Genomic DNA, 72,089 nt, shown 5'->3' with positions numbered 1-72,089 from the left:
TTTAAATGAAGAAGTGTATATGCAATTACCCCCAGGTATGGACACTAGTAAAGAAGGTTTAGTCTGTAAGCTAAATAAGTCTTTATATGGTTTAAAGCAAGCCAGTAGGCAGTGGTTTGAGAAGTTATCTGCCTTTCTTATATCTGTGAATTACAATCAATCCAAATCTGATCACTCATTGTTTACCAAAAGAACTGCTACTGGTTTTACTGCTCTACTTGTATATGTGGATGATATTGTGCTAGCAGGAAATTCTATGGAAGAAATAAACTATATGAAAGAGCTTTTGCACAAAAGGTTTCGTATTAAAAATCTTGGAGAACTTAAATATTTCCTTGGACTTGAAGTGGCAAGATCCAAGAAGGGAATTCATCTATGTCAGAGAAAGTATGCCCTGGACATACTTGAGGAAACAGGGATGGAAGGTTGCAAACCCTTTTCTACTCCCTTTCTAAAGGACACCAGCACTCTATACAAAGAGGACAACTATCTGAATGATCCTGAATCTTATAGAAGACTGATAGGGAAGTTACTCTACCTTACTAATACTAGGCCAGATTTATGTTTTACTGTCAATCTTCTCAGTCAATTCATGCAAAAACCCACTCATTATCACTATCAAGCTGTTCAACATATATTAAGATATATAAAGTCCTCACCCTCTGAAGGTTTATTTTTTGCAGCTGAGTCTCCAAAGCAACTAAAGGCTTTTAGTGACTCCGACTGGGCCACTTGTCCTAACACAAGGAGATCCACCACGGGCTTTTGTGTCTTTCTTGGATCATCACTCATTTCCTGGAAATCTAAGAAGCAGAAGACTGTTTCCAGATCTTCTACTGAAGCAGAATACAGGGCCCTTGCTGCCACTGTATGCGAAATACAGTGGCTTCATTATCTTATGCAAGACCTTCAAATTGAAGAATCTGGGGTTCCTGTTTTATATTGTGACAACAAATCGGCACGTCACATTGCCCACAATCAAAGTTTCCACGAACGAACCAAGCACATAGAGCTTGATTGTCACGTGGTTCGTGAAAAACTCCAAGAGCGTCTTTTACATCTTCTACCCGTCCGGTCCGAAGAGCAGCTTGCTGATATCTTCACGAAATTTCCGCATCGCGTCAAGTTTGGAACCATTATTCCCAAGCTTGGACTGGTAAATATACATTGTCCAGCTTGAGGGGAGGCTATTGAGAATCACTGTTGATTCTCTTAACTGTCTTGCAACAGTTAATTTATTTCGGGTGTATTTTTCTGTTTTTCCCCCCTTCATGGAACCCTATATATATAGGGTTCCTTTCCCCTTTTTCCCTTAATGTCAAAATACTCAGATTTTATCACTTTTAACAGAATAAAGAAAGTTTTAGTTTACGTTACTTACCGTTTTCCGATCTACGTTTTCTCCTTCTTGAGCTCCGGCCACCACCGTCTCAGATTGCCGTTCAGGGAGCCGCCACTCCCTTCTTCCTCCATCGCCTCTTGCTCTGTCTCGCTTTTCTCTCTCTTTCTCGATCTTTCTCCTCTGCATTATGCCACGCACGCAGTCCACTTTCAGAATAATAAGCCACATGGGCCAGGAAGTGAATTGGGCCATCAACGTTGTAAGTGCACAGTGCTGGGCCTGTTCCAATAAATCTTATTATTTACTGAGGCTCATCATAAGACACATGAAAGACATATGAAACATGAAACATTTTGTTTCCAACTTAGCGGAAGAAGATAAGAAACTGAAAGACATGTTATTTAATTGAAAGACTATTGAATTGGACACATAATGTGGGCTAAGTCGTCTCTAGATTTGAAATTTATAATTTGTAGAAACCGCTGACAGTGAAACTTGATATTTCTATTTTGAATGGAACAAATTTGGATTAGTTGCCCAATAAAGGACTTGGTGCAGCAAGTGAGAGCTTTTGCTTGTGATGCTCAAACTAAAATCATAAAACTGCTTTTGATGAAATGTGATTTAAATTTTTATTAGTCATTATGCAGAAGTTGCTGGATGTGGCTCCAGCCATAGTTAAACTACTATTAAATGGTTGACTAATTTGATTTCTTATAGCATTTAGTAATCACAGCTCTTATTCTTATTCCATGAATACATGCTTTAGATGATTGGTTTTGGACAAATAGTGGTCTGCTATAATTCTGTGTACCGAAAATATGCTCTTTATAAAACATATTTTCCTTCTTACAACCTTGCTGGTGTCATATAATTCTCTTTATAAATCATAATTGATTGTTATTGTAATGTACTTTTTTTTTAATTTATTCTGGAATATAATAAGTTCTTAACCCACTTTAAAAAAAAAATTAAAAAGTTATTAGATTTTTAAAAATACTTCTGACGAAACATGCAGATAAAGAGTCACCACTTACTTACAGGATTTTACTCACATTTATGCACATTGTGGTTTAAGTACGGCTATTTTCAATGCTTAGACTTGGTTGACTGCGCATTTACATAGTTAACATTGAATCTGGTTCTTCCGGTAGCATTAAGTTTCTATTTTACCTCTTATGTAATTCTGTGACATTAAACATTATCTTTAAAACCTTTCACATTGTACCTTTCATATTATTATTATTATTATTATTATTATTTTATTTTTATTTTTATTAGTATTAGTATTATTTTTATTTTTATTAGTATTATTTTTATTTTTATTAATATTAGTATTCTTTTTATTATTAGTAGTAGTAATATTATTGTTATTATTATTAGTGTTATTGTTCATATAATTGTATTATTATTATTAGTAATAGTAGTATATAAGTATTATTATTATTGTTTTTATTTTATTATTAATATTATTATTATTATTCTTAGTGGTAAAATTATTATTATTATTATTAGTGTTAGCATTATTAGTATTAATATTATAATTATTATTAGTATTATTAATAATATTATTTTTGAATTAATATTAGTTTGGGTATATCAAAATCATTATGGCGATTTCAGAATCCTGTTCCTGAGTTGTTTCGTCTTTTTTTTCCTTTCCCATCTCTTTGGAGATTTGTTTCATCATTCTTTATCTCTGAGGAAAAAAATCAAGAGAAATAATCACACACCAATGAGCGGTTCACCTCCGACTCTCCATCATTACCACGACAGCGAAGAAGAATTTTGAGTTTTTTCACTAGACAATTTTGAAAAATATTTTATGGATATAGGAATTTTTTTTTAAAATTACACATTTAGACAAGTCATGAAAGGTCCAAACAACTTCAATTGAAGAAGTTGTGTCTTCTTCATGACTTCACCCTGATACATGAACCATAGGTGAAGTCGTACATTCCTAGAACAATTTCAAGCCTTAATAATCGATTAATAGACCTTCTAATTGATTACAGGAGGTTGAACTCATGTAAAGAAAGCACAACTTCACTTTAAGGTAAAAACACTCTGATAATCAATTACAAACCTCAACATTACTTTAAGGCAAAAACACTCTGATAATCAATTACAAGCCTCAATATCATTGTAAGGCAAAAACACTCTAATAATCAATTACAAGCCTATAATAATCGATTACCAGAAGATTTTAGTATTAAAACAAAGAGTATTTTTTGTTTTTAAGGCCATGTTTGTTAATTATTAGTAATTATTAGATTTTTCATTTAAATTGTTATCAATTAAATTAGCATTTCAATTATTACACTGTTACCGTTTAAACTAACATTATTAGAATTTTCATATAAATGGTTACCATTTAAATTATTAATTATATACAAATTAACATTTTTATTATACATTTAAATGGAAACTGTCATAATTACTATTATATATAAATTAACATTTCTATTTCTATTATTACATTTTGGAAATTGTAATAATTATTAATTTTATACAAATTAACATTTTTATTATTACATTTAAACGAAAATTATAGTAATTACTAATTATATATACCTTAAGATTTCTATTATTACATTTAAATAAAAATTATAATAATTACTAATTAAAACGGTAACAATTTAAATTGAAACTCTAATAATTATTAATAATTAACAAACATATCCCACACAACAAAAAAAACTCTTTGTTATAAAAAATATATAAATAATTTTATAATTCTTTTAAGATAATTTTTATTTATTTTATAAGTAATAATTTTATTATAAATAATTATTTTACTTTAAAAAAATATTAAAAAGGTTAAATTTAAAAAGTTGTACTTAAAAAATAAAACTCGTAAGATAATTATTTTAGTTTTAAAATATAATTGTTTTAGTAAAATTAAAAAATAACGTATAATATATATTGTTAATTATTAGTAATTATTAAAATTTCTATTTAAATTAGTAATTATTATAATTTTTATTTAAATTTAATAATTGAAATGCTAATTAAATATATATATGTACATACATACTTGTGTAATCTAAATAAACCCTTAAAACATGTGAAGTATATATTATTCATTTATAAATTATTTAAAAAACAACATCCCACGCATTATATATCAATTTTTATTTATTTATTTAAAAGGTCATACTTTCACATACATAAATATTGTATATCATTTGACACTATCATTTATTATTTTTCTACTCTTTTTTTAAAATAAATTACAAAAAATTGTTTTGTTATCATTTTATTCTTTGTTATTTGTTATGTTTGTCAAATTAATGTTAACATGTGTTATTTGATCGGTTACACAATAATTACTAATTGATAAACTCTTTTGTTTTCATTAAAGTGATTTGAAGTTGATTTAATTAATTTATCTAGTAACTTGCAGCAATTAATTAAGAGCTTTGAAAGTTTATATATTAAAAATATTTCTGGAGATAGAAAGCTTGTAAGAGAATATTTCTCAAGTGGACTTTTTTTAAGTTGGAAAGATTTTTGTCTGATAACTTTTATTACTCGTGAATGAAATAAACACTGCTATCTCGACTTTTAAAATGATATCTCCCTTCTCATTATATATATATGCAAAGGGAATTTGCATTGCATCACTGTATTCCTTTGACATCTAAGTTTGGTTTTTCATAGATTTCAATTTCAATTTGTCACAAACAGAAACCAAAAGAATGAAACTCTCGGCCTACCTTATAATAATTTTCTCTATCTTTTTCTCTCAATGCTCAAGTGTCTCGAATCTTGTCTCTGAAGCTTGCATGGAGGCGTCGAAATTTGACCAAGGTTTGAGCTATGATTTCTGTGTTGCACACCTCTTTAATTGGCAGCCACCAAGCAGCAACGTCGAAGATTACTGGGTGAAGTCAATTCAGTTACTCAAATCCAACGGAACCAACGTGCTTTCCTTCATTTCGAAGCTCTTGAACGACAAGAGATTTGATGAACGCACGAAGGATAGCCTAAAAGGTTGCTTTGATTCTTACAAGGATACGATGTCGGAATTAGATGCTGCTGTGGTTGCTTTCAAGGCCAAGGATTTGGACACTGCTGGCATCAAAGTGAGTGAATCCTTAGATACCCCACTTATCTGTCAACGCTCATTCAACGATCCCAAAGGTAGAAACCTGTCTCCTTTAACAAGCCAGAATAACGCCTACTTCAAACTCAATGTAATACCTCTCGTGCTCATCCAAATCTTGTCCAAACATTCCTAGTCAAAACTCTTATATTCAACACATGTACCTCATACTTCAATAAACAAACTAATCTAGTTCCATCATTTATTATTTCGCTCTTTTACTTCCTGTCTTGATTTTTTCCTTTTACGTTTTTATCTCTCTTTTTATATATATGCGATTTTTTTTTCTCTTTTATTTTATTAACTGTAGTGGATCAGTAATAAAATCTCACAAAATCATGCATGCATTACGTGACAACAAATTCCAGTGGTTTCTTCATAGTATATTAATATTTGACAATAACAGAAAGATTACCAAGAAAGAATTAAAACTGTGTAAACACTAAACATAACAATGTTTTAGCTCTGCTTTTGACAAACTATATATATATATATATATATATATATATATATATATTTATAATGTATTGGTTTATTATTGGAATGTTTAAAAAAAAGTTAAAGGAAGTTAAGAATAGAAGTGGGCAAGCATTCATGGATTCGATCTGGTCATGATGCAATACTAATGATGATTCCTCTCTCTCTCTCTATATATATGATATAATTATAATGTATTGATTTATTATATATTGGAATGTTAAAGGAAGTTAAGAATAGAAGTGGACAAGCATTCATGGATTCGATCTGATCATGGGTTGATGCAATACTAATGATCACTAGTGTAATTTAGATTTACTAACAAATTCATTGTCAACGCTAATTAAATAAATTATTGTACTGTTATAACTTAAGTATGTTTTTTTTCAAAAAAAAAGGTAAATTTTGACTTCGTTCTTTAAAAACTTTCTTTGTTTTTATTTTTTAAAATTGAAAACTAGTTCATATATATTTTTTCATTTATATAACAATAATTAACATTCGTACTTTAAATAAAATGTTAAATGACTACTACTGAAGTAATATAAAATGTTAATATTCTAATTAACACATATTAAATTGCTTCACATATTTAAAGACCTGTCTTACTTTAACTACGTATTGCAACTTTGTCATGATCCTACAATGATTTCCATTTCGGTCCCATAAGATGTATAGCACCATACTAAATAATGTGTTTATTGTGATTTAGCATCGAAAAGTAGAGTGAAACAGGCTCGATGAAAACTCTCTCATTGGCTAAAACTACGATTATGTTGATTTATATAATACATTTCAAGAACTGCTTGATGAATATGAAAAACTAGATGGTACTTGTAAAAAAATGAAAAATTGGAAAAGGATTTTAAAAAACATAAATTTGATCAAGCTCTAGAAGAAGTTTTGAAAAGGTAGAATTTCAAATTTAGAAAAGAAAAATACTTTGAATGTTGAATGTAACATCCCAATATCTCACACTGGATAATTCATAATTTATATATTGTAACATTACATTTACGGTAACATTCCGTAATCTCACACTTAAAGATTTACAGCTGATATATATCTATACATATTTTAAACTCAGATTTCAACTATAAACTTCTAAATATAACTCAAATTCTTCTAACTTATTCTTCAATCTCTTTCTTCATTGGTACTGGATCATACGACATTCCTTCATCTACTCCCGTATAACGAATTATACGATCATCGTACATACCCAAACACAAACAACACAAACAAGTAGGGTGAGCTAACATGCAACACTCATTTATAAAACATGCATAATTGCTTTGATATTAACATCATATAATAATTATGTCATACACCCTCAAACCATCATACCATAATTCATATCAGACACTCGTTCCACAATACCCAAAAGACACTCATCCCACAATACCCAAAAAGACACTCATCCCACAATACCCAAAAAGACACTCATCCGGATGATACGTTGATGAGCGGTCACGGGAGGTTATGCACTTGTGATGACTTCTACTTCTTTTTACAAATACACTTCCAAAATACTCCATACCATTCACAAGGTTAGTCCCCTCACTATGTCCAAAACCGGCACATAGACCAGGACCTCCTGCTCCTCTCACCACATAATTCATCCTTCTCTACTTGAGACTGGATGATTATTAGAGTATCAGGATAACCTCCAACTACAGGACCCTCAACATCAACATATACACAATTACCACATCAATACAGAATCTCTCCACGAGACTCATACAATGCTCACATTCCTCAACTCACATTATACTATTACGAAATCTCCCCATAATACTCATATCATGTTCGGATGCATAAATTCAAATCCAATATAATAAATTACAATCATCACAATTAAAATTCACAATTTCGTATCTACCACAATAACATAAATTCATTCCAACGAGATATATTGCATAATAATTTAACAGTACATAATCTGTTCAACAAGAATTAAGTTAAAAGTTTGTCGAGTAGACTTCCAGGAAAGAGAGGTGCGTCACAATGGACAACTTAAGTACCAAGTCTTTCCTTAGCCAAAGTGTTCCTCAACTAGTTTTAACAAATTTCTTATTTACAGATTCAAAATAACAGCATATAATATTGACACAGAAATTCAAGATAAATAAATAGTAAGCATTAACAGTATTCACACATAATTTCAAGACATGAATAGTAATAAAACAGTACTATATCATAACATAAAAGCTTAGAAAGGTTAGCTCCCCTACCTCTATTCCAGACTTCTCTTGCTCTGAATTTGCTTCCCCGAAAACTCTTCAGAACTTCTACTCTAAAATTTCTTCCTACTCCAAAAACTTCCTAATTTCTTCTCTTCTCCTAATTTCTCTCTACTTCTTGGTGCAAAAACTCCATTCCTCTGATCTCTATTTATAGGTAAAATTTTTTACTATTCATTAATTTTTTAATATTATTTATTATTTTAATATTATTTTAAAAATAGTATTTTAATGAACAACTTGATAAATCTTATCACATCTCCTTCCATGCTACGTAGGAATTCTTATCCTTCCAAATTTTTATATATATATATTTTTTTCTATTCACTTTTTACTATTCACTATTCACTATTCACTATTCACTATTCACTATTCACTTTTCTTAAAAATTCTGAATAAGTAAAAAAATTTGAACCTCTAAAATTACAATAATTTTATATCCAAAAATTTAATTTTTTTTTTCTATCCATAAAATTATTATTACAAATAAAATGCTAAAATTTACTATTATAAATATTTTTCACGAGTCTTACATTGAATATTAGTCGTATAATAGCATATGTTTGATATTGACATTTTAGAAAATTTGCTTAGAGAAACTGTCAAAAAATAAAAATGTTGAAAAACCTATATTTTTTGAAAAGGTTTTCAAAAAGAAAAACCTAATTAAAAGAACTTGTAAAGTATGAGTTGAACAAGGAACAACTAGCTCTTATAAATTGTCCTTTGTTACTTGTTTGTTTTTATTGCATAAAAAAGAAACACACATCAAATAAGTGAAATATAAAACATGTTGCAAGTGAAAAATATGTTTGGGTGCAAGTCATAAAATGATCTTGATATATTATTAATCCCAAAGAGTCAAACAAGTTGTTGAAGACCCAAAAGAATTGTTAAGTCATGTTTCCCGTCATTAATAATAATATAAAGCATGTCTAACTTAGTAAATCGGTTAATGAATTAAATTATGTTTAATTTGATTTCTAAACTAAACAGGTCTTTGAATTATGTTAATTTTTTTTATAAAACTTAGGTCCATAAATTAAATTGCTTTTAATTTGACTTCTAAACTAAAAAGACAGGTCTTTGAAATTAGTTTACGTCGGATAGAAACTAATTGATAGTTTTATAGAAATAACTAAAAGAAAAAGTTACTCCATTGAAAATTATTAAAAGGTTATTTGCTATTAACATAATAATTTCTAAAATTTAGAAGTTTCAAATAATTTTAAAAAAGGTGTAATTTGCCCTTCACTTCATTTAATTTAAACCGTTTTCATGTATGGATATTAGCCTATATTTATAAATCGAAACTATGGAAAGTGGCTACATTTTAGGAACTTATATGAACACACTTAATTAAGGACTATACCACACTTGCACTTTTAGAAATTCTCTTCAATTTTTTTAATTCCGAAAATGAATGCGACAACAGTATACATTTTAAACGATAACATTACTTTTATCCTTGAATAAAAATGTAATTTGTAGAACTATTTGAAAATTCTAAAATAGAGTTTAATGAAAAAAAGGTATGTTGTTGCCCGAACCTTTCGTCCGTACTGAATCTGTCATGTATATGTGACCCCACGAAGTTTCCGCAGCTAAATGGTTCCACGAAATTACTAACGAACCGTACTATTCCACTTCTGCTGAAAGTGCTGCATATCCAGAAAACACTCCCCTTAAATAATTAACCAATATAAAGGCTAAAACAGTACTCTCTCATAACTAAGCAACAACCAAAAAGCCGTTAAGGAAACTTCCGTTTTGACACTACATTTCCACTATGTCCTGCTATCCCTTCACGTACATGAACCATATATACATACCTTTGCATGCATGAGTAACACTTCATATAGACGCACCACTTTCAGTCCATACCAAACCAACGATGTCTCGGCCATTTTTACTGCTGTTCTCTTTCACCCTTTTTTCCTTGTTTATCACCACACTCTCTCTTGGAACAAGCTCCACCTGGAGAGTGCCCAAGGACATAATCGAGCAAACCTGCGAAATATGTGCGAACCAATCTATCATATTGAGCTACGGGCTATGCTCAAGTTCTCTTCCGGTAGTTCCGGTGAGTCACTCTGCAAATCTTGAAGGGTTGGCGTTGGTTGCAATGGAGCTAGCACTAGAGAATGTGAGCAGCTCGGTGGCAACAATAGAGATGCTATTGAATAGCACAAGCGTTGGTAGCTTTACTTTGGGGGCCTTAAGAGATTGCTTGGAACTGTACTCAGATGCAGCATGGACAATAGTGAACTCGGTGGGGGTTTTCTTGTCGGGGAATTATGATGTAACTAGGATGTGGATGAGTTCAGTTATGGAAACAGCATCAACATGCCAGCAAGGTTTTACAGAGAGAGGTGAAGTTTCTCCTCTGACACAGGAGAATTATAATCTCTTCCAGTTATGTGGGATTGCGCTTTGCATTATCCATTTAGCTACCCCTGCGCAGCTTCTAAACTGATGATAAGTATTGTATCTTAATAACTCAAGGAAGAAGAAGAGGTTTATCATATGCTGTTTCTTTTTATTATTTTAGTTTTTAGTAGAATTTTTTCTTTTAGCAGCGCGACTTTCTAGAAAAAAATTTCTTGATGTAAATATTTTAATGTTGTGCGATCCCAGATATATAATAATCATAATTATATAATTTAGGTGTTCACATTTCAAAAAGAGAAGAGTCAGAATAGAATAGTATATTACAATCATCCATAAAAAGACAGAACTTGAAACTTAAACGGTTTAGAGTACTTCAAAATAACACTAACTTAAATTTAGAAATCCTAAAAATAGTATACTGCATCATCAACATCCTCCAACTCTTGCTACAAGGTAACCTCCTCAACAACATCTGCTCCCATCCAAGTGGATGATCACTGCAAAGAAAAACATACACAAGCAGCACACAACAAAGAAAGCAAGGGTGAGCTAGATAAACAAGGAGTAATCATATAGTTCAATCAATAAATATCATCGTGCTTAGCTACATATAAAGAACAATCAAGGCATACCACTTTAAACCATGACTCAAACACTCACACGACTCATCTGGATTGGTATAACTGTCGAACTATTGGTCGTCTTTGCACTTGCGTAGTTCAACTGGCACTCCCCAACACTATGCAAGGTAAATCCCCCATCTGTCTATGTCTAAACTCTAAGACTATAGACGAGAACCTCCCTTTACTCTCACCACTTACACTCTATTTGAGCATGAACAGTGTTTCGAGTGTAGGGATAGACATACCAGTTCAAAGCTCCATTAAGTTATACCGAACAACAACAACACCCCACACATCACTTTCAATCATCTCACCCTGAGATGTCCACTTCATACTCAATTACATCATTGTAGTTCACATTCATATGCTTTACAACCACTCAACAACACCATACATACATCCTGTCAGTCAAACAACATCAATCAATCCAAACAGAAAAAAAAAAATGAATAAGATCCCCTCCATGCACCAGTTTACGTTTATATATATACATATATATATATATATATATATATATATATATATATATATATATATATATATATATATATATATATATATATATATATATATATACATATATATATATACATATATATATACATATATATGTGTACATATATATGTACATATATATATATATATTTTATGATAACAATTTATATCATACGTTTTATATATTAATATAATATATATCATACTTTACTAACTTATATTTTCATAATATTTAATAATATTATTAATTTTACAGCCCTTATATACGTTACGTACAAATAATATTAAAATAATTAATAATAATTTACTAGATGTATTTTTTTGGTAGTCTTTTTTATCTGAAAACTTTAATTGTTAATATGTTAATTTTTGGTTGGCGATAAGAAAAACTCAGAATGGTTTTGTGAAGCTGGACATTAAAGATTGCATTGTTATGGCTTCGGAAACTATTAATTTTTCAGATAATAAACCTTTTGGTGGCAATATGGCTCTCAAATGAACATAAAAAAGGCTTTTGGCACTTTGGATTGGAAATCAGATGATAAATCTTATTACAGTTTTTAGTGGGTTTGGATTTAATACCAGATTTTGCAGTTGAATAAAAACTATTCTAAATTCTGTTAGGCTTTCTCTGTGTGTTAACAGTAGATCTGTTTGTTTCTTCCGTTGTTACAAGGGTGTTCGTCAGGTCATCATCTTTCTCCCTTATGTTCTGCATTACTGAAGAAGGTCTAGGTAAAGGTCTTTTTGATGTAGTCTTCCTCTAGTGCCAAACAAAGCAGGATAAGTTATTACTTTTATCTCTTTTAATTCCTAAGCATTTAAAAGAAAAATTACGAATGATATGTACGAGAAGTAAACGAGATTAAAATAATATTTACAAGAATTAAATTAGATAATTTTTAAGTATGGTATAAAAGATAAAATATGTATGAAAACTAAATGAATAATATACTTTTAATGACATTTTACGAAACAAAAACTTGATTCTAGCTTTACTTTTTAACCCGTAAATCAAACTTGTTTAATCAACAAAATTAAATACATTTGTTTAGTTTAAGTGACGTCATTTTAATTTTAAAAAGTACTTGATCCTAGGCTGTCATGGGTAATTGCTTTGTATTCCTTCTTTAAATCAGTCTTGCCGACATGCACTGTACCGGTTCAGGCTTCCAGCACCAATTGATAAAAACAATTCCTCTTCATCAATTTTTTTTAAAGTACAATTAATAACCTATATTGTTTTTATTTTTTGTAAATGTAAATAAATCTAAAGTAGTATTTATTTTCTCAAAATTTATCTAAACAGAGCCATAAACACATTCATATTCTCAAGTTTATGCAATATTGTTGCCTCACCAGCTAAGATCGAATCTTAACAAATACTAGAGGATATAATAATAATAACTAGAGAGAGTAAGTAACACCAGCACACACCCATCATAATTAACTTAATTTCCTCTGTATTCTTTCTCTCGCAGTGCTTTTCTTTCTTTGTGAGATTGCTGAAGAGAGAAAAGCAAAATCCAATTATCGAAAGAATTGAATTGGATTCGTTTACAGAGTGAAGCGTTCCACAAATCTGAAGTGCACATTGCATTGTGGTTGATTTGTGAGAATGGCGCCAGTATCGGCTCTCGCAAAGTACAAGCTAGTGTTCTTGGGCGATCAGTCCGTTGGGAAAACCAGCATAATCACTCGCTTCATGTACGACAAATTCGACAACACGTATCAGGTTTTCTTCTCAGATCCGATCGTACTTTCATTATTTACAGCCCAGTCTTTCTCCATTCTTTATAAAATCATGAGATCACGGTTTTACTGTGGGATGGGCATGTGATCATTACAGTTGGAAGAGGATTGGTGATATTTATCGAATTTAGCTTCGTCGTTTGTTTTTAAGAAAATCTTAGTTCAACTACTATCAGAACCGTTGGATTAGTAAGGATTACTGCTTAGAAGCAATAATCAGTTAGTTAGGTTAGTTGTTAGTAAGGCTTTTCCCTTCTTTTCCTTTTTCCCCCTTCTCTGTTTGCGGAAATCCTATATGCTAGGTTCCCCTTTTCTCTCATGTATGAAAGCTTACAGATTCAGTAAGAGTTTTGAGTTTCCTTTACCTGTTTCGAGCTTTCCCTTTGCTTCTATGCTTTCTTCCATCTCCTCTGCCATGGACGCTTCTACGACGCCAATGTGTTTTGGGATGTGGAATTATTTTTACCCTTCGCCTTTGACCTTTTGAGTTTTACCATTTCCCCCTCTTTACAATACTGATTAGCATGCAGACATTTCTAATACTTTTCATCCTAAAAATTTGGTGCCTAATGCAATTGTGATTTTTATTTGTTTATGATTAATGATGCGACTCCATGTCAGGAAATAGCATAGGGAGGAGAGAAACAGAAAACAGTTTCTTGTGTAGCACATGTCTCAAAAACTTGAGCTATGTGGAGGTCAAATAGTTTAGTTTAGTAGTACATTACTTGTAAATAAAAAACCAGGCACTAAAAGTACTCTATCCCTTAACTGGTTGTGGTTCATTGCGTCTATTCTCTCAACCTCTGTAGCACCTGTAATGCTGTTTCCACATTATGAGCAGATATAATTGTAGATATTTACTGAGTTCTTTACTTTTTTCTTGAATTATGTCTTATACTATTCTTGGTTTACGTTCATTCCCATTTTTCCAAATTGAGTCGTTTACAATTTTATAGTTCTTAAAACTTATTTTTACTTTTGTAAAACAGGCTACAATCGGTATTGACTTCCTGTCAAAAACTATGTATCTTGAAGATCGAACTGTTAGACTGCAGTTGTGGTAAGATGTTACTTGATCATTTTTGAAAACTCTACTCTGAAGTGTAAGGAATATTTACGATAAAAAAAGGTTATGGGAAGGGAAGAAAATGTTGTTTCGTCTAGATTTAAGACGGAAGGGCAAAGGGGAATGTGAATACTATTATTTTAACAATCTAATTTTCGCGTTCCTTCTTCAGTATAAAGTCATACTGGAATAAGAAATTTTGGTATCCTGAGTGAGTAAAGATAACTTCCCTGCAAATAAGGGGCAAACAATGTCTCGTGCAAATTACTGAACTGCGCACACATTATAATTTGATGTTTATCTTGTTTCTTTTGTATGTTATATTATATTATATTTTATTTTATTTTATTTTATTTCGAAGAATTATTTGCTATATGAGAATGTGCATTAGTGAAGATGTGATATTTTATGATTATTAACATTTTGCTTTCTTCCCTGAAAAATTTGGAGCAAATTAAGTTGACACTTCTTCTGATTAGCCAATATTACCCTTGTAACCCTCCATTTTTGAGATCGCAAAAAACCTTCTGAATTCTATAATGCCATGGCATCTCACCCTTGCTTCGTTAGGGAACTGTTCCCATTAATATAAGGTCGTCATGTGAGGTTAGTATTAAAGAAACTCCAAAAGCACGCACATAACTTGATTTGAAGGAGTTATATATGAATAATTTTAGACATGAAAATGCATTAAACAGATATTTTAGGTATGAAAATGCATTAAACGGACATGTACAACTCGTGTGATAACTTTACATTAACAGACACGGCCGTGAAAGGAATAGAGAATAGTTAGTGTGTAGCATTATAAAGTCAAAACAAGAAAGGTGTGAGTGTAACATAAACGGGGAAAGGTCTCGGAGTAACTTGGCAAAAAATTTATCCATTTAACTTTTAAACGTTTTTGTCTTAATCTCATAACTTTTAGCTCACTACAATGTCTATTTGCAATGGTTTCCAAATATTGTTAGCCCTTCTTGTGTATTCCTTTGTAATTTATAGTATGAAAACAGTTTATGGTTTTGAACTGGATTTTTAAGCTGAACATGATGCTATAAACCATATTATAATCAGCAGTCTTTAATTTCTTCTGCTTTTGTATATTTGGCTTTATTTCGAATATTGATGTACAGTGGGTAAAAATGGATTGAATTCAATTTGGTTGGTAGTTTTTTAGTTTCCATGCAAAAGCATGACACTGTTGTACTTTAATTCAATGATTTCAAGATTTTTTCTTCTCCAAACCTCACCTTTCTTTTCATGGGTCGCAGGGATACAGCTGGACAGGAAAGATTTAGAAGTCTTATTCCAAGCTACATTAGGGATTCATCTGTTGCTGTTATTGTTTATGACGTTGCAAGTAAGCCACATAGATGTGCTTTCTTTCACCTATTTCCTTCGCAGTTTATAGTTTCTTGGACATTTCACCACAACAATTACTGATAGATAATTATAGTTGTTTTTTTCATTCAAATAACTTGTGCATAGGTTTTGTTCATTGCTCCTAAACATAATGATGGTTTGTTTATTGCTCCTAAACATAGTGATGTGATGCTTTCTTATTATTTGCTGTTCTCATCATATAGGCCGCCAGACTTTCCTAAACACACCAAAGTGGATAGAAGAGGTGCGTAGTGAAAGAGGCAGTGATGTTATTGTTGTTCTTGTTGGGAACAAAACTGATCTTGTGGACAAAAGGTAATTGCTAATCAGTGGTAGACTGACTTCATCAAATTCTTTATATGCCCCTGTTGCATGTCATGGCTCTTTTGTCCGCAATCTTGTAATGACCTATTTCATGTTCATGTTTTGCTAATTACTAATTCAACTTTAACGGAAAGTTTGGGCTAGTTTATTTAGATATTGTTTGACCAAGGAAAGTACACCAGTACAAATAATCATTTCATTCTTTAGTCACGGGCATGACTGTGGGATGAGACTCAGAGAACAATACCTTGAGCAATAGATGGAAGTTAATAAAAATTGGTCAACCATATAAAAGAGGATTAGTGTTTCATGGTTAAATGAGTTATGAATAGTCTAAGATATTAACTACATACCTGGAACAGTTACGGTGCCACTGTTCCCAGCCTTGAATAGTTCCTTGAGAATGAATGACTCACAACAAGTCCACTATGATGAAATGAATAACAGATCAAGCTTTAGATTAGACAGATACATCACAAACTTCCTTTGCAATGTGTAAAAGATCTAGAGAAAACTAAGAATCTAGTTAGCTGACGAGTTCCTCCATTGTCTTCAATGACATTTTTGGGGCTTTATTCGTTCTCTTCTTTTCTTCAATGTATTTATGATCTGGATATGTGAACATCAGAGAGAGCGAGATATCTGGGCAAAGTGGGAGGAGGGATGCTATCCTATTTTGGCTGTCCTTGCACTGTCTGCTATATTTGCAGCAAAAACCTGTTAAAAGCGTGTCTTTTTCTTGCTAATGACTGAATATTCTTTCCTGACCTAGTGAATTTGGAACAAACCGTGCAATTGGGAAATAATATTTCTGGTGATGAAATATCTCGTTTTGTTTAGAAGTTCTGTCTTGAAGCTGCAAAAGAAAAAGTGATTACGGGCTTCCTAAAATAAGCTAACTGAAACACGCATAAAAATGTTGCGTAGCTTTTGTTAATAAATATTATAAGAGAAGAGTTGCGATTTGGATCGCGATATTCCAACAACGCCAATTTGACAAAGATTTGACAACGCCACGTGTCAAGTTTTAATTGGTCGAATTTGAATGTTTTTTTTAATTTAAAATCTGATTTAGAATGGGTTGAAGTTTGGATTCCGAAACTGCCCTCTTCGTTTTCGAACTCTATCTTCTCTCCTTTTCACTGTCTTCTCTCTCCATTTTAAGGATTTGAATTTCATTTCAACTTCTCTCTTCATAGCAGTGTTCTCCCTCCTCCATTTTTGCAGTTGTTTGTTCGTCATCATTGAAAGACCAAGTTAAGGTGTTTCTGGGTTGAGAGGTGAGTTCCTGCACCATTGACAAAGAACTGATGTTGTTGTAATCGATTACAGGGAGCTGGTAATCGCTTACCAGTAGAAAAATCTCCTTTTGTACCGAAAGTTGAAGAGTGCTACCCAGACGTGGCTTAAGCACTCCCCAGTAATATTTTGGATTCGTTATGACTGTCTTTTGAAGGTTTTATGGATGGATCATTAATGGAACACTTCAAGTTGGAATACTTCAATATTAAACAAATATAAACGAAATAATGAAGGGTATTGAGTAATGAAAAATTATAACAATATTAAAAAGCACATACATTAATAAAAAAACGTAATGACATTTCACGAAACAACAAGTTTTGAAATGAAAAGATACATAACAGTATACAATGAAATGTAATTTAAGAAGATGTTTGTCGTCAATTGATTGCAGAAGTTAATAACTTCTTCCTCTACGAGTTGTGCAAAAACTGTCATGAACTTGAACTACCTTGGTTCGTGGTTTTCTCCAATTGAGGTGAGGTGCATAACCCATGCTGTCAACTTTGACCTTTGCTGACTATTTTAATCATAACTTTTTCCACAGACCTCCAATGATGTGATTCTTTTTTTATTAGAAAGTAGACTCAAATATCTTTCCAATGACTACTAATTTATAATTTTTGGACACCTGAATAGGTGCAGTTAATTCCTTAAAGTTAACGTTTTATATATTTCTACCACCTCTAACCTTTGCTGGTTGTTTTGCTCATAACTTTTTCCACAGACCTCCAAATGATGTGATTCTTTTTTTATTAGAAAGTAGACTCAAATATCTTTCCAATGACTACTAATTTATAATTTTTGGACATCTGAGTAGGTGCAGTTAATTCCTTAAAGTTAACGTTTTATATATTTCTACCACCTCTGACCTTTGCTGGTTGTTTTCCTCATAACATTCTCCATCGAACTCCAAATGAGTTGATTCTTGTTTTGTTGGAAAGCTCTTTGAGTCTAGATTCCAACAAAACAAGAATCAAGTCATTTGGAGTTCGGTGGAGAAAGTTAAGAACAAAACAAGTAGCAAAGTTCAAAAAAACAGAGTTGGGGAGCAGTGTTCATCTAGCTGGGGAGTACAGTTGAAGTTTTTGTACACATTACCCTTTTTCCTCTGGTAATCGATTACAAGACCCCTATAATCGATTACCAGAGGAAAAAGGGTAATTTGTACAGAAACTTCAACTGTACTCCCCAGCTATATGAACACTGCTCCCCATTCTCTATTTTTGTTGAATTTTTCCTTTTTTCTCAACAATTCAATGAGCTAACATGTTCCTACACCATACACACTGGACATATGCACTTATAATCGCTTACAGAGAAGTTGTAATCGATTACCAGGTTAAAATTGTAATTTTGTACTGAAAGTTGATCTGCGCTACCCAAATGTGACAATTGCGCTCCCCATGATTGTTTTTTGTTTGTTGTGAGTGTCTTTTTAAGATATTGTCAATGGAGGACCCTTGTTGGTCATGGTTGATGGTTTTCACAACTTGTAGTGTGAAGTTTAGTAAGTCTTCTGTGTAGGGAAGACCCATCCTGGGTGGTCTTAGCAACGCAGGTTAGGTCCTGCACCATACACACTGGAGACATGCACTTGTAATCGCTTAAAGAAAGGTTGTAATCGATTACCAGGTTAAATTTGCAGTTTTGTACTGAAAGCTGATCTGTGCTACCCAGGTGTGACAACCGCGCTCCCCATGATTGTTTTTTGTTTGTTATGAGTGTTTTTAAGATTTTATGAATGAAGGACCCTTGTTGGTCATGGTTGATGGTTTCTACAACTTCTAATGTGAAGTTTGGTAATGAATCAATGGTGTGTGCGAAAAAGCCCAAACCTTGGTGATACCAACCTCTACGGTGTGTGTGAGAAAACCCAAACCTTGGGAGAAATACCGCCAACCACAATGGGAGACAAAAGCCAAAGACTTACATAACCACGAAAATGTCGCCAACGACAATGCACGCCAAAATCAACAAAATTCCAAAATGAGGGATATATACCGCCAACGAGCCCACAGTCACAGCATCAAAAAATGGGGAAATTGAGAGAGAGACAAAATCCTCGACAGTGACCAAATGACCCAAGAAACGAAGTAAGAAAAGTCGAACTCAAACTCAAAAGGGAGAGAGAAACAACATTTCAATAGTGGTGAAGAAAAGCGAGGAACGAAGAGAACCCAAACGGTGGAGAGAGATGGATGCTTCAATGGTGGAGAGAGATGGAAGCTTCAATGGTGGAGAGAGAGTTGAGAAAACCAAACTGCAAGTGAATCTGAAAAAATAAACTGCTAAAAGGAGTTTCTATCCAAATTCATTCCAAAATTGCCCTTCTGAACAAATTCCACCTTTTAAAAAAGCCTTTTAAAACCAATCAATGAAACAATGCCACGTGGCGTTGTCAAAAAGTTGGCAAAATATTGTTGTCGAACAAACATTTTCCTTGTGATTTATACCTGTTAGTAAGACCCAATTGTTTTAGTAGTTATTAGTTATTTTAGCAGTTATTAGTAAGCGTAACTGCCTCTGAGCAATTGTTAGGTCTATTATAAGTAAATATTATAAGATGAGAATAGGGGTTTAGGCTTTTTAGTAGGACTGAATTAGTTTAGCACTTAAAGCCTAGATCTCGATTCTCTTCTTATAATATTAATTTATAAGAGGCCTAACACACTGTTATCCGTTAAAAATTAGCAGAACCCATATCCTTTGATAATCTAAGAAAGTGAGAACTTCATTTACTATTTTAGGCTTTAGCATGAACGGTTTAATCCGTGAGATGCTTCTTCAATGCTCTGCATTCAGGTTTGAATGTCTTATGAACTGTTTTGCATTTTGCATTTCCATTCAGTAGCTTATTTCCACCATGACATTGCTATGGTACAGTGACTAATAATTTTTTACAAATATTTAGAAATCCCTTATACGCAAGTAGCTGCCAATGAAATGCTTGACAACTCACCTTGCATCCTAATAATACAGGAACAAATTTGTTGCCAGAATAATGTATTTTATGCATTGTCTTTTCATTACAACTAATATTCTATAATATGAAACTACAGGCAAGTGTCTACGGAGGAGGGGGAAGGAAAGTCCCGAGAGCTGAACGTTATGTTTATTGAAGCTAGTGCAAAAGCTGGTTTCAATATAAAGGTAAACATCTCCCTTCTTTGCCATAAATATTTAACAAGTATCAGCTTGAAATTATCCAGAAAAAAAAGTTATGTTCACCACTCGGTAGTGAGAAGCGTGTATTTTATTTTTATTTTTTAACAATTTTTTTGTGTGTAGAGCCAATGTTGCTTTGGATGAGATGTTTTAAATGGTTCAAATGGGGGATAATTGATAAAAATCCCTCTAGAGAATGGTTTTAGGCGTCATTTCCGATTGAGATATGTTCTTCGGAATGAATACAACAGTTGGTTTTTTTCTATAAAACAACATAAAATTTTCCTAATGTTTACTCCTTGTATGTTGGAATTTAGATATACTTGCCGGCATTTACGATATAGATATTGCTTTATATGCTTGGTCCATACATTTTATCGTGCTGCTTTATCAAACCTACATTTTTAGGCCCTCTTTCGAAAAATTGCTGCTGCATTACCCGGAATGGAGACACTATCTACCACAAAACAGGAAGATATGGTCGACGTGAACCTGAGGTCTTCTGGTAACCATGATTCCCAATCTGAGTCGGGTGGATGTGCTTGCTAAATGTGCCTTTTCCTAAAGTTTTGTATCTTTCTGCTTCAGTATATATATTTTGAAATGTGTTTGTCTCAGTTCTGTAAAGATTCATCAGTCCTTACGACTTAAACAACTTCATGTGAGAAAAATTACTAAAATCAAGTGAAAGAACCAATATTACACATATCATTGGTTAGTTGGTTATTCATTATTGTTTTGTTTGACTAAAAGACAGAAGTTGTCATTGTCGCATTTTCCTTCTACTGTTCTTTATCATAATTCTGAAAGCTAGCAAGGAATGTATTCAAAGGTAGAAGAATGTATTACCCCAGAGTACTTCAAAAGAATAATAAGTAATTGCTGATATAGGTTTAACATCTTTATCTCAAAGCTCATATTCAGAGTTATAAATTTAACATGTAAATTTTATAAAACTTTTTCAACGTAACTTGCTGATAAATATATCATGTAGGACTCTTGAATTTTAAATAAAATATTAAGTCATAAGAATAGAAAATAAGTTTTTATGGTAAAATTAATTATTTTTTAATAAATTATAAAAGTAATAATATTAAATTAGATTTTCTAATATTCTTTTATGAGATTAAAAATTATAATGAGATCTTAAAAATGATGAAATATAACGAGAATAAAAGAGTAAAATAAAAACTTATGACATGAGCTTTAGCATGAAGATAGTTTAAGATGATATTCAGTCTTCTATTACACAACAGGAAGAAATTGATGGAAATATTTGATGAGCAAAGCATGACTGTGAGCATATTATATTAAGATTGAAAATATTATTTTCCTAAGAGTTTCAAGATATAAAATTGAATAGACTTTCTCCATTTTATTTTAAAACCTCAAATCGTTGAATGGAGATGGTTAATATTTTCATGAACATTGAAAATCGAAAGGGTAAAGGTTATATAAAGTTAACGGGCAACACAGACAAAAATGGATGAGGAAAGTAGAATGTAATGTTAATTCCTCAAGGAAAAGAGTGTTAGGGGGAAACAGGAGCAAGTGCTCTTTGCGGCACTGGAGTCATGGAAGGAGGTGCAGGAGTTGACCCAGCTTTTGGTCCAACTGGTCGTTTCTGGCCTCTCCCAACACTCTCTCTTTGCCACCTTAGCCATCAAGAAACTGTGTTCCCATTCCCTCACTTTCCCACGCGCCACTTCCTTTTTCGACCATCTCCACAATGCCGATGCGTTTCACTGCAACACCATCATCGCGCCTACACTCGTAAGCCCGATTTCCCTGCTGCTCCTTGCTTCTACTACCACAGAATGCTCGCCCGCTCCGTCCTTCCCAAACAGTGCACTTTCCCCCTCTTGATCAAACTTTGTACCGACATAGGGTCGCTCCGAGAAGGGTTAAAGGGTCATACCTAGATTATTAAACTTTTTTGTCTTAATCTCATAACTTTTAGTCTCACTGCAATGTCTATTTGCAATGGTTTCCAAATATTGTTAGCTCTTCTTGTGTATTCCTTTGTAATTTATAGTATGAAAGCAGCTTTTGGTTTTGAAGTGGATTGATTTAAGATGAACATGATGCTATAAGCCATATTATAATCAGCAGTCTTTAATTTCTTCTGCTTTTGTATATTTGGCTTTATTTCAAATATTGATGTACAGTGGCTAAAAATGGATTGAATTCAATTTGGTTGGTAGTTTTTTAGTTTTCATACAGAAACATGACACTGTTGTACTTTAATTGAATGATTTCAAGATTTTTTCCTTCCTCACATTTCTTTTCATGTGTCGCAGGGATGCAGCTGGACAGTAAAGATTTAGTTAGAAGTCTTATTCCAAGCTACATTAGGGATTCATCTGTTGCTGTTATTGTTTATGACGTTGCAAGTAAGCCACATAGATGTGCTTTCTTTCACCTATTTCCTTCGCAGTTTATAGTTTCTTGGAATTTCACCACAACAATTACCAATAGGTAATTATATTTGTTTTCTTTGATGCCGGTTAATTAAAACATAGATTTTGTAGAGCTGAGTTTGCATTCATTATTTATTTCTTACTGGGGAAGAAGAGTTATATCTGAGAGGAACATGTACTTGGAATATTAAAAGAGAACAAAAAAGTTTCACCTCATTTAAGTTATTCCATTTTCTTTCTTTAGAATGTGACTGAAATATTTATTTTTCACATAAGGTGGGTCTAAAGGTTCCTGTGGCAACTAGGTGATACATTATCAGGAACCAGAGCTTCTCAAAAGTAGCTTCCTCTTGCAGCTGCTACTTATTATTCTTAGACAACATGATCTGAACGATTCAAATAACTTGTGCATAGGTTTTGTTCATTGCTCCTAAACAAAATAATGGTTTGTTCATTGCTCCTAAACATAGTGATGGGATGCTTTCTTATTATTTGTTGTTCTCATCATATAGGCCGCCAGACTTTCCTAAACACACCAAAGTGGATAGAAGAGGTGCGCAGTGAAAGAGGCAGTGATGTTATTGTTGTTCTTGTTGGGAACAAAACTGATCTTGTGGACAAATGGTAATTGCTAATCAATGGTAGACTGACTTCATAAAATACTTTATATGCCCCTGTTGCATGACATGGCTCTTTTGTCCGGAATCTTCTAATGACCTATTTCATGTTCATTTTTGGCTAATTACTAATTCAACACTAACGGAAAGTTTGGGCTAGTTTAGTAAAGAAGATATTGTTTGACCAAGGAAAGTACACCTGCTCAAATAATGATTTCATTCTTTACAGTCACTGGCTAGACTGTGGGATGAGACTCAGATCAATGCTTTGAGCTATAGATGGAAGTTAATAAAAATTGGTCAATCATATAAAAGAGGATTAGTGTTTCATGGTTAAATGAGTTATAAATTATCTAAGATATTAACTACATAACTGGAACGGTTAAGGTGCCACTGTTCTCAGCCTTGAGTAGTTCCTTCAGAATGAATGACTCACAACAAGTAAGTCCACTAAGATGAAATGAATAACAGCTCAAGCTTTAGATTAGACAGATACATCACAAACTTCCTTTGCAATGTATAAAAGACCTAGAGAAAACTAAGAATCTATTCGCTCTCTTCTTTTCTTCAATGTGTTTATGATCAGGATATGTGAACATCATAGAGAGAGATATCTGGGCAGAGTGGGAGGAGGGATGTTATCCTATTTTGGCTGTCCTTGCACTGTGCTGTTATATTTGCAGAAAAAACCTGTTAAAAGCGTGTCTTCTTCTTGCTAATGACTGAATAGTTTCCTGACCTAGTGAATTTGGAACAAACCGTGCAATTGGGAATTATTATTTCTGGTGATTAAATAATCTCGTTTTGTTTAGAAGTTCTGTCATGAAGCTGCAAAAGAAAAAGTATTACGGGACTCCCTAAAATAAGCTAATTGAAAATTGTTTTAATTGTGATTTTTTCTTACTTCATTAGATATCATGAACTTTTTCTTGTTCTTCACTTCTAAATCCTAATCATTTGCTTAAAGTTTTTGCATTTGAAAATTTTGTTTTAAATCGTGGTTTGTCCTGTGTCTAACTTGCTATATATTATGTTATGTACAGGCCCCTTTTCAGAAAAATTGCTGTAACATTACCAGGAATGAAAACATTGTCCCGTGCGACATGGTTGATGTATACTTAAAGTCTACAACTGGCAACGCTCAATCTCAACCTAGTCTAGTGGATGTGCATGTTAATTGTAGTTTTTCATGTGTTGTCCACCTTTTGTTGTGTTTCTGGTTTTATGTAGGATTTTTCTGTAGTTTTCTACAACATTATCTAAAATCAGATGAAATAATATATACAAGCAGCGTAGGGTAGGGGTTGAATATAAGTTCAGTAGAAAAGAATTATTGTTGTTAATTGGGTATGTTTGCCATAATGCATAAAAGTATTTAAGCTCCCCAACCCAAACATGATCACTTCTTCCCAAACAATAACAGAATTGATCTAAGTAACAACATCGCATGAAACAAAGCAGGTTTACTTGTTAAAATAAATAAAAAACGACCATCGAAACAAGAAAAAGTATAGGAAGCAAAGGCAAAATAAACGAAGAGTAGCGAACAAAATTCTGTAAGGGTCTGACTAATTAGAGAACAACAAAGTTTCATACACCAAATATGGTCACTTCCTCTCAAACGACAATGGATCTAAGTAACCACATCAAAGTTGAAACAAATCAGGTTAATTTGTTAAAATCAAAATAAAACTTACTTTCAAAACAGAAAAATAGTAGGGGGCACAAAGGCAAAATTCATGGAGAACAGCAAACAAAATTATGTACAAGGTCTACCTAATAGAGCACAATAAAGTTTCGAATTCATATACCAATCATGCTCACTGCTTCCAAACAACTGCATAATTATACTAAGTAACCACATCACAGTCAAAACAAGTCAAGTTAATTTGTTAAAATCAAAATAAAACTGACTTTCGAAGGACAAATATAAATGGAGAACAAAGACAGAATAAGTGAGGAGCATCAAACAAAATTCAGGGTTTGTCTAACGAAAAAAAACAAAGTTTGATGTACCAACCATGGTCACTTCCTTCCACAGAATGTATCTGACTAACCACATCATAACTGAAACAACCCAGATTAACTTTTTAAAATCAAAACAAAATTGACTTTCGAAAGACAAATATAAATGGAAAACAAAGACAAAATAAGTGGAAGTAACGAACAAAATTTTGTACCAAATCTGCCTAAAGGTAAAAAAACAAAGTTTGATGCACCAACCATGATCACCTCCTCCCATACAACAACATAATTGATATTATTAACCACATCACAAATAAAACAACTCAGATTAACGTGTTAAAATGAAAATAAAACTGACTTTTGAAATAGGAAAAATAATGGAGAGTAAAGGCAAAATAAGTGAAGAACAGTGAACAAAATTCTATACAAAGTCTACCTAATGAAAAAAAAAAACAAAGTTTCATGCACCAACCATGGTCACTTGCTCCCAAACAGCTGCACAATTGAACCAACAATTACACTAAGTAACCAAATCACAACTAGAACAAGTCAGATTAATTGCTTAAAATGAAAATAAAACTGACTTTTGAAAGACAAATATAAATGGGAAACAAAGGTAAAATAAGTGGGGAGCAGCAAACAAAAAAATCTACATAAAAAAAAAACAAAGTTTGATGCACCAATTACGGTCACTTCCTCCCAGACAACAACATAATTGATCTAAGTAATCGCATCACAACTGAACCACGCCACAATTATTGGTTCAAATCAAAATGCAACTAACTTTTGAAACATTCAAATAAGTGGGTAGCAAAGACAAACAAAGTGGAAATCACCCCACAAAATCATGTATAGAGTTTGCACAATAGAAAACAACAGAAATCTTGACAGGATTTACAGAATGGAAAACAACAAAAATCTGTATGTTGACATAACAAATTACAATGGATGTGCTGCCACAATTTATATAATAACTAACCGTTGTAGATGTTCTTATATTAAACTTTACAACAATTTGTACAAATAAAAATTAACTAAGTCATGTTCTTTGTATTCAACTTTATACAAATGACAACTTTTACTATAAATTTCAGTGCCTTTTACTGTCATATTCGACAAATGGAGTTTTTATGACTTTTGAACCGTATTGGTGATCTAGCCATCATCTGCTTATACATATTGCTTTGCTATATATCAATATCAACTTCAAACTACGTGTTTTTGTGCTCATGTTTAATAGAAGAATACTATCATAACCTTCATACGCATATACATATTATTTTGCTCTCTTTCAACCTAGTGTTGAATTGTGTCATATCTTCTTGTCTAACCTTCAACCTACGTCTTCGTCCAGTCTTCATAGATATCATGTGTGTCATATATCATGTAAAGAGATTTGGATACCATGGTTTGCTATATAAAAGGTTACGGAACTTGTGTATAATCACTAAATCATTATGCTACTTTCGTGGTTCCAACAGAAAAGGCATAGCATCACAGCACATAGTATTTAAAATAATGTGAAGCTCATGAGTTTACAATCAAATGAAGCAATTAGCAGCCGTAGTTAGTGAGTCAAGGCCTATTTCGATACAGGTTGGTAATGTTTTTAGTAGTTCCTCTACTGGAAATATAAAGCTTTTTCCGATAGAAGAGATCTCAAAAGTTCTTCTAGATTTGTTGTATTCAGAGATATTCTTAATAAATAGGCTGTTTTTTTATTCTTTGAATAATTTCTCGGCATGTTCAAGCTAGTATTTATCGAAAAGTAGTCTAAAATCTAAAAGGCAAAGGGGAACATACGAAAATTTAAAGTGCACAAGCTGAATCAATTGTAGGATTTAAATCAAATCTAGATCATTTATTTGAATTCTTCCTTCTTTTAAATAAAATAACAGTAATAATAATATAATAATCGTTTAGCACAACAGTTTACTGGACAAACTAAACTGCAAGGAAAGGCAAATCAAATTCAAAAGCAAAGATAAATCTGAATTGTACAAGTTAAGAGCCTAGGATTAGTTTTACTAATATACATAAAAAACAACAAATCAAATGATAGTAAGGGTTTAGAAGTGGTTTTAGCCTTAACGAAATAAGGAGTTTCTTATGCAGTTTTGGATTGAATATGAGGGTTTAGGGACAAATATGGTAGGTGTTATCGAATTTATCGTACATGAAGCGAGTGATGATGCTAGTTTTGTCCACCGATTGGTCACCCGACAACACCAACTTTTACTTAGCTAGAGTTGAAACAGACGCCATTTCAAAATCGAAAACGAAAATAAACAGAGAAATCGGAAGAAGTCGAGAAAAACTCCGTGATTCGTAGGGGTTGATCTTGGACTCTAAGGAAAAGGAACAAACAATAAGACGCGGAGAAAGTTAGTTCTTGTTGCGAAAATGTCATTTAATGGAATCGCATGAGACGAGGGATAGAACCCCAAAAGTTCTATTTAAGTTTTGCAAAAGAAGAATGAAAACTCCAAATTTTGAAATCAGCCCATGTTTCTTTCACTAAATAATTCAAAAATGTAATTATTTGGACTAATGATAACGTGACACGTGACAGTTTCAAAATCTTATGAAAAACAAATTTCAACGTACACCAGCTAAGATCGAATAATTAACCAAAAACACATACTAGAGATCTGTTTTGGAAATAATAATAATAACTAGAGAGAGTAAGTAACACCAGCACACACCCATCATAATTAACTTAATTTCCTCTGTATTCTTTCTCTCGCAGTGCTTTTCTTTCTTTGTGAGATTGCTGAAGAGAGAAAAGCAAAATCGAATTATCGAAAGAATTGAATTGGATTCGTTTACAGAGTGAAGCGTTCCACAAATCTGAAGTGCACATTGCATTGTGGTTGATTTGTGAGAATGGCGCCAGTATCGGCTCTCGCAAAGTACAAGCTAGTGTTCTTGGGCGATCAGTCCGTTGGGAAAACCAGCATAATCACTCGCTTCATGTACGACAAATTCGACAACACGTATCAGGTTTTCTTCTCAGATCCGATCGTACTTTCATTATTTACAGCCCAGTCTTTCTCCATTCTTTATAAAATCATGAGATCACGGTTTTACTGTGGGATGGGCATGTGATCATTACAGTTGGAAGAGGATTGGTGATATTTATCGAATTTAGCTTCGTCGTTTGTTTTTAAGAAAATCTTAGTTCAACTACTATCAGAACCGTTGGATTAGTAAGGATTACTGCTTAGAAGCAATAATCAGTTAGTTAGGTTAGTTGTTAGTAAGGCTTTTCCCTTCTTTTCCTTTTCCCCCTTCTCTGTTTGCGGAAATCCTATATGCTAGGTTCCCCTTTTCTCTCATGTATGAAAGCTTACAGATTCAGTAAGAGTTTTGAGTTTCCTTTACCTGTTTCGAGCTTTCCCTTTGCTTCCATGCTTTCTTCCATCTCCGCTGCCATGGACGCTTCTACGACGCCAATGTGTTTTGGGATGTGGAATTATTTTTACCCTTCGCCTTTGACCTTTTGAGTTTTACCATTTCCCCCTCTTTACAATACTGATTAGCATGCAGACATTTCTAATACTTTTCATCCCAAAAATTTGGTGCCTAATGCAATTGTGATTTTTATTTGTTTATGATTAATGATGCGACTCCATGTCAGGAAATAGCATAGGGAGGAGAGAAACAGAAAGCAGTTTCTTGTGTAGCACATGTCTCAAAAACTTGAGCTATGTGGAGGTAGACATGTGGAGGTCAAATAGTTTAGTTTATTAGTAAATTACTTGTAAATAGAAAAACTAGGCACTTAAAGGAATCTATCCCTTAACTGGTTGCGGTTCATTGCGTCTATTCTCTCAACCTCTGTAGCACCAGTAATGCTGCTTCCACATTATGAGCAGATATAATTGTAGATATTCACTGAGTTCTTTACATTTTTCTTGAATTATGTCTTATACTATTCTTGGTTTTAGTTCATTCCCATTTTTCAAAATTGAGTTGTTTACAATTTTATAGTTCTTAAAACTTATTTTTCCTTTTGTAAAACAGGCTACAATCGGTATTGACTTCCTGTCAAAAACTATGTATCTTGAAGATCGAACTGTTAGACTGCAGTTGTGGTAAGATGTTACTTGATCATTTTTTAAAACACTACTCTGAAGTGAAGGAATATTTGCGATAAAAAAAAGTTATGGGAAGGGAAGAAAATGTTGTTTCGTCTAGATTTAAGAAGGAAGGGCAGAAGGGAAATGTGAGTGCTATTGTTTTAACAATCTAATTTTTGCGTTCCTCCTTCAGTATAAAGCCATGCTGGAATAGTAAATTTTGGAATCCTGTAGAGTGAGTAAAGATAATTTCGCTGCAAGTAAGGGGCAAACAATGTCTCGTGCAAATTACTGAACTGGGCACACATTATAATTTGATGTTTATCTTGTTTCTTTTGTATGTTATATTTTATTTTATTTTCTTTCGAATAATTATTTGCTATATCAGAATGTGCATTAGTGAACATGTGATATTTTATGATTATTAACATTTTGCTTTCTTCTCTGAAAAATTTGGAGCAAATTACATTGACACTTCTTCTGATTAGCCTATAATACACTTGTAGCCCTCCATTTTTGAGATCACAAAAAGCCTTCTGAATTCTATAATGCCATGGCAGTATCACCCTTTTTTCTTTAGGGAACTGTTTCGATTAATATAAGGTCGTCATGTGAGGTTAGTATTAAAGAAAACTCCAAAAGTGACACGCCCATAAGTTGATTTGAAGGAGTTATATATGAAAAATTTTAGACATGAAAATGCATTAAACAGATATTTTATGTATGAAAATCCATTAAACGGACATGTACAACTCGTATGATAACTTTACGGTAACAGACACGGCCTTGAAAGGAATAGAGAATAGTTAGTGTCCAGCATTATAAAGTCAAAACAAGGAAGGTGTGAGTGTAATATTTGCCTAAACAGGGGAAGGTCTCGGAGTAATTTGGTAAATAGTTTATCCATTTAGCTTTTAAACTTTTTTGTCTTAATCACATAACTTTTAGTCTCACTACAATGTCCATTTGCAATGGTTTCCAAATATTATTAGCCCTTCTTGTGAATTCCTTTGTAATTTATAGTATGAAAGAAGCTTTTGGTTTTGAAGTCGATTGATTTAAGCTGAACATGATGCTATAAACCATATTATAATCAGCAGTCTTTGATTTCTTCTGCTTTTGTATATTTGGCTTTATTTCAAATATTGATGTACAATGGCTAAAAATGGCTTGAATTCAATTTGGTTGGTAGTTTTTTAGTTTCCATGCCGAAGCATGACACTGTTGTACTTTAATTGAATGATTTCAAGATTTTTTCCTCTCCAGACCTCACCTTTCTTTTCCATGTGTCACAGGGATACAGCTGGACAGGAAAGATTTAGAAGTCTTATTCCAAGCTACATTAGGGATTCATCTGTTGCTGTTATTGTTTATGACGTTGCAAGTAAGCCACATATATGTGCTTTCTTTCACCTATTTTCTTCGCAGTTTATAGTTTCTTGGATATTTCACCACTAGAATTACCAATAGTTTATTATAGTTGTTTTTTTGATGCCGGTTAATTAAAACATAGATTTTGAAGAGCTGAGTTTGTGATTCATTATTTATTTCTTACTAGGGAATAAGAGTTATATCTGAGAGAAACGTGCACTTGGAATATTAAAAGAGAACAAAAGTTTCATCTTATTTAAGTTATTCCATTTTCTTTCTTTAGAATGTGAGTGAAATATTTATTTTTCACATAAAGTGAGTCTAAAGGTTCCCGTGGCAACTAGGTGATACATTACCAGGAACCAGAGCTTCTCAAAAGTAGCTTTCTCTTGCAGCTGCTACTTATTATTCTTAGACAACATGAACCTCTCTGAACGATTCAAATAACTTGTGCATAGGTTTTGTTCATTGCTCCTAAACATAATGATGGTTTGTTCATTGCTCCTAAACATAGTGATGGCATGCTTTCTTATTATTTACTGTTCTGATCATATAGGCCGCCAGACTTTCCTAAACACACCAAAGTGGATAGAAGAGGTGCGCAGTGAAAGAGGAAGTGATGTTATTGTTGTTCTTGTTGGCAACAAAACTGATCTTGTGGACAAAAGGTAATGGCTAATCAGTGGTAGACTGACTTCATCAAATACTTTATATGCCCCTGTTGCATGACATGGCTCTTTTTTCCACAATCTTCTAGTGACCTATTTCATGTTCATTTTTTACTAATTACTAATTCAACAGTAACAATGTTTGGGCTAGTTTAGTAAAGAAGATATTGTTTGACCAAGGAAAGTACACCTGCACAAATAATCATTTTCGTTCTTTTGTCACTGGCTAGACTGTGGGATAGGACTCAGAGAACAATACCTTGAGCAATAGATGGAAGTTAATAAAATTTGGAACAGTTAGGGTGCCACTGTTCGCAGCCTTGAATAGTTCCTTGAGAATGAATGACTCGCAACAAGTAAGTCCACTAAGATGAAATGAATAACAGATCAAGCTTTAGATAGATTGATACATCACAAACTTCCTTTGCAATGTGTAAAAGACCTAGAAAAAACTAGGAATCTAGATAGCTGACGAATGCCTCCATTGTCTTTAATATGACATTTTTGGGACTTTGTTCGCACTCTTCTTTTCTTCAATGTTTTTATGATCTGGATATGTGAACATCAGAGAGAGATATCTGGGCAAAGTGAGAGGAGGGATGAAATCCTATTTTGGCTGTCCTTGCTGTGTGTCTGCTATATTTGCAAGAAAAACCTGTTAAAAGCGTGTCTTTTTCTTGTTAGTGACTGAATATTGTTTCTTGACATAGTGAATTAGGTACAAACCGTGCAATTGGGAAATATTATTTCTGGTGAGGAAATAATCTCGTTTTGTTTAGAAGTTCTGTCGTGATGCTGCAAAAGAGAAAGTGATTACGGGGCTCCCTAAAATAAGCTAATTGAAACAAACATAAGAATGTTGGGTAGCTTTTATTAATAAATATTATAAGAGAAGAGTTGCGATTTGTGCCTGTTAGTAAGACTGAATTGTTTTAGTAGTTATTAGTTATTTTAGCAGTTATTAGTAAGCGTAACTGCCTCTGAGCAATTGTTAGGTCTCTTATAAGTAATTATTATAAGATGAGAGTAGGGATTTAGGCTTTTTAGTAGGAGTGAATTAGTTTAGCACTTAAAGTACCAAAATGCTAAAAAGCCTCGATCCCGATTCTCCTCTTATAATATTTACTTATGAGAGGCCTAACACAATGTTATCCGTTCAAAGAATTAACAGAACTCATACACTTTGATAATCTAAGAAAATGAGAACTTCATTTACTATTTTAGGCTTTAGCATGAATGGTTTAATCCGTGAGATGCTTCTTCACAATGCTCTGCATGTAGGTTTGAATGTAATATGACATTCCTATGGTACAGTGACTAATAATTTTTTACAAATATTTAGAAATCCCTATACGCAGGTAGCTGCCAATGAATATGAAATGCTTGACAACTCACCTTGCATCCTAATAATACAGGAACAAATTGGTTGCCAGAATAATGTACTTTTTGCGTTGTCTTTTCATTACGACTAATATTTTATAATATGAAACTACAGGCAAGTGTCTACGGAGGAGGGGGAAGCAAAGTCCCGAGAGCTGAACGTTATGTTTATTGAAGCTAGTGCAAAAGCTGGATTCAATATAAAGGTAAACATCTCCCTTCTTTGCCATAAATATTTAACAAGTATCAGCTTGAAATTATCCAGAAAAGAAAAAAGTTATGCTCACCACTCGGTAGTGAGAAGTGTGTATTTTATTTTTATTTTTAATAATTTTTTTGTGTAGAGCCAATGTTGCTTTGGGTGAGATGTTTTAAATGGTTCAAATGGGGGATAGTTGATAAAAATCCCTCCAGACAATGTTTAAATGTTTTTCAGAATGAGTACAACAGTTGGTTTTTTCTACAAAACAACATAAATTTTTCCTAATGTTTGCTTCTTGTATGTTGGAATTTAGATATACTTCCCGCCATTTACGATATAGGTATTGCTTTATATGCTTGGTCCATACATTTTATCGTACTGTTTTATCAAACCTACATTTTTAGGCCCTCTTTCGAAAAATTGCTGCTGCATTACCCGGAATGGAGACACTATCTAACACAAAACAGGAAGATATGGTCGACGTGAACCTCAGGTCTTCTGGTAACCATGATTCCCAATCTGAGTCGGGTGGATGTGCTTGCTAAATGTGCCTTGTCCCAAAGTTTTGTATCTTTCTGCTCTACGCTATTTATTTTGGAATGTGTTTGTCCAAGTTCTGTAAAGATTCATCAGTCCTTACGACTTAAACAACTTTGTGTGAGAAAAATTATTAAAATCAAGTGAAAGAACCAATATTACAGATATCATTGGTTAGTTGGTTATTCATTATTGTTTTGTTTCATAAAAGACAGAAGTTATCATTGACGCATTTACCTTCTACTGTTCTTTATCATAATTATAAAAGCTAGATAGGAATGTATTCAAAGTTAGAAGAATGTATTACCCCACACTCAAAACAATAATAAGTAACTTGCTGATATGGTTTAACATCTTTACCTCAAAGCTCACATTCAGAGTTATAAATTTAACATATATATTTTATAAAACTTTTTCAACTAAACTTATAATATGATATAGCATGTAGGACTCTTGAAATTTAAATAAAATTAAGTCGTAAAAATAGAAAATAAGTTTATATTTTAAAAGTAATTATTTTTTAATAAATTATAAAAATAATAATGTTAAACTAGATTTTCTAATATTCTTTTATTAGATTAAAAATTATAATGAGATCTTAAAAATGATGTAATATAACGAGAATAAAAGAATAAAATAAAAATTTATGACATGAGCTTTGACATGAAGATAGTTTAAGATGATATTCACTCTTCTATTACACAACAGGAAGAAATTGCTGGAAATATTTGATTAGCAAAGCACTGTGAGCATATTTTATTTTAATTGAAAATATTATTTTCCTAAGAGTTTTAAGCTATAAAATTGAATAGACTTTCTCCATTTTATTTTAAAACCTTAACTCGTTGAATGGAGATGGTTAAGATTTCATGAACATTGAAAATCGAGAGGGTAAAGGTTATGTGAAGTTAACGGGGAAAAGAGACAAAAATGGAGGAGGAAAGTAGAATGTAATGTAAATTCCTAAAGGAAATGGGTGTTAGGGGGAAACAGGAGCAAGTGCTGTTTGCGGCACTGGAGTCATGGAAGGAGGTGCAGGAGTTGAGCCAGCTTTTGGTCCAACTGGTCGTTTCTGGCCTCTCCCAGCACCCTCTCTTTGCCACCTTAGCCATCAAGAAACTGTGTTCCCATTCCCTCACTCTCCCACGCGCCACTTCCTTTTTCGACCATCTCCACCATCCCGATGCGTTTCACTGCAACACCATCATCCGCGCCTACACTCGTAAGCCCGATTTCCCTGCTGCTCTTAGCTTCTACTACCACAGAATGCTCGCTCGTTCCGTCCTTCCTAACCACTACACTTTCCCCCTCTTGATCAAACTTTGTACCGACATTGGCTCGCTCCAAGATGGGTTAAAGGGTCATGCCCGGATTATTAAATTCGGCTTCGGGTGTGATTTGTTCGCTCGGAATTCGCTGATTCGGATGTACTCTGTTTTCGGAAGAGTAACGTTTGCCCGCATGCTGTTTAACGAATGCTCTAGGTTGGATTTGGTTAGTTATAACTCCATGGTTGATGGATATGTGAAGAATGGGGAAATTGGTGCCGCTCGCCAGTTGTTTGATGAAATGCCTGAGAGGGATATTTTAAGTTGGAATTGCATGATTGCGGGGTATGGGGGAATTGGGGATTTGGATACAGCTAATGTGTTGTTTGAGACAATGCCTGAGAGGGATGTTGTTTCTTGGAATTGTATGATTGATGGGTGTGCCAAGGTTGGGAATGTTTCTCTGGCTGTTGAGCTTTTCAATCGGATGCCTGCGTCTGTTAAGAATGTGGTTTCCTGGAATTCCATGTTGGCGCTGCATGCACGTGTGAAGAATTATGATGAGTGTTTGAGGCTGTTTGGGAGAATGATGGAAGGAAGAGAGACAATGCCGAATGAGGCTACCTTAGTGAGTGTGCTCACGGCATGTGCGAGTTTAGGGAGGCTTGGTATGGGCATGTGGGTTCATTCTTTTATCAGAAGTAACAACATTAAGTCTGATGTCTTGCTTTCAACATGTCTGCTGACAATGTATGCAAAATGCGGGGCTATGGATTTGGCCAGGGATGTTTTTTATGAGATGCCGGTCAGAAGCGTTGTGTCATGGAACTCAATGATCATGGGCTATGGATTGCATGGGAATGGAGACAAAGCTCTTGAACTGTTCTTGGAGATGGAGAAGGAAGGTATGCAACCAAATGATGCCACTTTTATCAGTGTGTTATCTGCATGTACGCATGCCGGAATGGTCATGGAGGGTTGGTGGTACTTTGATCTCATGCGTCGAGTTTACGAAATTGAGCCCAAGGTTGAACATTATGGTTGCATGGTTGATCTTCTGGCCAGAGCTGGTTTGGTGGAAAATTCAGAAGAGCTGATAAGGAAGGTGCCCTTGAAGGCTGGATCTGCAATATGGGGAGCTCTACTGTCTGGTTGTACGAACCACTCTGACTCCGAGCTTGGAGAGATTGTAGCTAAGAGACTTATTGAGTTGGAGCCACAGGATATTGGCCCTTATATTTTGCTTTCAAATATGTATGCTGCTCAAGGGAGATGGAATGACGTTGAACGTGTAAGATTGATGATAAAAGAGAAGGGGTTGCAGAAAGAAGCAGCATCCAGCTTGGTTCATCTCGAAGACTTTGAATCTAAATATTTTTTTAAGAATAATTCAGGCTATAGGAAAAGAATAATGTACTCGATGTTGAGTGAATTAGGAACGCAGATGAAATTATCCGTTGGGCACTCAATTAAGGAAGACAATTTCGTACCTTGATAAAGAGCAGAGTCCCTATTTCAAACACTACCGAGAGAGGAGCATTACGAGTTAAGAAATGAGACATGTTATGGATATCAAGGAAAAAGATATCGTAACACATAATAGCAGATGGCACTAAAAACGATGAGTTGCAGGATGGAGATTCTACGATGGGCCGGATCGGTTCCAATGAAGGCTTTTGGTCTCTGTATTTTCTGGTAAAAGATAATTCATTTATTTGATGAAGACTGGCATACTCCTTGTCTTCTTGGTTGATTAAGTGACGTTGATAAATATCAATCCATAAAATCCACAGCAGAGAATAAATATTTGTAAGATGGGTTGTGAAGATGGGATGCATAAGAAGATTTTATCGACTTTGTTTCACAAGTGACAGTTCTTACTAGGCAAGAGTGTTGGGTCGTATGGTGGTGCATATATGAAATAGAAAATTAAGGAAAGCCAGTGGCAGGTCTAGGATGAGAGAGTGATATATCAATACAAGGAACACACCCACATACAAAGAACATTTATAAACTACTTGTATTTATCTTGTATCAAAGATACAAACTAGGACTCAAGACTACGTCTTTACTATTTCCTTAAGATTGATATCTACATCCATATCTTTCTGTTCAAATGCATGTAATTTTTGCATTTTCTTTATTACATTCATGGCTGTATAATAGTTTATTTGATGTACTCTTGGAAATACCATGACATTGAATATTTTTTTAAGCCTTCAAATCTGTCTCTCTGCCCGCACAAACGCTCCAGTGTTGTTGGGCGAAGAGCTGGCAAACGAAATAGTTGGAGGAATTCTTTTGAGTTTATTAATTATTATTTTGGGTAAGTTAATTCATTAATTTGTCAGTACTATATTTGCTCCATAAATTGTGAACTTGTTTGAGAGAAATGAAAGCATCACTCCAACTTTAAGCTACTTGACTTTCCAACATCCAAAATTCGTCAGGATGCCATACTATATGTAAACCATCACAATGAAATTTATTCCATTTATTAATATTTCATGGCTTATTTTTGCATGGGGAGTTGCAATGACCGAATCTTTTCTTGAATATTAGCGATAACCTTGATTATTTCCTGTCTCAAAGTATTGATATTCGTCTGTTTACCTTGTGATTGATTTACGGTATGACAAGTTCAGTGGCTCAATTGTTGATCAATTGAAAGCTACAGAGAAACTAAATGACATTTCAGCATGCTTGTGAACATGATCGAAATATTTTAAACTATGAAATATCCAGGGAGTAGGGTGACATGCTACAGTAAGATCACAAAATGTCCTCAGTCCTTGCTACTTCTGAGAAAAACAAATTATTGGAGGGCAATTAAATAGGGTAAATCGATTGAACTCACTATACTTGACTTATTTTTTATTTCGTTACAAAGCAGATTAATAAATCATTAATTTTCTGCTTCTATTAGTTCACTTGTACCCCTAAGTCGTACGTTTCTTCAGCCTTCCAGTCCTGTGGAATGTTATTAACCGGAACGATCCATGATTCGTCTTCCCCTTCTTCATCACTAAACAACATCCTCAAACCCAAAGGTCCACTCGGTGGCGCAGTGGTGGTCCATACTGCTCCATGACTCCGATCCAGTAACTTGCACACAAAGTTCTCAGTCTGCACTCACCAAAAATATTAAATTCATCACAATACTTTTCATCTATCTAACTGGACCCTACTGTACTGGTTCACCCTTTTAAATGAAATATTCAACTTTCGCCAAGGTCTTAACTAAATTACATATTCAAAGATTTGATAAAATTGCTGATAAACTATTACCACGGGAAGGATAAAGCATACCTCGCAAAGTTGCACAGCAGTTATGTCTTTACTTCCTTGTTGAAACCATAAGACAAAAGCCAAATAGTGAGGGTTGTTGCTACTCTCATGTATCTTAACTGTAATGTTTTTGCCTGGGTAGCTGCATGAAACCCTGCAGATAACGAGAGAGGCCTAGTTCAGTCTCTTTAATTTATTGACTACATTCTACCTATAATTAAAGAAAATATAATAGTTGATGCAGCATGAATTAAAAAGATTGTTCCACATGTGGAAGAATCATCTCACCGTCTATATTCAATATCAACTACGCCAAGAGCTAATAGAGAAGCAGCTGCATCCTTGTTGATAGCCATCCCACCAAAAGCTCGTTGGCTAAGAATGAAGTCGGTGTTAGCACTTGAGCCTTGGTCAGTTATTACTATCGTCACACCATTGCCTGAGCAATAAGCACTATTGCTACATCTCACCTGGCCATAGACTCAAATCCAATCATAATGAGATATAATACTTTCAAACAATGAACTATAATATAATGTATACTGTTATTTTGCCACGCGCTGTTGTAGAATGTCTATCAAGTACAACTCATAAAATAGTGTTAAGATAATATTAAAAATAATAACTTCAGTTTGGAATTTTACTGTATACTTTATTGTTATTTTAATTTATATGTTGAACCTTTGATGGAATTATAGATTATGAGCTCTTGCAATGCAAGATTAACCAAGAGGAAATGTCAAACACAACAAAAAATGAATAAAGTTGTGTGTATTAAAAGTGATATAAACCTACATATGGGTTCTGCATTAATTAATTGTGGTTTCCATTATCAGAAAACATATATGCATGCTTATGTAACTTAATATGTAGCTTGATGAGAACTCACCTGGTAACAGGCACCACAGCCAACACCATTTCTATAAAGATCAGATGCAGCTGATACATCCCCACCATTAACAGTGGCACCAAAGGAACCAAATCCACATGCACCAACTGCATTAAGTTATTAGAACATTTTATGTTAGCAAAATCCCATTACATCTTTGTGTTTGGTGGTCTTCAATCAGTTTAATTTTCTTACCGTCTGTGCCATTTTCTTCGGAGTTTGGGTAATATGCTGCACGAGATTGAATAAAGGAAGTATCTGCCAGAGTTTGCATGAAAAGAAAGGTGGCAAGAAGAGGACACAAAAGAGAAAGAGCCATGCTAAGGACAGAATTATAAAAGACTAAAAGGAAACAATTAAGATAAGAAGACAAAGACAAATTTAGTGATGAAGGAGGGAACCGAATTTCTCCTATTTATAGAGAATTTGGTCAATGTTACCAACTTTGACATTCCAAATGTGTAGAATCAAAGCGTTCAGATTTTGAATAAGAGGAATTTTGCTACCTTACGTTGTCTCAGTTATTTGGTTAGACTATCAGCTGTTTGTCTTAATTTGACGAGTAAAACCACTTTAATTCTTGTATAAAATTAGGATTTGACTACTAATGAAATTCATAGAACTACAAGTAAAACTTATATACGCACATTTTTTTCACTTCCTCTATTTTTAATGGTTGCTACAACTTATACTTTGAAAAGCTTTTAATAAGCTTCATATAATAAACGGATAAAATTTTTGTGAGATGTGCAGAAAGTGAAAAAGATACAATTCTTTACTCAAACAACTATTATGATATTGCACATGGCTATTTGCTCTGCAATGGAAACCAATGGCTTTAAAGTACACCACAATTATGAGAACATTAACAATCACTAGCATACTTAGGTTGGTGATACAATAGTCAATGTAGAGGAACATGGGTGACAACTTTATAATTATTTACTACAGTGTTTCACCGGCCTCTGACGTTGAAAGTGCAACAAATTCAACTTAGCATGAATGTGATATTAGTTGGTGTTTTAGGTGTGGGGTTAAGGTTAATTGTTTGGTCTTCAAAGTGTCGTCTAAGGTTCAAGTACTATTTTGTGTGCATCCAAACCATTAGGATAGTACGTGCAGAAGGTAATTCAATGTCAAAATCAAATCAAATTAGATAGATAACGTTGTAATTAATGTGTAAAATACTTTCTTACCTTAAACATTTATTTATAGATTATGAGGTAAGTTTTTTATTAAGATTGACCTAATTATGATTACTGACCTAATTATGATCCAAATATGAGTAATCATAAGTTTGAGTAAAAAGGTTTTAAGATTGATCTACTTTGGTCTTGTTCAAACCATTTTGTCTAATGAATGACCATCTAGTTTGTTAGATGACCATCTGGCCTTCATAACTTGTCATCTGGATGTTGGAGTTGATCTACTTTGGTCCTGTTTAGACTGTTTGGTCTAATGAATGGTCGTCTAGTTTATTAGATGACCATTTAAACTATTTGGTTGATCATCAGAACTTGTGATTGGTTGCGATTTAATGGTTAACTATTCGAATTGTGGTTAACCGGTTGGTCATATAATGCAGTTGATATTTTTGTCAATATCATGTTAACAAACCAACCTTGATATTTTTATTTTTTAATAAATAAAATAAATTCAAATAGAAAGAGAAATCTGCAAAATTTATTATGAAATCCACTGAAAATAAATTCGAAATTCAAAATAGAGTTGGAAAGAAAAATAATAAATACTCTAAAATTATGATAATAAGGAGCAGCATAAAATAGTTGAGAATCTAAATTTGGATTTTTGCATAGTCTATTTCTAGAGTTGAATCCACTGTGATGGGAGAGAAAAACACTAGTTCAATTGAAACTGACCTAACAAGAGGATTTCATATGGATCTTGTATCTTTCTTAATATAACTTGCTATATATGACAAAGGTTGGAGAGAATTCAAGTCCAACATAGCATAGGTTGAAATATCTTTTAAATTTCAACTATTTCAATCATATAATATAATATTCATTCTATAGTTTTGGATCATGTATTTAAATTAAAATGAATAAATTATTACATATAAAGAATAGATATAATATAAATTGTAATATAGACCGAAACTCTATTAATTAGTGATAACTGCTGATAGGTAATAGCAGAAATGGTAAAATAAATTTGTGTCTGAATATCCTTGAGTAATTTCATTCACAAGGCATTGACGTTTGTTTGATTATGAGTTATGAGAGAGAATTGAGATTTTGTGACCTAATAGGTAGGCTAAAGCCAAAGATTGAAATGAAGGTATGAAGTAGCCTGAATTGGAATATTAGAAGAGTTGGCCTTTGAGCACTGAATTTGATGACCCCACTTGGCCAATTAAAGACCTTCATCTCACCATAGAAGCTGCTTAGAAATATCCATCTAATTCAGATAGTTGTCGTATATTTCAAGATACAATACACTAATGCAAAAAGACCATACTCTCGTCATATCATCTTCAGAACATAACCTTACCTCTTACTTGCTAGGTCGTGTCATGCCTATGTCATCGCATAATGTCATTATGGTGATTTTCAAAACTCGATATTTACTTTGTGTGTGTTTCTAAATGTCCTGGTGGGAACTTCAGTGAGGTAAGATTTACCTCCATTGCATAATTGACTAAGACATGCAAATGAGACTATACTTGTGTTCGAGTATTAGATCATAATCCAAAGGAAATAATCGATTCTTATCCAAGTACAATCAGTTTTCGGTTGGAAGTCTCACATCGATTAGAGATAAAGTCAATTTATAGTTTATAAGTGAGTGTAAACCTTAATTTACAAATTTGTTTTATGGAGTTGAGTTAGATTTAAAGTCCAATTCTAACACTAAAATTCATACAACAATTAAATCTCAAATACATATTTATGCATATATTTGTGTGGTGGTTTGGTTGATCCATGATTCAACTTTTTGTGTTGGGTCAAAATCAAACATGGAGCATATTCTGATTTGAAAAATTGTAGTAACCATTTATGATTAATGCTTAGCATTTATAAGTAGTGATCAATTAAAATTTCAATTTTATTTTATTTAAATTAGTTACTCACATTTTCTTTTAACTTATTTCCTTTATCTATTGCACATATTAAATCATTCACAAATTTTAACAAATATTTTTTTTCATTCTATTCACTTTAAATCATTTTTCCCTTAATCCAAATAATCACAATTCTTACTTTCTTTCTTTTCAAATCCATCATCAAATTCCAACAAAGCATAAATTTCTATGACAGTGTGCTGTCTTAGTCTATAATAAGTTCCCTATTCCTGCTGCCAACTTTAACTTCATGTTTTTCTATTTTTCTAAAATGCTCATGAGAGATGTGGTGGAAATGAGAGGACACGGGCCCTTTGAGCTTGAAATTTTGGCTATTAAGAAAACGAAATTATGAATTGAATATGTATAATAAGATAACGATTTTATCCCTAAAGACATGAAAAAAAATCAATTATCATAATCATTTATAGTGCATAAGTATCTTGATTTGTATCAATAAATGAATAAATCGAATAATACAAGAGAATCGAGAGTTGGCATTTATGAATGCTATAAACCTCATCCGTTTTAAAGGTAGATATAATTGTTTTTGAATGATCAAACATAAATAAAAAGTAATTTGAGTTATAAATGATATATTTGAACATAGAGTTGGGTTGACAGAATTGATTTTAAGGATGTAGGGAAGAAGGGTATGGTGGTGACAAAGACTGCCACCATGGAAACCATTTAGAGGCACTGGACCCAGCGTGCCATTCGTAATCATTAATTTCTACACCAACTTCTATACATAATATAAAGCTCAGATATTTTATCATAAACATTTAAAAAAGCTGTATTTCTTTTCAAGCTATGGATAAAATCCGAAGGAATGGAGTAGGACCATTCCATGGTGGAGTTGAGCTCGATCAAGACATAATATTCTTCCAATATGCTCCTTCAAAATTTCTTTTCAACTTTGCTTTCTTCTTCACTTTCTCTTTTCATTATTTCTTTATAGGAAAAAAACTTCATTTTCTACAACCTAAAAATTACTAATTTACTAACAAAAAGTTCATTTGTGAATGAAATCATCAAGTATGTAAAACTTTATATTTTCTATATTAAAACAAGTTATAATTTTGTTTACAATAATTTTTCTATTTACTTGAACCATTTGTAATATTTGTCTCGTCACCACTTGGATTTCGAATTCTTGTATGAAAAAACTCTACTGCAATTATGATTTTCCACACATAAAAAGTTACATGTAGAAACTTTTCTTTTCCGAATTACTCATATTTTGAATTCACAGTTGTGCTTGAATGTTATATTCACTCTACCACTTACCATATAATGTTCCATTACAGTTGCTTTGAGCTTTCAGTGAGTTGAACAGCATTCCTTGCTTAAACTCAAAATTATCCACATTGCAGTAGGTTTGTATTTCTAAACTCTTTTTCTTACAGCCTATCTTCCTCTTTCTTCACTGATACAGTCACACTCAATACCTCATCATCACTATTTGAGTGACCATTATCATTTCCCTCTCGAGTTCTTGAACACCGTCATCATTATCTCCTTAATCATCATCTTCTCCATGTAAAGGTTTAAACTTAACTCAACCCCATAAAATCGGCTTATAAGGTGAGGTTTGCACTTCATTTATATATTATAATTTGGTCTTATTAGTTGACGTGAGACTTCCAATCCACCGTCTTTACGTCGAAGTATAGACATCTCGTGCGTGATAGTAGAAATTTCTAATATGATATCAGAGCCATTGTTAGAACCTATCCTAGCGATATTTCTTGGTTCTTGAGCATTTCTATTTTATCAGGGTTGTTATCGGACCACCTAATTTCTACTGTCATGCACGAGATGTCTATACATCGACATGAAGGAATGTGTTGGAAGTCTCACATCGACTAGAGATAAGACCAAATTATAATATATAAGTGAGGTGCAAACCTCACCTTACAAACTGATTTTGTGAGATTAAGTTAGACTTAAAAATCCATTTTGTAATCATCTCTTTCCACATGTTATCATTTTCATGCATATTATCTTCCATTTTTTTTCTGACATGGTACTGTTCATAAACAGAATTACGTAAATGATATATTGTAGATAATATTTACCTACATAGTATGGTTTGCTTGCATGTGAGAATTCGGTTGTTTATATTTTTTTTTTCTCCTAAAATCAGTCAAAATTTAGTTTTCAGAAACTTAACTCTGAGTTTAATATTTTTTTTTTTCATTTCGAATTTAATTAAAAATAGTATATTTAAATAAAGTAATATCATATTTTAAGATGGAGAAAAATTAATATAGTAATATTTGTAGTATTTTGGAAGATAAAAGAAAATTTTTATGTATATAAGATGAAATAATTTTTATATTTATGGTTTGAATTTGAAAATTTAATTTTGAAATGTTTTTTAGTTATACTTTTTTATTAAGAATAGTTATTAAATTTTAACTATTAAAATTTAATAATAACATGAATGTATATTTTGGAATTGATGAATGTATATTTATACTTATGTTTTGTTGAAAAAAATATTAAAGGAATTACTCAATGTTAGTTGTAAATGTTAGAATAATCACTGTTACATATCATCATTAAGGCTAGTCTGCTAGACCAGTAATGATTAGTACCTAGTTCTGTACCTAGAGGTCTAGTGTAGACTCTTAGTGTTCCATGTACTCTTGTGTTTTCAATATATATAGAAGATAATGAGAGGGATCTTGTTAAGCCCTCAAGAATATATTTTATCAGTTTTAATCTCAAGTTGGTATCAGAGTAGGTTCATCCTACTCTGGTTTATGTCTAGGTTGTCCACCAGCATTGTCATTGTTGTTCGCATCTGTTCGGTGCCCTTTACCGTTGTCTGCGGTTGCCTTGTCACTATCTACAGCTGTCAACTGCAGTTTGAAGCTCNTAACTTTAGCTTAACTTGATCCAAACATGAAACCATTCATGTAAAAGCAGCCCTATTAGGAGCCATACAAGACAAGACATTTTAGAATTCAGATAACGATCTGGCAACCCCCAACCTAAAGAAATTTGAACGATTTCAGCTACGTAGTACAGTTTCTTTTTCTTATTCTTTTAATTGTATATGTTTATATGTCACTTGAATAATGCTTTTAAGCTAACCCAATATATAAAGCACTCAATCATGATCGAAATTCTCAAATTGTACGCTGGGCATGCGATGAGATTAGGTTTAAATATTCTTCGAATTGAGGTTTATAAGAATTCAGTGATTTGTAATTCGATCCTCATATTTATACCACTTTTGACTTTTTCCTTCCGCTTAGTACTTTAAAGGGCTAAAGAATAATATTGTAGAGCACTCGTTTGTTTGGTATTATCTTTATTTTCATGTAAAAAATTCTAATCAAATGGCATATACCTTGTAATCTAGTATTATTATCTCTTATGTGCCATGCTTGAGATTCCCATTTTGTTTTTAAGGAAATACTTGGCAGATAACATTTTCTTAGAAACCCACTTGACGTTATCTTTGAATTTGAATGTGCATAAGCACTTAAGAAAACTAATTTGGGAGGCAATGGTGATCCTATATCACAATCAAAGGAGACAATAAAGGTTGATATTGAATTGGATTTCATGAGGTACATCAAGGATTGTTATCTAGATTTGAAGCTTTGATTGAGAGGTTTTGGTGCAATGGTGCGTGCATAGTTGTCCCACACCCTCCAACGTCGTTTTTACAACTATTTCATATTTGGTTAGTGGACTTCATACATACGTAAACTCCAATAATGCCTAACCTATATTTGTATCATTCAAGCTCACCCAAATAAATAAAACGTGCTTATTCATCTTATTCGGGATTAACACAATAAAATATACATTTTTCTTTTCTACCGAAACAAAAATTATCATTGAGTTTTGTGAGGATACTATAATCTCTTGTGATATCTTATGGTATCATTATTATTGTTTGTGACGAGACTGTCACACATGTTATACAACTATTCCATTACTAATTAACATTATTGGTATCTGTAAGGCATGGGAGCTCATTAGTCAAAGACAATAACACGTAATTAGGGGCTAATAAATTATTTGAATTGAGAAGGTAGAAGTGTATGATGGATCTTAATCGTGCACCATCAAGCCACAATCAACAGTTCTATATCGTGATAATGGTAACATAAATAATTGGTTTGTTTGACAGAATTCAATCATGTGAGTTGGGCATAGATGTGCAGGAAGGTTGAGTGGTTGTATTTGCAAAGATCAATGCATTTGCATACGAAAGCAACTATAATGAAGGAAATAAAACTCTGACCGTGGTTGCTTAGACGGTCTGATTGATTGATTGATTGATTTATTTAGTTTTAAATTAATTGCATATAAATTCGAAAAAATGTTTTATAATGTTCAATAATAAGTCGATGATTAGAGGTGAAAGGAAGGAAAATATGGAAGAATTTTGGTTGGTTTGAAGAATGATTCAGAGAGAAAAAGAGGGTTGCTGGGTAAGAGTGATAAGAGAAGAAAAGTTTAGATCTAAAAATGTTGATAATTAGAAAAGAGGGTTGAAACAGGGTGTGCCAAAAACAAACTACGGGGGACAAAGATTAGATCCACGGATCTTACATGTAGACTAAAAATTGTACTGTTAGTTTTTGCCATCCACATGTCCCAAGTCACATGTTAGTCACATGATGTGTTTGATATCCCTTGTCACCCATTGTATAATGACTGAAAGGGATATCATACAAATGCATGAAAGATTGGGGCCCTAACAATTTGTGACGGAAAGGACAATTGGATCCAATTAATTAGGGTTATCAGTGGGTCGGATACCAGTGTACCTAATATGGTCCTTTGAGCTTAGTACTTTAGCCCGTGTATCATGCGTGGGTCCCAAATCAACTATTTTCTTTACTATTTTATTCTTTGCTTCCCCAAACGCCACTACAACAAGGTAAAAATCAAACACTCGTTCACACTTCAATGCTGTAAATTTAAACTTATCTAATCTCATGTATGAAAAAGTTGTGATTCTATAATTTCACATGTTGCATTTTAAACTCTTTCTGATGGATGTATGTCTTTTAAAGCTTGTGGTAATAATTTGTTTTAGTTGGATACCAAAAGTTGAAAGGCACACAGATCGAATTATGATGGTTTTATGGTGATAAAAGATTGGTAAGACAGCATAAAGATGTCAAGTAATGAAATGAGTTTGGTTTGATGGAAAAATGAAATGGGGATTTGTGAGCACAGGTAGGTGAGGAAATAATAATATTGAGTGAATGGGGATACGTGCCAAAATAAGTGAAGGGATGATGAATTATGGCAATGACAGAGAGGGAGGGTCATGAAAGGCAACAAAGCAACGTGGAGGCAAAGGAAAGGAAACAAATAAATTCAAAATGTTTATCAGTGACAGACACCCATATGCTGTGACCTATGGGATGGGAGAAAACCTTCTCCTAACTCACCCTTCCTCATCTTATCTATTCATATACTCTAATTTACCCTTCCCATTCACACCACACTAACACAATAATCAAATCAAGTCAATTCCTTTGCTTACAATCTTCTTACTTTTTCTCTCCAACACCATTTATTTTAAACAAAAACAGATTGCTATATATGCCAATCGGTCAATTTTACTTTACTTCAAATCATCCAAAAACCTATCTTTTAATTTCTGCCACACTACCACTTTTGTATGGTCACAAAATTTCTTCAAACTCTCTCTCTTTCTTTCTCGTGTGTCACGGTGAAGATCAAGTTTTGATTTTTTTTATTTGTCGCTATAATTGAAAAGAGAAAGAAAAACCACCTTAATGCCCCTAAGGGTCATGAAATGTCTATATTTGTTTATCCGTTCTACAATTTCGGTTGCACAAGTCTTCTGTATATAGAAAACGATCTTTTGTGTAGGTAGATTTCTTTTTTTTTTTAATAATGTATAGCGTTGTATGATCACCATTGAAGATGCATGAATGAAATGGTCTATAGATGCATTGAATTTATTCTTTCTCAAACAGCATGCAAGTTTGGTCAATTTCTGTTTTTTCCTCCCTTTAGCCAGAGGAATTAAATGAACTGTAAAGAAAAAAGTTTTGAATACTAGTTATGAGAGAGTCCCACATGGAATCGTTTTGCATGTTTAGGACTCCAAGGTAGGTTTTTATGCTTGTATCACATTCCACCACATCCGCATCTACATATTCTAATTAATATTGGGTTCTGTTCTTTCTTTCTTGTTTTTTTCCTTCTCCCATCCCTCATGCAACCTATTTGTTCTCAAGAAAATGACTTCGACCCAACGTGTCACAACAATAATTTTAGTACAAATTTCTTCAATTTCAAACCAAGCCAAAATCAAAGCTGTTCAAAACCAGTTTATCAGAACTTCAAGGATATCAAACTGCATAAATAAGATATAGATATACCTCTTTTCCTAATATCTCCAACACACTCAACAAGAGAAAGACAGCGACTTTCAACTTTATGGTAATTCTGTTCTATACTTTCACGTGTAGCTTATTCATAGTGTAAAAGAGTAGACCTATTTATGTATTTATGAAAAAACACCACACGACAAATACTTCACGAATATATTGTAAATACAAAATATAATATTATTAATTATTAGTTCTGATCAGTATTTACAAAAGTAATTTAGAAAGGAAAGTAAAAAGTAGACGCAACATGTAGCTAGAGGTTCATGTTATGTGTTGGGGATATCAATGTTAAGCGTTGGTGAGATGGGGTTTGATTCTAGCAAAAAAAAAAGCTGCAAGAATCATACATATGAGAGGGACAGAAAAGAGAGGAAGGTATTCTTTTTTACTACTTGGTTGTTATTTGCATGTGTGGGTCTGACGCGTTTGCGTTATTAATGGGTCTCGTTTTTCAAGATACATAAGTTAAGTTCCATTAGGTTAGTTTGAAAGTAGTCTGGGTGGAAGAGATTGAGAGAGAAATTAAGAAAACCAACATTTTCACACGATTCTTCTGATCTTTAATTATGTTGGAGAAGGTTTCTTATGTTAGTGGTGTTCCATGGCAGACCCGTGCTTCTCTTGTATTGTATGCCCACATAAAGAGGTAACCAAGAAACTAAAACAAAATCTCCTAGAAAAATTAAAAGGAAAAGAAAAAAACAAAAGAAAGAAAAAAGTTATCTGGGTGAAGGGTACTTTTTTACATGCAAGTTTCCCATTCCATACATATCATATATTCCTCCCATGTCCCACTCCATGAGATATTTATGTGGTTAAATTAAATACAGCTTAGCTGAACAAATTATTTTTGTATTTCATCATTGTTTAATGAAGAGAGATAATCTTATTAAAACAAATATTATATTGGTGTATGTTAAATGATGAAGAAGGTATGGAAGTGTATTGTTGGAAAGAAAAGAAAGGATGGAGTGATTTAAATGAAAGATTAGTGTTGAATCTGGAAGGAGCTTAATTGGATAATGGTTTGATTACAAAGAGGAAAAGCATGATTTAAGATTTGTTAGATGGGTCCACTTCACCTTTTAAAATTTTGAGTTCCACTTGTTTCTTTCTTCTCTTTTCACAAAGGTCCCCTTGCTTTTCCGGCATGTGTTTATAGCTTTTGTTTTATTGGAACCGTATTTATGGTTCAACAAATTATGGTATGGATATACCCTATATATGGTTTATCAATTTATGTCATGTGTTGCCTCTCTTTCATCATATACATTTCTAAAGCTACATTCAACAATCAACTTAATTTCATTCACCTCTATACACTTTCACAACACATCCTACAAACTTAATCACTTCTTTCACTTTCTTTAGAATAATATCTTTAAAATAATTCCAGCTTATAGCTCTCTGCAGTATTTAGTATTATCTAATAATAAAACATTATGCATGATAAAAACGTTCATTTTGCACCTTTCGTATGATTATGTTAATTGAAATTATACTTTGATCATTTTCGTAATTAATATTGATATTAATTGTTAGTTTCCATTAATGATTAAAGTGAAAATGAATTTATTATTTTAGTTGAAGTTGTATGTGATAAGAATTGAGTCTAATATTTACACACCTTCTCTGTCTTAGTAAACATTGACGTTAATTATCAAAATTTAATTTTATTAGAGAATATATTGTGATTTCAATATGATGTAGTCAATTTTGTATGTCAAATTTTAATATTATATCTTCAAGGAAAAATATTTTTTTTAATCAAATTTTGGCTGCTTTGAAATTTTATTCATTTATTTATCATTTTGAAAGTTTATGATGATATTATCTTTTTGTCAATTATATTTTACTCCCAGTCAATAATATTATTTAAATTTATATATTTATAATAAAGTTGGAAAAAGGAATGTTTGAAATTAAAAGGCGAAAAATCTTGATGATAATATATTAGAAACTTGAATTTTTTTAAAAATTTATTGTTGTCAATTCAAAAGTCAAATCTAAGATTTTTTATTTAAATAAATTTAAGCAAAGAATTAAAAATCTAAGGTCGTGAGTTTCAGGAGAGAATTTCTTCACTGACTCGTATAATAATACTAGATCCATGTATTTTGAGTCTTAATTAATTCATGACCCGACTTACTTAAATGTCTATGTAGATTAAAAATGGTGATAGTCAATATAACACATTTTATGTTTGGACTTTCCAATCAAAGTATCACATTTGATGTCAGATTTAAACGTGTATTCTTTTATTTCCAATAATGTCTGATTTAAAAATGAATACAAGTGATTATTTATAAAATAAAAAATTAAAGTCCAAATTGGTTATTTACAAAGGAAAAAACTCAATGTTCTTTGAAGTAGTCGAATATTAGGTATTTGGTGTTTAGTTAGTATATTTCATATATTCATTGTATGTTTATACAAAAAAAAAACAGTAAAATATGAGAAATATTAAAAGTGTAAGTAAAGAATATAAAAATGGGTTTGAAAGTTAAGTTCCCTTGATGAAGAAAGAAAGAAAAAGGAATAAAGCTAAATAAGTTAATTTGGGAGAACTCGAGGGAGAAGAAGAAGCAAAGAAGGTATCTAAAAGTGGAGTTGGAATAATCACATACTACATATATATTCCATTGCCACCTCATCTTTGCATCCAAAGTCAATGTATACATGCCATGCCATGCCACACCATGTCATGTTGATGGATTCCCTCTTCATCATCATGGTCCCCGTGAAGATGAGTCCATGATCACGATGGACAAACCTTCCAGACAGAGAGAGAATCTAACAATTATTAATTTCAAACTAATCACGCTCATTTTTAATTTCTTGCTTCTAAGTCAGGACAAACTCCTATAATTCAAAACCAGAGCCTTCTCTATATCTTAACTTATACTTTGCTTCCTCGCTCTTTTAATATAAATCATTTGCCTCTCAAATTCTCTTTCCTCTCAAATTCTCCCTTACTATATATACCACATTATTTCTTCTTCACTTCAAAATTCACAAAACAAATTTACAAATAGTTTATAGTTATAATCTCAACCCTATTATATATTATTCGTTTCTGACTTTATGTTATATGCATTAATTAAACTATTTAATCTATACATTATGAATCTTAATATTGTTCATGGAGAGAATGTCAACCCTATCACACCGCCCCTTTTCTCTATTCCAATTCTATGGCAGGAATTCGACTTCCACATCACTGAAAATCACTCGCTTGACATCTATAAACCTGCATTTGTTTCAGTGTTGAAAATAATTCTGGCCGGCTATAAAGTTTTCTCACTAAAAGTAATGGCGTCAAGTAAACGAAACGTATGCTGTTATTTACCACATTTTATTTGAAGAAAATAACTTCTAGGGACGAAATATTGGGAAAAAAAAACGAAACAAAAGATACGGACATGTTTGCATAAACAACGAAATGTAAGTATCTTAATTTGCTTCATAATAGTAAAAATTGGATGATCCGACTCAACAACGGGTGAAAACAGAAATGTCCACTTAAAACTTGCTAGAATAGACTCTTAACCTAATTCTGATCCACCATATTAGAAAGTGAGTTTTAAGCCTACTAACTCAACCCCACAAAACCGGCATGTAAGGTGAGATTTGCATCTCACTTATATATTATATTTTAGTCTTGTCTCTAGTCGATACGAGACTTCTAACACTGTCTTCCAAAGAAAATGCAGCCATCTCAATTAATCTCATATTCTACTAATTTGCAAAGATGTCACACGGTCGTGTCTAACACCAGAAATTTAAATTTACGGAAGTTTTAGCAATCAATCAAACTTGTGGATAAAATTTTAAGGTGTGTTAAAATTCAAACTACAATCAATACCTTATGAACTAGTTTATCCGCAAAACTTTCGCCTAATCCCAGTGCGAACTCAAACTATAAAGGGATTTTTATTAGAAATATGATTCTGTATATTTAAGTTCAATCAACTGATCCTTGAGTCATAAATGGAGTTTTTCATAATTATATACGTAATTTTATAATAGCTTCCAATGGAATTTATAGCTCAGATAATAATGAATCGTGCCAATTATTTACTCAATCGATTTATTCCATAAAATTATGTTGTGAGTGGGTATATGAATAACGGTACAGGTGGCTAGCTAGTTTAAGCGAAAACTGTAGTTCTTAATTTAATTAAGCAGGAGATACCGTTGCAGTTAATTAGGTTAGTGATCCACAGGGCAAAAGAAAAGGGTGAGTTGGTATAAATAGTAAGGCCTATTGGTACGTATGGCGAGGAGGAAATTTTGATGGCACCAAGTGTGCAAATGAATTCACCTAGGGAAAATGAAAACAGTGATGCATGATGTGATGGGCACACTATTAATACGAAAACGATATTTTTACAATTTTTTTTTAACAAAATTTATGTAGATTTTTTAAAATCAATTTTACTTTCGTTCTCGTCTATTGTTTGGTGTGTCATCGATTTCTTTCCTTTAATTGTTTTTGTGCTTTGTATTTGATATTTGTCTCAGTGAAATCTATTTTACCCGTTACAAGTAAGATATGTATAACTTCAATTTTTTTTGGGTGATAAATAGTTTTAATTTTTTTTGTTATGATCAGGTTAAATTAAAGAAGTTTGATTCTTTTTTAATGATTTGGAATTGTGATATATTTTATTATTAGTGTTGTCAAAATGAGTTTAAATCCGTGAGTCAATCCGATTTACTACAGGTTTAAGCTAGGTCGGCTCATCTTGATTGAACCCGTGGTGAGTGGGGTTGACTCACCTGGGTTGAACCCGTAGTGAGTCAGGTTGCCTCACCAATCCACTTTTTTTTTATTGAAATCAAATTAATTAAATTAATTATTCAATTCATATTTTTTTTATTGAAATCAAATTAATTAAGTTAATTATCCATTCATGACTCTAATTTAATAGATGAGATAATTCAGAAATATATCATTTGTTTTATCTTGTTTTTAGATCTATCTACAACAATTTTATCTTATCTTGTGCTATATATTTTTGTTAACGGCTATATGTAGTTTCTTGGTCAAACGATTGTCTATGTCTCATTAAACTAAATTGGCAAAATTTTATGTTTGATAGCTTAGAATATATAACAATAGAGTTCTTTCGTTTCATTTTCTTTTATATTAATTGGTCCAATTATTAGTATTTCAATTTGATCGATCAAAGTAACGTGTTATAAGAATCTCATAAAAAGATGGTGAAAAAAAAGTTAAGTGAGCCAATAAGGGTGAAAAAAATCTAATTATTATGGATGTAATTGTTTATTTGTGAATGATTTATGGATTTTGTTTCATGTATGTAAGTTTGATGTATTGTGGTTCTACAAAGTTTTAGTGGTTTTGTATTTTGAGTTTTCTTTTATAATAAACATGGTATATGGAAGTTGTTATTTTTTAATGATATTTTTATTTTGATCAATTTCAAGTTGATTGTTTTTGAATAAATAAGATTTGTAAAAGTCATGGGTTGTTTGCTGCAATTGTAAGAAGATAGACAATTTTATTATAAGCATTAGTAGTTTACCATGAAGTTATTTCGGTTATATTTATTTATGTAATTATTAGATATTTGAACTTAGTTTTAATTTTTGTAGATGCCTATAACATGAAACCTTAATCCCATAATGTGGAACTATTATATTTATGCAAGAACAACTACAACATATTAATATGTGTGATTGGATAATAAATCAAGAAAATATCCATAGAAAATCAATGCTTCAAGACATAGATTTATTTATTCCAACTTACTAATGAAGATTGTTATTTATTTGATCATGGTAATGCAGATGTTAGAATATGTAAATTTACATTGAAATGAGTGGTATTTTATGTTTAATTTTAAATTTCTTTCAACTTGTATAAAAAAGTCTAAAACTACTTGCCAGTTATGGGTGTTGCTCCCTCCACCATCTCATGTACTCCCTAAACCTCTTAACTATTTTTTTATTCCAAAAATATCCTACACCTACAGCTCCCCAGTATCTTATTACAACGACTCTCATTCACCTCCCAAGTATCTTGTTATGCTTGTGTCTGTTTATGAAGGGTACCTTTTTGTGCTTGTGTCTGTTACGCCCTCTCCATGGTGCGCGGAAGGGAGGGTGGTGGAGGAGTTTGAGATGGAGCAGTCTGTGCCACCTTATCTCTTCACGCTCGCTGTCGGGGCCCTTGGAAACAGGGAGGTGGGGCCCAGGATTAGGGTGTACGCGGAGGATGTGGCCTCTGTGTTGGACTCGGCGGCGGCGGAGTTTGCCAATACAGAGAATTTGGTGAGGGAAGGGGTGAGTCTGTTTGGAGCGTACGAGTGGGAGAGTATTGATTTGTTGGTTTTGCCGCCTAGTTTTCCTATGGGGGGATGGAGAATCCAAGGATGGTGTTCTTGACGCCCACTGTAATTAAGGGCAATGAGTCTGGGGCGGAGGCTGTGGCTCATGAGCTTGCTCATAGTTGGATTGGGAATTTGATTACCAATAAGAACAATGAACATTTTTGGTTGAAAGAGGTAGGGCTGGCCCGGGGATCTTTTCCTTTCAAAGTACTCCCTCGGCGATTTGCATTGAGGATGGTGACATTTGTTTAAGAAACTAACGAATATTCACATTCGTTTAAACTAAGGGCAAAAACGGAACGGAGAGGTGCAGAGAGCAGTGTGTGGTGGTGGAGGAAGTAACTCCCGCCAGTTATTTATGTATCGTGTATTAGTTATGTATTGTGGGCCTCTTTTTTTGCAAACCAGTGACCCAATGGAAGTAGTTAATGTATCATCATATTTAAATAGTCTGAACACTATCAAGAAAACATCACACCTTCAATATACTAGAACAGTTACCTAAAAAGAAAGTATATAAAGAGCCTTTACAGTTATCCAAAACATAACTATAAGTCAAGTTTTATACACATAATTTTAAACAAAACTATATACATATTTACAACAAGTTCTTACATTACAACTTCAAAGAAAACTAACTAAACTATACTACATTATACATCTCTTCCTTCACCGCTTACGGAATGTTCCACAAAAATCTCATCTCCCTTTGTTCACACCCATTAGGTGATCATTTCAAAACATACAACAAGCACAAACAAACAACAACACAAGAAGGGTAAGCTAATAATAAAAGTAATTCAATTCATTTCATTAATAAAACATCATCTAACACAATTCATTTACAAACCAAATCAAACCTAGGCATACATATGAATTCTAGACTTGACCAATCTGGATATGTGTATTGATGTCAGACTATGACAAGTTGTACACTTGTAATGGTGGAACGATTGGCCCTCAAGCTACCACTCAACATTAATTCGCGAATGACCTATGGACAAATAACATCAGACCATAGACTAAGATATCCCCGTACTCCTCACCACATAATATTTTTCCATACTTGAGATGGAGTGATTATTGGAGCGCCAAGATAACTTTCAAGATTGAGTCCCTACATCACTCTACTTGAAACAACCATAACGAATTTTTTCTTAAAAACTCTTCTTAAACCACACTTCAATACATACATACCCTTATGCAATAACATCATATAATTCAATTTATATTACTAAACAATCTTTAAAACCAAAAAACAATTTTATCCATAAGCAATAGAGAAAAGAAAAAAAAAAGAGAATAAAACATGCACACGGGGAAACTTGAAACAAAAGAAATAGGCTTAATTACCTACTTAGTCCCCATGTTCGGAGGTAATTTGCTGTTTAGTACCCGGTTTTAAAAATGTAGGCATTTGATACCTATGTTTTGAAATTTGTATCAATTGAATCCTACCCACTTAACGCCGTTATAAATCTAACGTTTCTGACATCAACTTTGAATTGTGGACGAGCGGTTGTGGACGATCGTCCAAACAGAGGAGGACGCTCGTCCAACACTGGAGGACGCTCGTCCAAACAGAGGAGGACGCTCGTCCAACAGTGGAGGACGCTCGTCCAACAGTGGAGGACGCTCGTCCAAACAGAGGAGGACGCTCGTCCAACAGTGGAGGACGCTCGTCCAACAGTGGAGGACGCTCGTCCAAACAGAGGAGGACGCTCGTCCAAACAGAGGAGGACGCTCATCCAACAGTGGAGGACGCTCGTCCAAACAGAGGAGGACGCTCGTCCAACAGAAGAGGACGCTCGTCCAACGATGCTCGGACGCTCGTCCACTACCGCTCGTCCACAATTCAAAGTTGATGTCAGAAAAACGTTAGATTTATAACGGCGTTAAGTGGGTAGGATTCAATTGATACAAATTTCAAAACATAGGTATCAAATGCCTACATTTTTAAAACCGGGTACTAAACAGCAAATTACCTCCGAACATGGGGACTAAGTAGGTAATTAAGCCAAAGAAATAACACTCTTCTTTTCAACCTACCTAATACATAACTTAGTTAAAAGATTCGTATTTATCTTAAAGAATCGTTCAACATGGTAAACCACCTAAATGATGTGTCTTTAATAAATGTCATTTCTTCTACACTTTAAGTTTTCATTCAAAAACACCCATGATATTTCGATAGGTAAAAATGACAAAAAAAAAACTTACAGAAATAAGAAAAAATCTTCACTATATACAAATGTACATACATGTACATTTGTGTGATGACTACGTTGACTAAGTTCACTACCTTTACTTAACATTGTGATCTCAAACTTCACGAGAACTAACACACTGCTTCACAATGTCTTCTACATCATTTCCACAAACAAAATTTCCGTCAAAGAAAAAGAAAAATGAGGATTGAAGGGAGAACATTTCCTTTCGGTGAGAACGGATGAAAATGTCATAATTTGCTAAGTAAATTTAAAATCACAATATTACAATTTGAAATTCCAACGTGGACAAAAAGGGACTTGGTCAACAATTTAAAAAATTATTGAAAATCTATTCTAAGAAGGCCACGTCAACTATGTTAAAGCTGGGTAAAAAAATGATGTCAAAATATGGTTTTTGTTATGAATATGGTACCTGTGCTTTCATCCGTTGGATCAGGGGACCACTGTCCTCTGCCTTGGGGTATTCAGTAAAAATTGTTCTTAACTCAACATGCTTTCGCTCCATACTCATTCTGGTCTCGGATTTTGGGAGCTAGCAAGCCTTTCTTTATCGTTTGAGAAGGCAACACATCGAAAGTGATCCACAATTTGGATTATTTAATCAATCCTATTGCAAGAGTTCTCCTGCAATGGGGTCAACTTTTCCTTTGTGGTCCACTTCCCGTTTCCAAATATTTCTATTCTACTCATTTAATTTCCTTGGGCCAGAATCTATACTTCTTTCAATCTCATTGAAATGTAACTTCAATTTTAAGCACCTAATTAATTGCACAATCTAGCTTAATTCCCAACTTGGATAAACAAAATTATTATCATCATTGGCTAAATCCGTGAACAAGAAAACTGACACAATGCACATCTCAATCGATTCTTACACTATATTTTGAGTTGAATAAAATTATTGATTTTCTACGTTTACATGACATCATCTATATTTATGCTAATCGTGGCATTCGGTCTACCTAGGTAATTGTTGATAAGAAAAGGAACACGTAATACATATTACATGCACGTTTGTCTTTGGCTTGAATGAAAATAAATATGGTCAAGTTTAAGGTTTTTGTTTAGTAATAATTTATTGATTGTAGTAGTCGGGAAAGCTTAAAATGAGGAATGGATTGATTTAAAATGGCGATGCATAGGAAGAGAAGCGCGGTTAAAATGCAAGGCGAGGCAAAGGAAGCATTGTTGAGTGAGTGATGGATCGGAAAGGATGGTGGGTAGGTGGGTATGAGTTTCCATGATTCGAGGAAAGAATGATTAGTGAATGAATTTGTGAAGAAGTGTGATGAGAAGAGAGAGAAGAGAAGCGATTGGAATGGGTGCAGTGAGTGGGGCCTAGATGGATGTGAATAGAGAGGGAAGAGTCAAAAGAAAAGGTGGTGTTGTGCCCACTAAGGAATGAATGTGCAGTGAGTAGAGGTTGGGTTAGAGAGTTAGATAGGTTAGCTATAGTGTTTTGATTCTTTTGCAGCAAACACACACAGAAGAAAAGAGAGAGACCACCACCATCTCCCCACACCTTCATGTTGTTTCCTCATCACCTCTCACGAGTCTCTTTTTATTTCCCTTCATCTCTCTCTCCACTCTCTCTCACTGCTCTCTCTGTCTCCTCTACTGCTTCTTCTTGTGACTGCCATTATCATCATCATCAGATACGCAAGCCAATGCACTCACACACACCCTCATCAATTATACCACCACCCACCTCCAATTTCCCATTAATATTTCCCTACCAATTCTTTATTCCACTCCTTAATCTTTATCATTACCTTATTAAAACAACAACAAATTCTTAAACACTGTGTACTTTACTGGGATATTATTATTCATCACACGACAACTCTACATGCATTACCAAAAATGGGTTAACATAACACCTCGCCCATCACATTTCCTTTTATTTCTTTCTCTCTTACCTCGTGATGCGCGGTAGGTATATTGGTATATTACCTTACCTCACAACAACCCATCAAATTTACTGTCAAATTACATCCCAATAATAATAATAATAATAATAATAATAATAATACATAGGTTTCGTTTACTATTCAGAAGATAGGAAATTTGAGAAGCATATATAGTAGACATTATTGGTATGTTTGGGTGCCTATGCCAGCCCACTAAGAAATTTCAGAAAAAGAAAACAAAGTGAAAGGCAAGACGCGTAGAGAATGCGTTCATCCACGAGAACCAACTGGGAGCCTATATATTTGTTGAACGTGATTGGCGATTTCGTTGGTTTAGGTGATAGTTCACTTCACTATTATGTGTAGGGCACAAACGGATGCCAGTCACTTGTCTTTATAAAAGCACATGGGATTCGCGAGCTATCTTTTTTTTTTTTTTTCTAGAAATTATATACCGTATGATATCGATGAATGTCAACAATGAAATAATCACGTGTTTAAGTGCAGCAGATACATGGGTTATTAGTTGTATCGTACCGAGAAATGCATAAAAAATTGTAGATGGGAAAAATGGCAATGTAGAGATGGTTGAAAGTTGATGGTAACACCACTGGGGTTGTGATAATGGAGGGGAAGGACAAAGGAAAATATTTTTTAAAAAGTAAAATAAATAAAAGGAAAACGTAAAAGGAAAAGGCATAACGGAATAGGTACGTAGTGGATTGGACTGTGGAGAAGTGGGGGAGTGGTGAACAAGTTGGTGCCATGTAACTAAAGAAACCCAGAAAAAAAATATAAATCGTGATGCAAAGAAATGGTAAGAAAGACAAAGTGATGGAAAACCTAGAAAATGAAAGGAGTTTAGTTTGGGTTGGAAATGTGTGGGTCAAAGAAATCGGGGTTATTGGCTGGACCAGGACAAAACAACTGTGTTAAGCAAAGTTGTTGTTTTCACCCAGGGAAATGCGCTACGTCTCATGACATTCTTGAACGAAGTGACTCACATTACCACCTTAATTTCCTCATCAGATCCTTCGTTTTGGAGTTTCATTTCATCATGCTTTTGTTTATTTTTTCGTGGAGTAGATAATCACGAATGCCAGTTTCAATTTTTAAAACATTGCTGCTAAATCCAAAATGCTTAGACTTTTGTGAGGCATACGATAGTATGATGTGACCAAATACTTGTTTTAATTCATAATAATCAAAGTTAAATAATAAACTAGTAGAAGTCACGAAACAGTTGGGTGGGCAGGGGCAGAGAGCCCAGCCAGAGAAGGAAAAATAGTTATAAGAATGAATTGCTTTTTCAATCCCTGCGAATCTCAAAATCTCAGCAAACAAACCCCAAGAACAAGAACAAGTTCACCACCATCAAGAGACCAAAACCAAAAAAATAAAAGCTCCCAATGGACAACATACTGTCTACCTAGCATAATCATAACTCCTCTGTCTCACCCATACCTTTAAATTTTACCCCAAGAAACAACCCCTTTGACTGGGCCTTTCATCCATCGACTCCATCATTCTTATAATATTTAATTATAAAACATTTCACACACTATTTCTCAACATTACAAACACACAATTTCTTCTTTTACAATACATGTAACTAATGTCACGCTGGTACCTAGTAATCAACGATCCATAGGTCATTGGTTTGAAAATGTTAACGAGATCGTTGGATTTTCAAGCGAAACACCACATTTCACTCTGGATCGACTGCTTTTGTGAACGCAACCTTGGATTATGGATTCCATACGATACAGGTTCCGGTTCACCTAACATGTAGCCATTGATAGTTTGTGTTGTGAACACGAAATTATGTGTATGAGGTCAACCGAAGGAGGGGTGTTGGTCCAATCTTGTTTTGGGGACAAGAGTTTCCATAATTCCGGGTAATAATTGTCAAAGCTACACGTCTAATAGTAGAATCTAGGTACCCTTAAAAAATAATTAAAGAAAAATCCGTTGATGTTATTATGGAGATAGGTATGCCGTTGGTGGAAGAAAAGATAAAGTAGAGAAAATAAAAGAAGAGACGAGAGAGAGGAGTGTTGATTGATTCATCGAGTGATGCATTAGGATTTATGAAGGAAACAAAGGAAGACAGAGAGGTTGTTGTCCTATTAACTGTATAAGCACCAACATTATGTACTGAAACAATAAACAAACAAAGCAGTGCGCAGATGGAAAAAAGTGGGGCTATACTGATTAAGAGGGTTAAGAAAACAATGTCTGTGTGTGAGAGAGAGATAGGAGCATATATTTGGCGTGCAGGCTTGTAACATTAGCATAAGAAGACTCATTAAAAATTAAGATAATATAGTAACGAGAAGAAGAAGCATATATATCAACTACATCCCTAGCCGACCCTCTTATTGGGACCTAACCAAAGACAAATTCTCTGATGCCATTCCAACCACTCTCTTTCACATTTCACCTCTTTCCTTTCTTTTTCGTCCCTTTTTTTTTAGTACTTCTCTCTCTCTCTCTCTCTCTCTCTCTCCCTCTCTCTCCTCCATTAATTAAACACACAAATTACCCTTCTTCGATTTTGGGGAAGATCACCCAACACCGGCTTCACTTCACTCTTTTTCTTCTTTCTCGGACAATTCTACCGCAACAACTTATTTTTCACCGCCACCTTAATACATCAAATCAAAACTTCATTTCATTTCCAACATCCTACTACTACTAATGTTTATCTTTCTCTTTGTTTTTATAAACTCTTCGTTACCCGGATGACCGTCTAGTCAACTATAGACTACAAGGTCACTTGTTATTGTTATTGGAATGCATAAACAAATTACTATCACGACCATTTGAGATAAGAAGATAAAACATCTGTATTTACTAAACTTTAATATATGAAGTGTCAAACACTGAAATGATTTTAACATCAGAGTCATCCAAACGGTTTGGATGAATGAATGCTAAAAAATTTCAAAGAAAATTGGTAGACACTTAAACAACCTATTGAACATTGCATCATTAACCTCAATCCTACACTCCAAAACATTCTCAATCGTCGAATCAATCACCGTTAATTCTAAGCTATATATAAAAACAAGCATCGATTAATTATAAACTTTACTTCGATTCTTAATGGTAACCTACCAATATGCTCATCTTGCCGACCATTGCTTAGGATCTCTATTACTCCTTATAAATAGTTTTTTTCTTAATCTCATTGATAAAAAAAATGCTATTTTATGTGTACGAACATAATAAATCATGTATGTGTTGTAACATGAATAGTTGATTTTCTAAGACAGATTGTTCTCTTTATCTTTACTCACTTTAGATGAGGAAGTTTCCTCTTTAGTAATAAGAATGAAACCGTTTTTTTATTTTCAAGACCTCTTTTGCATTTTTTTTTCTTCGAAATCATGCATGTAAAGTAAACATTCAAAATAAGATGTCACGAGCGAAATCATATAAATCTTACCCCGTATTAAATGACTTGAAATTTTGTAATTTTGAGAAATCAAAGTCAATAATGTTTAACATTGTAATATCAAACTACTTTGGTGGATCAGTACTTTTTCTTGTTTGATCACCCTCATTTTAATTTTACAAAAGATAACCTTGTCGTGAAGCAACATGCAGACCTAAATATTCGATGGAGGAAAAAAATTAGGGAAAAAAGGATGGTTTAGATATAAGATATTAGCAACTAAAATCAATAATTATAAACAGGTTTTAACGTTGGTTTTGCTGGCTTAAACAAAAATAGTCAATTTTGTTGTAACTAATTAAATCATGTCATGTTTGAAAGTTTCTCTTAATTGTGTTTTACTGATGGCATTAAACTTTGGTACGATAGTTTTGGGTGATTTGAAATAGTCTTAAATCCTCTTAATCAGCGAATCCTTTTCCATCAAAAAGAAAATTAGCAAAGAAGAGAACTCAACATAGCTCTTCCAAGCTGCATTCATCTAGATCCGAAATACCTTAATCCACTCCTAGTTTTCTACGAAAAGTATTAACACAGCTGTTAACAGCTTCAACATTCAGGACCCAGTAAAAATTAAACTTTTCTTTACCATTAATTTTGCCATTAAGATTTAATTACCAGTAAGAAAAATGCCAAAATTATCAATTGTGGAAGAGAGACAGAAAAGTTTTCTAATCGAGTTAAAGTTGGAGTCAGTTACACATTAATCCTAATTAACACATGACGTGTTTCTTAGAATACTGGATTATTATTGAAAACATTTTTTTTTCATCGAAACTATTATTTATTCATTAAACTGTGCATTTAAGTGAATATAAAGGACAGCGTGTATAAAGTGACAACCAAATTAAAAAAACAAAACTGACTTTTTTTTTTGGTGTCGTATACTCAGTAAAATGTATCAAATAAAAATACACCTAAGCTATTTTTTTATAATATAGAAAGAGAAAATTACTTGGTGTTCTCATTTAATAAATAGAAAATTAATTGATTAAATATTTTGTATATTTCTAAATGCATAATATAAATCTTATTAAAAATAGGAAAACGGGAAAAATTGAACCCATTTAATATTTAAACTCAATATCTTGACTAAGATTGAAAATCTCCAATCAATTTAAGAGTAATATTCAAACAAAGAAAAAAAAAATCAATGCTTTTATTGCATCATTTTATTGAAGTATCTTGTATAAAGTAGAAATACATTGTAAAAAAGTTTAATTTTAAAATGTTGGAAGAAAAGATTTAAGTTGTTGACCGGATGAAACAATCTATTAATAAAAGAGTTTTATGCATTCCCTTTATTAAAATCACAATTAATACATAATATGGTTGCTTTTCTTTATTTTAATTTTTTTGTATAAAACTGAAAGAAAAATGCGACAAAAATAGATAAGTAAATGGAAGGAATTTATTTGTTAGATTGGTTGTCAAACTTAAAAAAAGATTGTGATCATCATATTGTTGATACTTTGAATTACTTTTGGTATTATATTTCGTTTGACATTTTGGTAAAAATAAAATAAAATTGTAGTGTTACTATATTATTATTTTGGATTATGAGCGAACATTTAATATTTCCCTATTACATGGGCAGAGTTTAGAAAAGTATAAAATATATCTAAAAGAGATATAATGTAATAAATGCGAGAAGAAAAAACATATTAAGAAGTTGCGTTATAAACATTATGAAATATAAATATTATTAAATTTGTCAGTTCCGGTATAAAATGTTGAATGGAAAGAGTATTACTTATTAAATTTCTTATGTTTTGAAGAAGTTGAGGAAATACATACGAAGGGTAAACGAGAAGAGGTGAGAGAGTTAAAAAGAAATGGTAATTTTGATGGGAGTTAGAGAAAAAGAAATAGGAAAATAGTAAAGAAAAAGAGGTTGCGGAAAAAGCAAAGAGAAAGAGGGTTAGCGGTAGCGGCAGAAACGAAAGCTGTGTACCTCAGAACAACGCCAACCTACAAGAACAATACATCACCCATTTAGCAACGCCTCTCTTGTTAAAATTATAGTTTAATAATAATAATTCCGTAAAAATAGTAATAATAATTTGATTAATTTTGTTTGTATCTATTTCTCTCATTCGTTTTGCGTCTCTCCTGATAGAAATGAGATGGAAATGCAAAAGTGGTGTTGTTAATAAAAAAATATTATGGGGCAGGGTGAACGCGATTTACGTAGTTAATAATAGTAGTAAAATGTAATTTAGAAAAAATAGTCGGGAAAAGTATTTAAATAATATGATGGGTGTGTGTGTAAGGAAGGATAACAAAGAAAGAGGAGACTAGTTCTTAAGCGAACAAGGAAGCAAAGGAAAAGAGAAAGAAGGAGCGAGCAGAATAAGGTGTCTCTCTTGGACTGATTCGCTTCAATCGCATCTCTTACCTTACCACTCTCTCATCTCTATTCATTTATCTACCTTCTCTTTTCTTCTCTTCTCTTCTCATATCACACAACACACAACACAAACAAATCAAACTTCATGGCCGTTCAAGCTCAATATCCTTCCAATCTTCTCTTTCTAAACAGGTTACACACACTTCTTTTTCTTCTCATCTCTCTTTCTCCTTTATACATATCTATTCAATTCCTAATTCTCAATCTTCTCTTTCTCACACCAGGAACAACGGCCAAGAACTCCTTCAGTATTCATTGCAACAACAACAACAACAACAGGGTCCCCTTTTAAACCAACCCCATATGCTATACACCGACGACAACAACAACGACAATGGAAGTATGTTCTCTAAACTCTCTCTCTCTCTATGCTTATTCTCGGCCACCATTAACAACAACAAATATCATTAAACATTTCAAAATAGCAGGTAACAACGTCAACGACAACAACAATTCTCGCAAGAGAGGCCGAGACGACGCCACTGTTGCAAACAACACCACACCTTCTAATCTTATTAATCCCTTCTCTTTACAATCCCAACCTCCACAGCTTATTCATCTCTCTCAGTTACATAATCATCAACAGAATGTCGTCTCTACTGGTCTCCGCTTATCCTTCGATGACCAACAACATCAACAAAAAAGGCTACACCTTCATCAGAATCATTCTCAACAACTCTTACTGCATGCCTCTCACTCTTCTGCTTTCTCGTCTCTATTGTCCCAAGCCTTGGCTTCTCAAATCAAACAACAACGTGATGAAATTGATCAATTCCTCCTCGCCCAGGTACTAAATTTTCTTCCTTCTCCACTTTTAATTCGGAAAGCCGGTTTTTTAATTCCTTCGTTAGAAAGTTTAGTCTGTGGGGAGACGAAAGAATGATGATGACCGTTGTTGTATGGGAATATCAGGGAGAACAACTGCGGCGGACATTGGCGGAGAAAAGGCAGAAGCATTACAACGCGCTGCTGAGAGCGGCGGAGGAGGCGGTGGCACGGTGGCTCAGAGAGAAGGAGGCGGAAGTGGAGAAAGCCACCCGCAAGAACGCAGAGCTGGAAGCACGGGCGGCCCAGCTGAGCGTGGAGGCGCAGGTGTGGCAGGCCAAGGCCCGTGCCCAGGAAGCAACGGCGGCCACCCTCCAGGCCCAACTGCAGCAGACCATAATGTGTCAGGGCGGCGAGGAAGCGGCCGCCGGCGTATCGTGCGCCGTGGAAGGGCAGGCCGAAGACGCGGAGTCTGCCCACATCGACCCAGAGCGCGTGGTGTTAGCCGCGGCGCGTCCTAAATGCAGAGGGTGCACGAAGCGCGTGGCCTCGATCGTGGTTTTGCCGTGTCGGCACTTGTGTATCTGTACAGAATGCGATGCGCATTTCCGAGCGTGCCCAGTTTGTCTCACACCAAAGAATTCAACCGTTGAAGTTTTTCTCTCTTAACAGCAAACCCTCTGAATTTACTTAATTACCCTCACCCTTTCTTTGTCCATAGCACTGCCATCCAAACAGGCACCAAAACAAACTTCCTCCCTCATCAAACAAAATATAAATAAAATAAAAATTACATTTTTGTTCCTCTCTTTAAACTCACACGAAGAAGGTGAAATTTCACTTCATTGTTTTCTAATAGTAAAGTTACTTCCAGCCATGTACAAGACCACGTGACTGGCAGACTCATTTTATTTTTACCTTTTGGGCTGGAATTTCAATGGTTTTGATATATAATATTAATTAATATATATAAATATAATATATTCTTTGATTGATTTAAAATGTGGATGATCTAAATTAATGTTACAGAGTTTTGAGAAGTTTGTTGGGTGGTGATGTTTTGTTTCAGTTGGATTAATAAAGATTGTGTTGCGTGTTAAATTAATGTTTGATTTATATTTTTGATTAATTGTATGAGGTAAAAATGGTTTTTCAGTTGTCAATTTGAGGGTGTATGCTTGCATATGCAGTTAACTGTTTTTGTTGTTTTTTTAACTTGCAAGGCATGAGAGCATGGACGTAGATTTTGAGGCATTTAGGTTGGGTGCACCGTATTACAGGGTGCGCAAAAGATGGTTAAATTATAGAAACTTATTTTATTGTCTTTTGAAACTCACTTCAAATATTCTCAAGTCACCCACTATAAGCTAGGAATGCTGCATTGCATATTATTTCAATAAAGCATATATTTGCTTCAGAACCCTTTTCGCTGCTTTTTCTTTCTTTTTTTTCTCTCTTCTATGTTTCAGGATTCCATGTGGAATTCACAAAGGATAGTAATTCTTTTAATTTCTCATCTATGATTGATCAAAGAGAAATATTCCACCAAATAAAGTGAATATTTTGTTGATCTTTTCTGTCTGTCTGTGTATTCAACCAGGCGAATAATTAAGATTGTGTAATTTTCAAATTACTTTTTAGATTAAAGGGCAACCGACCTTAATATATAAAAAAATGTAGGATTTTTCTTTATGCATTTTCAGAATAGTGTTGTGATCTGAATGAATTGTTTGGTTGGTAATAGTTGTGAGTTGCTGATGGTTGTTTGTAGTGTCACATTGAGAAACTGGTGCACCTAAATAAATACTTCAACATTGTGTAAGGTAAGGCTGTGATAAAATGAGTCTTAGGTATGGTTTTCTGATTTCTAATGAAATTTAGTTAAGAAAACAATATATGTTAGAGTCTTAGAAAATGTCTTATTGAACTCTTTTTCATTGAAGATACTTGGCTCAAGTTTCATTCAAATCATAAATGGGTGTTCAGTAACCATTATTTGTCCTATATTTGATCTATTATGGTTTATTTCAGCATAAGGAATTAATCTTACAAAAACAAATGATTTTTTTTAACAAGCTTCAAAAATTGTACTTTTTGGATTCTTATTAAATCAAGGGTTTATAGGTTTTATATTTGTTGAATGATTATACTTTAACTATATTTTTTTAAAAAAAAAATACAAAAAAGTAAAAAAGAAAATAAAAACTAATTTAGACCTAAGCTTATGCTCAAAATATTTCGTGTTATTTTTATATTTAAACTTTAATTTAATACATTATTTTACATTTTTTTAATAATTGTTAATCAATTGAAAAATACTAAAGATGTAAAAGTTAATAATTTTACTGATATGATAATTTATGTTTAAATTAAATTCTAAAATGATAATTTGATTTGAAAAAAAGGATGATGTAAGAATTTATCATTCCAGATTTATCATTTGAAAAAAAAATATCATTATTTCACATTTTGGAATTATTAAACAAGCTTAATACATTGGACTAAATATTCTTTGACCAGTTTTCGCATTTGCATTAATTGGTATTTATTCATCAAAATATTCTTATACTTAATAAAAAGTTAAAATGAAAATTCAAAACATTGGGTAGATTTTTTATGGAGGAATATATGGGAAAATGTTGAAGAGGATTTATAATTATTCTTAAAGAAATGAAAATGGTATATGTAAATTGAGTAATATTATTTATTTATATACTATTAATTAAGAAGTTTGGTAAAAAGAACTAAATATAAATACATGCAATATCTTTAAACCATGAAAAAATGTCACACCTTTTATTTATTCCATTTCTTTTAGTGTTTATCATACTACGTAAGAGAATTATCAACTACAAAAATATTATATTAGTCAAATATACCTTTATTAAAAGAATTAGAAGTAATTATATACTTATAAATCCATTTAAATATATTTGTAAATATTAAACAATAAGGATATTAATGAAAAAATAATTAATACTTTCTTAATTTTCTAAAGTGGAAAATATTTTGAAAAAGGAAGTAAATGCAAGGATAGAAGGACTAGTAAAAGATTTTATCATTAAGTTTACAATATTTTTAGATTGATTTCGATGATAATTTAAAATTAGATGAGTACAACATTCGTCTAATTATTTTTAATATTAAATAAAAAACAAATTGAAAATCAGTATATATTTAAAATTATGTGTTTAATGAGTAGAAACATATGAAAGTATACGTTATAAAAAAATTACAAAATTATTCTAATAATTGTCAGTACGATAGGTTGGTTATATAGGAATTTAATGAGAAAAATTGAACAACTTAATAATTCATAATTATTGAATACTAGTTGTACTGGCAAATAATTGTACCATATCATGGCATTTTCATAATTCATGAATTGAAATAAATGAGGGGGGAAATTAACCAAAAAGGAATAGGAAAAAGTGGATGAGAGCTTTAACATGTTTTTCTTCTACTCGCCAAAAACAAAAACAGATTTTTCTTCTGCTAAAGAGTTCAGTAATTTTTCTATAGCAAATTCTCACACCATTCATCTAAATTTGTTAAGCATTTTTCTATAGCATTTTACCATTTAAAAAATATAAAATAACTATGAAATTTATCATTTCGTATGACCCTTTTATTTTTTTTATCACTAATAGGATGATATTTATTAATTAATTTGTGATAAAAAAATTTGCAAAAAAAACACAGGAAAAACTGAATTGAAAGTTTGTTTTATCAATGAATTTGAAGAGATATAGGTTTCATTTGTTTTTTCTATTAAATCAGCTCGAAACCAAAAATGAAAGAGTGTTTCATCCTACACTCCAAGATCTCATCCTGCACCTCAAAATTCCCATTTAACCTTCTGACATTTCATCATTATCCTACACCTTTAACTTTATAGAAAATTTTATTTTTAATTTTATTAAATATATTCTTATTTTTTTTCTTATTAAAAAATTCTATATCACCTTAATAATAACTAAATTTAAAATTCAAAATATTAAATAATTTTATATTTTAATAATTATTAAAATATAATTTATGTTATAATAATAATTATATTAAAAATATAAAAATAAAATAATTAAAAATAAAAATAATAACAAAAAAGTAAATTATATTAAATAGAACATTAATATATTCAAATATATTAAATTATATTAAAATATTAAATTACATTAAATAATTATTAAAATTTAAATAATAAACAAAATTTTAAAACAATTATTTATCAAATAATAAATAAAATTATATTAAATAAAATATTTAAATATACTAAATTATATTAAAATATTAAATTAAATTAAATAATTATTAAAATTTATATATAAATAAAATTTTAAAAACATTCTTTATCGGATATAGATATCCGATTTATAACTTATCGGATATCTATATCCGATTAACAAATTTTTCAAAATTTTGTTCTTTTAAAATTTTAATAATTATTAAATTAAATTTAATATTTTAATATAATTTAATATATTTAAATATATTAAATATGATTTTAAGTGTGGTTTTTATTTTTATTTTTATTCTTATTTTAGTTATTATTTTTAATTTTCTTAATAGAACTATTTTAAAAATATAAATTATATTTTATTAATTATTAAAATATAAAAATATAATAAATAATATTATAATTTTTATTTAAGTTTAATATTTATTAAATTTTAAATAAAAAGCAATGTATTAACATATTTTATAGATTTTAATATATAAATAAGCTTTTTAAAATTTTTATTTTTATTTAAAATTTAATAATTATTTAATTTATTTTAATATTTTATTATAATTTAATATATTTGAATATATTAAATCAAATTTATTTTTATTATTATTATTATTATATATTATTATTATTATATTATTATTTTATTTTTATGTTTTTAATATAACTATTATTATAATATAAATTATATTTTAATAATTATTAAAATACAAAATTATTTTAAATAATATTTAAATTTTAAAATAAAATAAATTAAATTATTATTAAGGTAGTGAAGATTGTTTTTAATAAAAAAGAAAAGAAAATGAAAAAATATTTATTAAAGTTAAAAATAAAGTTTTGAAAAAGTTGGAGGTGCAGGATGATGATGAAATGTCAGAAGGATAAAATTGGAATTTTTGGAGGTGCAGGATGAGATCTTGGAGGTGTAGGATGAAACACTCAAAATGAAAATAGCACCAAAGCCCAATATGAAGCAACTTAAAATAAACAAAACAAACTTAAAAGGGCCCAAAATAACTATTGTCGATCAATAATACTTATTATATTAAGTGTCATCTTGTTCCCAAATGTTTCTTCTAAAGAACTAACACTTTCACAGTAATTGGTTGTGTAAGTGTAAAGTAGCACAAAAATTAAACTTTACTTAATCTCTTGCAAACAATTAAACAGTCAACATATGCAAATAAGTATCATGAAATTTGACATAGAAAGGGACATGGTAGAAGGTTGATGCGTGTTTGGCTTTTGCATGCATGTTCCAAAATCCAAATCTAAATAAAAGTAAAATTCTGATTGTGCACACAAATATATGCATCAGAATTCAGATGTATTGACCCTTCAAAGTGAAGCAGCCTAATAATCCTTTTTAAGTTCACCAAGACTGGTGCTGGGACACTGCCAACAGAGCCAGTTCAATTGATTCCCCAACACAAAAAAAATAAAAAAAAAATACTAAATGATGATGCCCCTCATCTTTGTCACTGTCACCACCCTCTAAATTACTACATTTATGCAGTTACTATCAAGTGAATCAATGCATTGCATAGAATAGAACAGAGTCAGAAGAAAGAAAACAAAACAGTCCCTCTGTTTCAACTTCCAAGAAAAGACCCTTTAATTTTTTATGAGAGGGAAAAAATAAAAATACCAAAAAAGAAGCAAGGACAGTTTGAAAAAAAATAAGAAAGAGCACTGCTACTGCTACTTCTACAACTCTTAGTTGTCCTGTAGGAAGGAAAAGGAAAGCATGATGAAGAAGATGTAGAGGAAGCAAACAAGAAATTGGACAAGACTTGAGGCATCATCATCTGATGTGAAGTCTTCTCCTTCAAGTTCAATCATCAAAACTGGTGGAACTCAATTCAAA

The 72,089-nt window shown here is 32.6% G+C and overlaps 7 protein-coding genes across 8 annotated transcripts; 6 read left to right on the top strand and 1 right to left on the bottom strand.

The window, feature by feature from the left end:
* Window positions 1-5,130: 5,130 nt before the first annotated feature.
* On the top strand, window positions 5,131-5,586 carry LOC148206821 (putative invertase inhibitor). The gene has a single exon (XM_088108854.1). It carries the CDS (start codon window positions 5,131-5,133, stop codon window positions 5,584-5,586), a length of 456 nt encoding a protein of 151 aa, XP_087964980.1.
* A 4,447-nt stretch (window positions 5,587-10,033) lies between these two features.
* LOC124838633 (putative invertase inhibitor) lies at window positions 10,034-10,832 on the top strand. The gene has a single exon (XM_047314286.2). The coding sequence runs from the start codon at window positions 10,065-10,067 to the stop codon at window positions 10,644-10,646; it is 582 nt and encodes a 193-aa protein (XP_047170242.2). The 5' UTR covers window positions 10,034-10,064; the 3' UTR covers window positions 10,647-10,832.
* A 2,184-nt stretch (window positions 10,833-13,016) lies between these two features.
* On the top strand, window positions 13,017-24,969 carry LOC148206820 (ras-related protein RABH1b-like). Its single transcript, XM_088104793.1, has 9 exons — window positions 13,017-13,414; window positions 14,424-14,494; window positions 15,772-15,860; window positions 16,087-16,198; window positions 20,572-20,662; window positions 21,086-21,182; window positions 22,978-23,070; window positions 23,610-23,721; window positions 24,758-24,969. Exons 1-9 carry the CDS (start codon window positions 13,298-13,300, stop codon window positions 24,834-24,836), a joined length of 861 nt encoding a protein of 286 aa, XP_087960919.1. The 5' UTR covers window positions 13,017-13,297; the 3' UTR covers window positions 24,837-24,969.
* Window positions 24,970-28,342: 3,373 nt separating this feature from the next.
* On the top strand, window positions 28,343-34,129 carry LOC148206819 (ras-related protein RABH1b-like). Its single transcript, XM_088104792.1, has 6 exons — window positions 28,343-28,682; window positions 29,706-29,776; window positions 31,057-31,145; window positions 31,689-31,800; window positions 33,296-33,386; window positions 33,787-34,129. Exons 1-6 carry the CDS (start codon window positions 28,566-28,568, stop codon window positions 33,925-33,927), a joined length of 621 nt encoding a protein of 206 aa, XP_087960918.1. The 5' UTR covers window positions 28,343-28,565; the 3' UTR covers window positions 33,928-34,129.
* Window positions 34,130-34,758: 629 nt separating this feature from the next.
* On the top strand, window positions 34,759-37,393 carry LOC148206818 (pentatricopeptide repeat-containing protein At1g08070, chloroplastic-like). Its single transcript, XM_088104790.1, has one exon. It carries the CDS (start codon window positions 34,892-34,894, stop codon window positions 36,680-36,682), a length of 1,791 nt encoding a protein of 596 aa, XP_087960916.1. The 5' UTR covers window positions 34,759-34,891; the 3' UTR covers window positions 36,683-37,393.
* A 494-nt stretch (window positions 37,394-37,887) lies between these two features.
* Window positions 37,888-39,751, bottom strand: LOC148206817 (expansin-like B1). Its single transcript, XM_088104791.1, has 5 exons — window positions 39,560-39,751; window positions 39,365-39,471; window positions 38,764-38,945; window positions 38,497-38,629; window positions 37,888-38,313 (listed from the first exon to the last, which is right to left on the bottom strand). Exons 1-5 carry the CDS (start codon window positions 39,681-39,683, stop codon window positions 38,110-38,112), a joined length of 750 nt encoding a protein of 249 aa, XP_087960917.1. The 5' UTR covers window positions 39,684-39,751; the 3' UTR covers window positions 37,888-38,109.
* Window positions 39,752-65,139: 25,388 nt separating this feature from the next.
* Window positions 65,140-66,972, top strand: LOC148206816 (BOI-related E3 ubiquitin-protein ligase 1-like). 2 transcript variants are annotated; one of them, XM_088104788.1, is made up of 4 exons: window positions 65,140-65,358; window positions 65,451-65,566; window positions 65,655-66,013; window positions 66,139-66,972. In XM_088104788.1, the coding sequence occupies exons 1-4, from the start codon at window positions 65,312-65,314 to the stop codon at window positions 66,658-66,660; spliced, it is 1,044 nt and encodes a 347-aa protein (XP_087960914.1). In that variant the 5' UTR covers window positions 65,140-65,311; the 3' UTR covers window positions 66,661-66,972. The 2 variants fall into 2 exon arrangements, with proteins under 2 accessions (XP_087960914.1, XP_087960913.1); XM_088104787.1 differs by having other exon boundaries at window positions 65,652-66,013.
* The last annotated feature ends 5,117 nt before the right edge of the window (window positions 66,973-72,089 follow it).

The sequence above is a fragment of the Vigna umbellata genome, chromosome 1 (genome assembly GCF_029865625.1).
Source record: "Vigna umbellata cultivar VRB3 chromosome 1, Vumbellata_1.0, whole genome shotgun sequence".
NCBI lineage: Eukaryota > Viridiplantae > Streptophyta > Magnoliopsida > Fabales > Fabaceae > Vigna > Vigna umbellata.
The sequence above is the reverse complement of the archived record's forward strand: the minus strand, read 5'-3'. Positions and strand labels throughout refer to the sequence as shown.

Excerpts from the sequence above, each read along its gene's own strand:
- LOC148206821 (XM_088108854.1), top strand. The coding sequence starts at position 5,131 with ATGGAGGCGTCGAAATTTGACCAAGGTTTGAGCTATGATTTCTGTGTT.
- LOC124838633 (XM_047314286.2), top strand. The coding sequence starts at position 10,065 with ATGTCTCGGCCATTTTTACTGCTGTTCTCTTTCACCCTTTTTTCCTTG.
- LOC148206820 (XM_088104793.1), top strand. The coding sequence starts at position 13,298 with ATGGCGCCAGTATCGGCTCTCGCAAAGTACAAGCTAGTGTTCTTGGGC. Across the intron at positions 13,415-14,423 it reads AATTCGACAACACGTATCAG|GCTACAATCGGTATTGACTT; the intron begins GTTTTCTTCTCA and ends TTTGTAAAACAG. Across the intron at positions 23,071-23,609 it reads TATTGTTTATGACGTTGCAA|GCCGCCAGACTTTCCTAAAC; the intron begins GTAAGCCACATA and ends CTCATCATATAG.
- LOC148206819 (XM_088104792.1), top strand. The coding sequence starts at position 28,566 with ATGGCGCCAGTATCGGCTCTCGCAAAGTACAAGCTAGTGTTCTTGGGC. Across the intron at positions 28,683-29,705 it reads AATTCGACAACACGTATCAG|GCTACAATCGGTATTGACTT; the intron begins GTTTTCTTCTCA and ends TTTGTAAAACAG. Across the intron at positions 33,387-33,786 it reads AAGCTGGATTCAATATAAAG|GCCCTCTTTCGAAAAATTGC; the intron begins GTAAACATCTCC and ends CTACATTTTTAG.
- LOC148206818 (XM_088104790.1), top strand. The coding sequence starts at position 34,892 with ATGGGTGTTAGGGGGAAACAGGAGCAAGTGCTGTTTGCGGCACTGGAG.
- LOC148206817 (XM_088104791.1), bottom strand. The coding sequence starts at position 39,683 with ATGGCTCTTTCTCTTTTGTGTCCTCTTCTTGCCACCTTTCTTTTCATG. Across the intron at positions 39,472-39,559 it reads CGAAGAAAATGGCACAGACG|TTGGTGCATGTGGATTTGGT; the intron begins GTAAGAAAATTA and ends AACTTAATGCAG. Across the intron at positions 38,630-38,763 it reads GTTGATATTGAATATAGACG|GGTTTCATGCAGCTACCCAG; the intron begins GTGAGATGATTC and ends CGTTATCTGCAG.
- LOC148206816 (XM_088104787.1), top strand. The coding sequence starts at position 65,312 with ATGGCCGTTCAAGCTCAATATCCTTCCAATCTTCTCTTTCTAAACAG. Across the intron at positions 65,567-65,651 it reads CAACAACAACGACAATGGAA|CAGGTAACAACGTCAACGAC; the intron begins GTATGTTCTCTA and ends ATTTCAAAATAG. Across the intron at positions 66,014-66,138 it reads ATCAATTCCTCCTCGCCCAG|GGAGAACAACTGCGGCGGAC; the intron begins GTACTAAATTTT and ends TGGGAATATCAG.